General features: G+C 46.2%; 4 protein-coding genes and 1 pseudogene across 4 annotated transcripts; 3 read left to right on the top strand and 2 right to left on the bottom strand.

Moving 5' to 3' along the window:
* Positions 1-59: 59 nt before the first annotated feature.
* On the top strand, positions 60-6,066 carry ZNF792 (zinc finger protein 792). Its single transcript, XM_069457709.1, has 4 exons — positions 60-273; positions 2,863-2,989; positions 3,524-3,646; positions 4,298-6,066. Exons 1-4 carry the CDS (start codon positions 241-243, stop codon positions 5,926-5,928), a joined length of 1,914 nt encoding a protein of 637 aa, XP_069313810.1. The 5' UTR covers positions 60-240; the 3' UTR covers positions 5,929-6,066.
* Positions 6,067-13,760: 7,694 nt separating this feature from the next.
* ZNF30 (zinc finger protein 30) lies at positions 13,761-27,016 on the bottom strand. Its single transcript, XM_069458117.1, has 4 exons — positions 26,514-27,016; positions 24,723-24,855; positions 23,596-23,694; positions 13,761-15,295 (listed from the first exon to the last, which is right to left on the bottom strand). Exons 1-4 carry the CDS (start codon positions 26,520-26,522, stop codon positions 13,761-13,763), a joined length of 1,776 nt encoding a protein of 591 aa, XP_069314218.1. The 5' UTR covers positions 26,523-27,016.
* Positions 27,017-28,536: 1,520 nt separating this feature from the next.
* LOC138374910 (histo-blood group ABO system transferase-like) lies at positions 28,537-41,275 on the bottom strand. Its single transcript, XM_069458116.1, has 6 exons — positions 40,217-41,275; positions 35,341-35,589; positions 29,554-29,686; positions 29,420-29,430; positions 28,807-28,986; positions 28,537-28,650 (listed from the first exon to the last, which is right to left on the bottom strand). Exons 1-6 carry the CDS (start codon positions 41,273-41,275, stop codon positions 28,537-28,539), a joined length of 1,746 nt encoding a protein of 581 aa, XP_069314217.1.
* A 6,338-nt stretch (positions 41,276-47,613) lies between these two features.
* Positions 47,614-48,534, top strand: LOC138374909 (histo-blood group ABO system transferase pseudogene; annotated as a pseudogene).
* A 2,594-nt stretch (positions 48,535-51,128) lies between these two features.
* On the top strand, positions 51,129-57,980 carry LOC138374908 (histo-blood group ABO system transferase-like). The gene is made up of 4 exons (XM_069458115.1): positions 51,129-52,064; positions 52,265-52,318; positions 55,275-55,395; positions 57,952-57,980. The coding sequence occupies exons 1-4, from the start codon at positions 51,153-51,155 to the stop codon at positions 57,978-57,980; spliced, it is 1,116 nt and encodes a 371-aa protein (XP_069314216.1). The 5' UTR covers positions 51,129-51,152.
* Positions 57,981-70,419: the final 12,439 nt, after the last annotated feature.

The following is a 70,419-nucleotide window of genomic DNA, read 5'->3' as shown; positions in this document are numbered from 1 at the left end:
GCTCCTCTGTGCCAGCCGTGACCCCCTGGAACGGGGGGTGTCCGGGGGGCCGCGCGCTCTCAGCGGCCCCGGAGGCTGCGCCCTGGGCCTCGTGCGCATTTTACGCGGGGACGGCTGAGGCTGGGGGTGCCATGCTCAGGCCGGGTCACCCCTCGCCCGGGGCACGGCCAGGTGGGTGGTAGGCTGAGCCCGCGAGACCCACCTCGGACCCCCTACGGCCCGCTCGGTCCACAGGCTCCGATGGCTGCGGCGGCGCCGAGGGACAGCGCGCAGGTGAGTGGCGGGGCTGCAGGTCCTCGGCGTTGGCCCCCAGCCCCTTGTTCCTGGCCCTGAGATGAAAAGATGGCATTGTTCCAGGACCTTTCGCCCTTCCCGTCTCCCTGCTTGTGTGTCAAGGCACCTTGGAAGTGAGTCACTCCCAGCCTAGGGTCCCGAATCCGGGGCAGGAATTACACAGAGCGGTTTCTGAAATCTAATGGCATGAGGGGAGGAAGGGTTTCCCAGGGACAGGAGCCACCAGGTACAAGTGCTCGGTGGGGAGATGGAGTTGGGAGTGTTCAGGGTAGCCCAAGTCGCTGTTCTTGGGTCTGCTGGGACAGGTAGGCGGAAGACAGCCCTCGAATGGCAGGCTGGGGAGCTGGGCCTCTGTCCTGAAGGTGCTGGGAGCCATGGAAGGTTTAGAGCAGAGGAGGGAGATGCTCTGACTCAGGTTTTAACAGCCTCCGGTGGATGCAGAGTAGAGAACCAAACGCGGGGTGAGGGTGCAGAGCCCCCTGGAACAGTCCAGGTGAGCTGTGCTGGTGGCTGGACCAGAGTGGGGAGTAGAGGCAAAGTGGGGAGTAGAGGCAAAGGAAGTGATTGGATTCTGAGTGTGTCTTATTTAAGTTTGGCTGACCAAATTTTCTAATGTGGAGGGTGACAAAGGGGAGGGACAAAGCTATGGTTTTTGGCTTTAGCAGCTGGAAGGATGGATGAGCCGTCAACTGAGAAAGAGAAGTTGGTTGTAGAAGGACTTTTACGTGGAAATAGTCGAAGTTAGGTTTTGGCCATGTTGTGTCTGTGAAGTTTCAGGGACCCCCGGGTGGAGTTGAAGAGTGGGCAGCTGGACGCACAGCTATGGTGTTCTGGGCAGTTGTTAAGGTTAGGAGAGACTGAACATACCAATGGACAACAGCCAGACCACATGTAAAAATAGAAGTCTGACCTACAGCCTGCCTAGGAAACCAACCCCTTTATCTACAATAAACAACCCAGGAAACCAGCCTGCCCTATGTGAGACTTGGAAGAAGCCAGATTGCTATCTGCAGTGACAATCCAGGAAGTTAAAACAGTGACTTCTGTAATGATTGGTCCCAAATGGCCAGGGCTTGATTAATAGCTGAGAGCTTCCCTAATTTTTGCTCCTTCTTCCAACTTAGGACCAACTGGAGAAAGTCAACTATGAGCCCTAACCAATCACATAGGATGCCCAGTTCTAGTTGGCCTGCCGAAAAACAGCTTCCCTGGGCCAACAGCCTCCAGCCAGGGCACACTGAAGCCTTCCCTGTCTTCCACTACAGAGCTTTCCCATTCCCCTGCTTCCCAAAATGCAAGTGATGGTGGCCGACTCCCTTGCTATAGCAAGTTCTGAATAAGTAGCCTTGGCTTTTCCCATTTAGTTGGTCTTGGTTTATTTCCACAATTAGAAACATCCCAAAGGTGGCATCTGGTGTGTGGACAAGAGCTGTGTGCCACATTTAGGAGGGTGAACCTTCAGGACATGGCAACAGTGATGTTAGAGAAAAGAGGAAGGTGGGGTGGAGAACCAGGTGCAGGGTTTCTTGCTTGGGGACCATGGTTGGCTTGTTTGGCATCATAAAGAGCAATGGGGAAGAGCAGTGGTTGTCATGATCGGGCTGTGTGTGGGCAACAGTGGGTCTGGCAGAGGGTACCTCCCAGGGGGCGTCTACATGAGATGGATGCTGAGGATTAGCAGTGATGGAGGTAATATTACAGTGTGGCCCGGCTATGTTCTCACCGGACTTTCGTGGTGACCTTTGATGGAGCCTGGAGGTTTGCAGTCAGGCAGGGAATTAGCTCCAGGGCAAATGGGGTCAGTTGGAAGAGTTGCTGGCCCCGGGTGGGTGGGTGTCGGTGGGTGGGTGTCGGATGACCAGAGGGGTTGGCTTTTGAATGAATGTGAGCGATGGAAGGATCAGAATGTGCAACACAGAAGAGGGCGGAGTGTGTCTGACACCTGTGTGTGCTCTGGGTGGCTTAGATTGAAGCCAGGAGTGGGGCTGGGTAGGGGGCCTCCAAATCAGGGGTGGGTGTTGCCCCTGGCAATGGGAGCTGTGAAAGGTCTGGAGCAGGGTGGGGTCCTGGTTGTATTTGCCAAGCACTGTCTGGATGCCATCCATATGCAGAGTGACACGTGGGAGTCCACAGACATGGCCGTGGACTGGGTGGGGAGAGGGCAGCAGGGCGATGGGGATGCAGTGGAGAGGTCCAGAATGGTGAGGTCGGTGCACGCCAACGAGCGAAGTACACATGGGAGTGAGAGTGAGCTGCTGACCCGGGGCTCAGGACGGGGGATCAAGGGAGAAGATGGAGCCCATGTTTGTTTATATCTTAGAAGCGTGCTATTGGTGACACTGGGGGAAGGGGGTGATGGGAGGCTGTCCATCTGCCCACGGCCAGTTGCTGCTGTGGGCCAACGCAGTGGCCCGTGAGCCATGAAAAAAGAGCAAGCACAGCTGGAACCAGGGGCTGGATCTCCTCAGAGTTGGGGAGCTGGGGAGCTGGGGAGGAGGGAGCAGGGTGTGGATAGTGAGTCCTGAGGAGGGAGGTTGATCATGGAATTAACTGTCCCCATCATGGCAGGGCTGTGTGACCTTTGAGGACGTGACCATTTACTTCACCCAGGAGGAGTGGGGTCTCCTTGATGAGGCTCAGAGACTCCTGTACTGCGACGTGATGCTGGAGAACTTTGCCCTGATAGCCTCGCTGGGTAAGGCCGTCACACCCACCCCGATGTCCTGAGCTCATCCCTGCCTGTCCCCTCGGCCCAAAGGGCAGCTCTTTCCTTTCTGCTGACAGACCATGGGCACTACTTCCTTCCCCTCTTTCCTGGAATATGTGTTGTGGGTCCCAGGGCTGAGCTCTGTGCAATGCCCCGCCTCTCCCTGAGCAGCCCCCACACCGGCTGCCAAAGCCTTGCAGGGAAGGTCCAGGTACAAGGAGTCTTGCAGTCAGCCCTGCGGAGCCCGTCTGACTTAGCTAGTCCCCACCTGGGGGATTGTCCAGGTCTCTGACAGTTCTGTGGTTCAGCTCTGCTCCTTTCGTTTTGCTACCATGTCCTAAGCCTGAACATGCCAGGAATTCCAGGTACTGTGTGGTTGCTACTTGCTGTGACTCCTGGGATGTTCCTGCCTGACCTGCCTTTTAAGTTCTTTTTGTGATGTTGAGTTTTCTTCCTGGGTTCTGTTATGAGGTAGTTCACCTGGGCAGATGCTGGCTGCTGACCTGCCTGTCTTTCCCTTAGGACTTACATCTTTTAGGTCCCACGTACTTGCCCACCTGGAGATGGGGAAAGAGCCCTGGGTGCCTGACAGTGTGGATATGACTTCGGCCATGGCAAGAGGGGCTTATGGTGGGCCTGGCTCCGGTAAGTGGGAGTGGAAAGGAAGCATGTGATGTCACCACTGTGTTCAAATCACACCAGCATCTTTTCTCATGTTCGTTATTGTTTGGTGCCAAAACCAATGGCCATACCTTGTCTCTACTTTTCCCTCTGCATTCTTGACACATTGCCCACTTGTTGTTGCTACCTTGACTTTGGCCCTCTGGCTGTGCCCCATTTTTATGGCCTCTATGTTTCACTCTTTCCAGAGCTTCTTCTGTGGCACTCTCCATTGGCTTACACTTAATATTGTGAGGTGTGCACATTTTCCTGAAGTCCTTGAACACCACTACTCAGTTGCAGTCAGATTTTCCTGGGCCTAGACACGCTCACTGCGTAGCCCCTACAGGTTACCAGCAGTCAAGGCTCTGCCGAAAGGCCTTTATAGAGAAGTGAGTTGGAGACCCTGCTTCTCCACCCAATACTGTACCCCATCCTTGTGTCCTTGGTCCTGGTAAGGCCTCCCCTATGTTGCAACCTGGCCAGACACAGTACTGTAGAGCAGACCTGACCTGAGGCTTCTCATCTTGACAACAATCCTGTGGACTCATTCCTGGGTCAGACAGGCATAGGTGATGGGGCTGTTTCCTTCCATCAAAGTTTGTATGAACTTCACCAGCATGTCTCTGCTTTCAGATTTTTGTGGTGGAACAGAAGGTAAGGAGTTACCTTCCCAGCATAATGTTTCCAGGGAAGGAGTGTCACAAGACAGGAATCTGGAGGCAACCCTATCCCCCCAGAAGACCTATCCCTGTGGCATGTGTGGTCTACGCTTGAAAGACATTTTGCACCTGGCTGAACATCAGGCAACACATCCCAGGCAGAAGCCATATATGTGTGAGGCTTATAGGAATGGATCTGAGTTCAATGCAAACCTTCCCCAGCAGCCTGTGCAGTACAATGTAGGAAAACCTACCAGAAGGGAGGAGGGCAGGGCCTTACCTGGGAAGACCTGCCGAGACCACACATCAGAGAAGCCTGTTGCATGCAGGGATGGCAGAAAGGACTTTATGGCCACATCAGGCTTTGTCCAGCATCAGGTCACTCCCAGTGTGGAGGAGCAACACAAGAGCACTGAGGGTGTGGTGGATTTTCACACTGTGCAAAAGCAAAACAAGTGCAGTGAATTTGGGGACGCTTTCAGAGACAAATCCACACTTGTTCAGCACCAGAGAATCCTTACCAGAGAGAGGCCTTATGAGTGCAGCAAATGTGGGATATTCTTTAGCTATGCTGCTGGCCTCACTCAACACCAGAGAGTTCACAATAGAGGAAAACCTTATGAGTGCTCTGAATGTGGGAAATTCTTCACCCAACGCTCCAGTCTCATGAAACATCGGAGAGTTCACACTGGTGAAAGCCCTCATGTGTGCAGTGACTGTGGAAAATTCTTTAGCCGAAGCTCCAACCTCATTCAACATAAGAGAGTTCATACTGGTGAAAAGCCCTATGAGTGCAGTGAATGTGGGAAATTCTTTAGCCAACGTTCTAATCTCATTCATCATAAGAGGGTTCACACTGGTAGGAGCGCCCACGAATGCAGTGAATGTGGGAAATCCTTCAACTGCAATTCTAGCCTAATTAAACACTGGAGAGTTCATACAGGAGAAAGACCTTATAAGTGCAATGAATGTGGGAAATTCTTTAGCCACATTGCCAGTCTCATTCAACACCAGATAGTTCACACTGGTGAACGGCCTTACGGGTGTAGTGAATGTGGGAAAGCCTTCAGCCGAAGCTCCGATCTCATGAAACATCAGCGAGTTCACACCGGTGAACGGCCTTATGAGTGTAATGAATGTGGGAAATTGTTTAGCCAAAGCTCCAGCCTCAATAGTCATCGGAGGCTTCACACTGGTGAACGGCCTTACCAGTGCAGCGAGTGTGGGAAGTTCTTTAATCAAAGCTCCAGCCTCAATAACCATCGGAGACTTCATACTGGTGAACGGCCTTACGAGTGCAGTGAATGTGGAAAAACCTTCAGACAGAGGTCCAATCTGAGGCAGCACCAGAAAGTTCACAAACCGGATAGGCCTTATGAATGCAGCGAATGTGGGAAAGCCTTCAGCCAAAGGCCTACCCTCATTCGGCATCAGAAAATTCACACTAGAGAAAGGAGTGTAGAGAATGTGCTCCCTCCGTATTCAACACAAAGACACACACCAGAGATGAACTCTGAGAGCAGACTTTATGAGGGAGCTGTCAGCCAGAAGTTGAACCTTGTTCATCCAAGTATCCACACTGGGGAGATTCCCCATGAATGCTAGATATGTTGAAAGCTTTCTGGAGCTAAGTTACCTTTTCTGACCATGGATTTTATCAGAGTTTTGTCACTGCAAGAATTGTGACAGAAACCATCTCAGCTCTGCACACTGGTGGGTCTCCAGGGTGTGTTGGCCACTTCACTACGCTCAGGGAAGGGGGACCTCCTTTCTCTCTCCAATCCCTGAAAGGAATTGTGAATGGTATGAGGCCATGGGAAGATGTCATTCTCTCCCCCTGTGGCTGGTTTAGCTGTGGAGATGATCTATCTTTGGCCGTGAAGACCTGAGCAGAGTTCTTGCTGGCAGCTTGCAGAGAAGATTTCCCTTTTTCTGAGTCATTGTTGGTCTCACGTTATGCTCATCATGGATTTATCCAGCCTTCATGATACCTGACCCAACACCTATCTACTCCGCATTGCTCTGGTTCATGGGAAAATAAGGGCCTTATGATAAAGCCACCGTTAATCTTCCATGTTCTGATCACCGTTGTGGGGTAGGTTGAGAACAGTATTAAGGTCTATCAAACTACAGGGGTCTTTAATTATTTTGCCCCAGAGGGGACAGTAGGATGGCAGGGAACAACTCTCAGTCCAGACTTAGTCTTATTTTTGCATTGCTACCCAAGGCCTCCAAGATTATAGGTCTTTGTGGGCCTAATATTGTAGTCTGAATGGCATGAATTTTTGGGTTATCCCGAGGAGGAGGCAGTTATGACAACCGCCATTGCATCTGGGAGCAGCATAAATTGTGTCCCTTATTCACAGGTGCCACATATTCTCCAACACTGTTAAGCAGATACTGTTTAACGGGCACCTGCGAAGGGGCCATATGCCCTGAAGTTCAGCATTAGATAGGTATCTCTAACTGCAAGACCTTCCGGGTCCAAGTGGGACCATAATTTGCACAGAAACATTGGGTGTGTGCACTCTGGGAGGCCGAGGTGGGAGGATCGCTCAGGAGTTCGAGACCAGTCTCAGCAAGAGCGAGACCCCGTCTCTACTAAAAATAGAAAGAAATGATCTGGACAGCTAAAAAAATATATATAGAAAAAAAAATTATCCGGGCATGGTGGTGCATGCCTGTAGTCCCAGCTACTCGGGAGGCTGAGGCAGAAGGATTGCTTAAGCCCAGGAGTTTGAGGTTGCTGTGAGCTTGACGCCACGGCACTCTAGTCCGGGCAACAGAGCGAGACTCTGTCTCAAAAAAAAAAAGAAAAAAATAAGAAACATTGGGTGTGATTAGTAGGGGGTAGGTAAGACTATAGCAAGCCAGAAGGAATGGACCTATTCTAAAGGTGCATTCACGAAGATTCCCTTGAAGGTGGCCGTGTGGGATTCAGGGTTTGCATAAATTGTCAGGACCTCCACACCTCTGTCCTATGACTAAGGTTACTGGCAGAGCAAATAATACAAATGTTTTGTGGATTGCTGCAGGCTTTCTGCACTGTGCATCTCAAGGCCATTGCTGTGCTGGCAGGAAAATAGAGACTGAGAGAAAGTGAATCCTATACTCCAGGGACGTAGCATCTGTGATATAGCCAGCCATTCTTTGGTGCCAAGGCATGGAGAGATGTTGGAGTCAATATAAGGTTGCCATATCTTCTGCTTTTCTAAAATGACTGTGAGGTCAGATTTTTATGAGCAACAATTTCTTTTAATGCTTTGTTGAGATATAATTATCATGCAAAAGTTGACTGTACGTATTTGATGCACACAATTTGGTAAGTTTTAATATATGTATACACTCAGGGAACCAGCACTGTGATGATAATAATGAACATACCCATTACCCGCAAAGCTACCTCATGCCCCTTTATAATCCCTCCTTGCCTTCCCCAGGAAACCATTAATCTACTCATTTTTCACCATAGATTTGCTTGCCTTTTGTAGAATTTTATTGAATTGGGATCATAAAGTTTTTATACTCTTTTTTGGTCTGGTTTGTTTCATGCAGCATAATTACCTTGTGAATCATCCATGCTGTGTGTATATGTAATAATAGTTCATTCCTTTTACTGCTGAGTAGTGCTCTATTGAATGACTACTCCACAATTTTTTATAGTTCATTAAATTTTTTAAAAAAATTCTGATAGAACACATATAAACTTTACCATTGTCACCATTTTTAAGTGTATAGTTCAGTGGTATTAAGTATATTTGCATTGTTGTGCAGCTATCACCACCATTTATCTCCATCTTGCAGAACTGAAAATCTATACTTATTAAACAATAACTTTCCCCCTCCCCCCAGGCCCTGGAAACCATCATTCTACTTTCTGTCTGTGTGAATTGACTACTCTAGGTACCTTATATAAGTATTTGTCTTTTTGTGGCTAGCATAATGTCCTCAAGCTTCATCAGTGTTATACCATGTGTCAGAATTTCCTTTCTTTCTAAGGCCAAACAGTATTCCATTGTATATACCACATTGTGCTTTTCCATTATTCTGTTGAGGGACACTTGGGTTGCTTCTACCTTTTGATTATTGCAAATTATGCTTCTCTGAACATGTGTGGGCAAATATCTCTTCTGAACCCTACTCTAAATTCTTTTGGGTATATACCCAGAAGTAGAATTACTGGATGATATAGTAATTCTATTTTTAGTTTTTTGAGGAACTGCCATACAGTTTTCCACAGCAGCTGCACCATTTTACATTCCCACTAACAATATGCAAGGCTTTCAATCTTCACCAACACTTGTTTTTGGGTTTTTTGATGGTAGCCACCCTAATGGATGTGAGGTGGTATCTGTGTGCATCATAGCGTTTTGTTCCTCATTTCCTGTATAACTGTCTTCTAAAAACATTGAATTCTCTTTTTATTTCCTCTTGTGTATATTCTGTAACTATTTTCTTTGTGGTTACCCTGGGAATTACTTTTAACATCCTAAAGTTATAATACTTTAATTTGAACTTATTCCAGTTTACCTTTAATAACATACACAAACTCTGTTCTTACACAGTTCCATCCTCAAAACTTTCAGTTGTTGATGTCATAGAATCACTTCTTTACAAATTGTGTGTCCAATAACATAGATTAATAATTGTTTTTGAAAACACATTAGTCACTTAAATCATGTAGAAAACAAAAAGTGAAGTTACAAACCAAAGTTACAATAATAACAAGCTTTTAAAATTTCCCATGTATTTACCTTTACCAGGGATTTTTATTTCTTCACATGGGTTTGAGTTCCTGTCTAGTGTTCTTTTATTTTAACTTGAAGGATTCCCTTTAGCATTTCTTGCAGGGCCATTCCATTAGTAATGAACTCCCTTAGCTGGGAATGTCTTAACTTCTCCCTCAGTTTTGAAGGATAGTTTTGCCAGATACAGGATTGTTTACATGAGAGTTCTTTTCTTTCAGCACTTTGAACATATCGGCCCACTGCCTTCTGTCCTCCAAGGTTTCTGATGAAAAGCCTGCTGGTAATCTTCTTGAATATCCTTTGTATGTGATGAGATACTTCTTTTTTGCTGCTTTTAATATTCTCTTTTTGTCTCTGTCTTGTGACAGTTTGATTAGAACGTATCTCAGTGGTCTTTTGGAATTCATCTTTCTTGGAGTTCATTGAGCTTCTTGGGTGTTTATATTTATTTCTTTCATCAAATATGGCAAGTTTGGGGCCATTATTTCTTGAAATAGCTTCTCTTCCCCTTCATCTCTCTCCCCTGGGACTCCCACCTTTTCTTCTATTACTTGCATATGGGTTTGTGGCTATTACAAATTAAGCTGCTATAACTATGAATGCACAGGTCTTGGTATGAGCATATGCTTTCATTTCTCTGGTGTTATTACCTAGGAGTACAATGCCTTTGTTGCAGGATAGGTGAATGGTTAACATTTTAAGAAACTGCCAAATTTTGTTCTAAAGTGATTATACCATTTTACATCCCAATAGTGAATACGAGTTCCAGTTTTCACATACTCACCAACAATTGCTATGACCTGTGTTTCTATTGTTTGCCATTCTACTAGAGATGCTAGTAGTGTCTCATTGTGGTTTTAACTTGCATTTCTCTAATGACTCATGATTCTGAGCATTTTTTTAAAATTATGTGTTTATTTGCCACCCATACAACTCCTTTGATGAAATGTCTATTCATATCTCTTGCCTATTTTTAAAATAAATATTGGTTGATATTTCTATTTTCATTAACAAGAATATAGTGAAACAGTAAAGAAATTTTTTGAAGCTGCAGTCACTCATCAATGATGCCAGTGATTTACTTGCTTTATAGCATAATAATTTTTGAATATTGGAAGAATATTTTCTCAAAATTTTGTGTTCACAATGGAAAACTACAGATATAATACACTGTTAATTTTAATCTGAATTATTAACATATTTTCCACTTTCTTAAGCCTACATGACCAATAAACAATAAATGAATCACTGATTTGCAGTGTTTAAATCAGAGGCGTAAATACTTTCGTCATGGCCAATTTCAAGCTACAACATGATGTCTTTGAACATGGAGTTGGGAAGAGACGTGCAGTAGGACACCATTGTGTTCTATTTCTACCATATAGATGCAATAGATGTAAATAACCTGTGAAGCATAGATGATAGTAAAATAAATGAAGATTTTTAGTAAAAAACAGCCTTATTGAAGTCTAAACCACACATATTTAACATGTACAATTTGGTAAGTTTTGGTACCTGTTTATAGCCATGAAATGAAAGGTTTTCTTGTGCTCTTTGTAATCTCTTCCTCCCCACTCCCCTGCCTATCTTTAAGAAACCACTGATCTGCTCTCTGTCACTGTATATTTGTTTACATATTTTAGAATATTACATTAATCTGGCAGCAGTTTAGGCAGGTCTGGTTCAGGATCCCCCCCATGAAGTTGCAGTTTAGCTGTCAGTTGGGGCTATATATAGTCTCTGAAGACTTGCTAGAAGCTGGAAGATTTAATTCCAAGCTCTTTTGCATGGCTGCTAACAGGTAGCTTCAGTTCCTTGCCACGTGGGTCTCTCCATGGGGATGCCCATCACATGGATTGTTTCAGAGCAAGTGATCCAAGAGCAAGAGAGTCTACCCAAGAAGGGGACCTGTGTCTTGTATAACCTAAAGTTGGAAGTGATACGCCCTCACTTTTGCTGTTTTATATCATTCACAAAGACCAACCCTGCTAAAATGTGGAGGGGCACACAAAGGTGAGAATTCCAGCAAGTAGGGATTTGGGGGGCCTTTTTAGAGCTCTCCCACTACAATCATGTTTTACCTTTTTAAGTCTTAATGGCAAATTACATTGATTTTCAAATATCAAGCAAACTTTGCATTTCTGGGATAAATTTTACTTTTTTTTGATATATTATTCTTTTTATATATTGTTGGGTTTGGTTTCCTAAAATTTTGTTGTGGTTTATACATTTATGTTCATGAAGGATATTGATCTGTGGTTTACCTGTAATGCCTTTGTCTGGTTTTGGTATCAATATAATAGCTTCACAGATTAAGTTAGGAAGCATTCCCTACTCTTCAAGTTTTTGGAATAGTTTGTGCATTTTTATGGTTTCTTTCCTGAATGTTTGATAGAATTCACTACTGAAACCATTTAAGCCCCAGTTTGCTTTGTAGGAAGGTTTCTAATTAAAAACTTTATTTGTTTAATAGATACAGGGATATACAAGTTATTTTTTTTTTCTTAAGTAAATTGTAGCTGTTTGTGTCTTCAAGGGAATTCGTCCATTTTATTTAAGTTACTAGATATACTGGCATTAGTGAGTTCATGATATTCCCTTTCGGTATCTGTAGAATCTGTCATGATGTCTCCTCTCTCATTCCTAATACTGGTAATTTATGTATTTCTTCTTTGTAACTTGATAAGCCTTGCCTAGAAGTTTATCAATTTTATTGTTTTTAAGGCTTTGGTTTCACTGATTATGGTGTCATGATATATAAGCCATGGTTCCTGGCTTATAACTCCCATAGTCCTTGTTATAACGTTGGGATGCTTTAGGCCTCAGGAGATAGAAACTCTGTCTCTGATCTTCTCCTCTCTTCCTTTCACCTGCCCAAGGCAGGAATCTAATCTGATTATAGGTCAAAAGACCCTCGTTCCAGAAAGGGTCCTGCCCCGTAACCTGGAGGAAGGAACACTATGTAAAGAGGCCAGGAAGAATCTGAACGGACGGGGTTTGCTGGGTTTAAACTATGTGCTTTTTGTCAATCACATTTCTACATGGTTGTCAATCATGCCTATGTAATGCAGCCTCCATAAAAACCCAAGAAGACTGGGTTTGGAGAACTTCCGGATAGCTGAACACGTGGAGGATCCTGGAGGGTGGCGCCCCAGGGAGGGATGCAAGCTCCACCCACGTTCCCCTATACCTCACCCTATACATCTCTTCATCTGTATCCCTTGTAATATCCTTTATAATAAATCTGTAAATGTGTTCCCCTGAGTTCTGTGAGCTTCTCCAGCATAGTAAAAAAAAAATTGTTAAAGCAGTTTTCAAGTGGAAAGTTTATTTTTGCTGTCCTATTATTGATTTCCAATTTATCTTGCATTTCAGACAAAGAATATAGAGTATAGGCTATTCTCAACATTTTTACACACATTAAAACAGTGGGTATCTTTCAAGAATTGATTGAACTTAAGAGATGAGCTCTACATCAATATGCTGTTATGTTCATTTCTTTTTGCAAAGTTTTATTCAGAATCTAAAATTCTAAAATGGATAAATGAATACAGACGCAGTTTTACATTAACGACATCTGTAGGGTTTTACTCTCAAAATTTTACTAGTAGTTACAAAAAATGCCAATAATGAAACTAATAATTATTGAGCATAGAGCTTTATAAGAATATAGGTTCTATTATCACCATCTTAAAACAATGCTCCCCCAAGTGATAAGTATGGTGCCTAATATATCAAACCAGCCGTAAGGTGGAGGAATGACAAGGATGATAGTTAACATGCATGCCATGGCTAAAGACTTTCATTATACAGTAACTGGTTTTAAAATATTAGGATGAATTATCTGAAGCTCAACAATGGTTTAAGAAGTTCAGGAAGGGTTATACATCCAGATGAGGACAATAAAATCAACTGAACTGGAAGTTTAGACTCGACCTGAGGGATGATTTTGCATAGCAACTTTATATGTGAATTACAGTACATTTTGTTTTGAAACCATGTACACACATCACGCACACAGGACTTACCCATTGTGTAAGCAGGGAACAAATGGCTGAAGTGATCAGTACTTCAGCTTTGGAGGTCGTCAAATACAATAAAGCTTTATTTGGAATTTATAATACTTCAACTAGAACCAAGTAGTATCCATTTTTTCTGAGGAGAGTTGCTAGTATAAATGAGATTATAAATGAAGCACATTTAGGTTTTATGTCTGCAATGACTGCTATTTATACAACACTTTAAATTTGCAAATGGAGTCTCTACATGCTTATGGATTACTAATGTCTTGATTGTCTAAATTTTTAGGTTTAATATATATATTTGCAAATAAACAATTAAATGATTAAAAAAAGGAGTTCAGGAAGGGTTTTTATTCACTTATTCAATCAAATTAGAAAACATCATACAAAATTTCATGCTATCAATGCTATAAGCATTAATATTTCCCACCTTTTCTGAATTGTCTACCAATATGAATATTGATATTGTAAACACAAAAATGACAAATGAAGGCTTTCTTATGTTTTCTGAATTACATTATGAATTCTCTAATATAAGAAAGAGGAGAATATTTTCTAATGGCCTAACAACATTCTTTACATTCAAAAGCTTTTTACCAGCATAAATCCTCTAATGCTGAACAACGTTTGAACCATACATAAAGGACTTCCCACATTCCTTACCTTCTTAGGATTTTACACCCATATGCTTTCTTTCATGTGCTTTAAGGGCTGAACTATATCTAAAGGCCTTCCCACATTTTTTACATTTAAAGGGTTTCTCTCCAGTGTGTACCCTCTGATGTTCAGTAAGGAATGAATTAAGCCTAAAGGCTTTCCCACATTCCTTACATTCAAAGGGCTTCTCACCAGTATGAACACTCTGATGTCCAATAAGTTGTCCATAAACAGTAAAGGCTTTCCCACATTTGTTACATTCATAGGGTTTCTCACCAGTGTGAATTCTTTGATGTTGAACAAGGTAAGAGCCAGAACTAAAGGCCTTCCCACATTCCTTACAGTCATAGGGCTTCTCACCAGTATGAATTCTCACATGTTGTACAAGGTATGAGCCCCGACTAAAAGTCTTTCCACATTCCTTACATTCATAGGGCTTCACATCAATGTGAATTTTTTGATGCTGTGTAAGATGTACGTGTACTCTAAAGGCCTTGCCACATTCCTTACACTCATAGGGCTTTTCTCCAGTATGAACCCTTTGATGTACAGTAAGTTGATGGCGACTAACAAAGGCCTTGCCACATTCCTTACAGTCATAGGGTTTCTCACCAGTATGAATTCTCTGGTGCTGAACAAGGTATGAGCCAGTACTAAAGGCCTTGCCACATTCCTTGCACTCATAGGGCTTCTCACCAGTATGAAGTCTTTCATGTTGAACAAGGTAGGAAGCACGACTGAAGGCCTTCCCACATTCCTTACATTCATGGGGCTTTACCCCGGCATGGATCCGCTGATGTGCATTAAGAAATGAACTTAGTCTAAAGGCCTTGCCACATTCCTGACATTCAAAGGGTTTCTCACCAGTGTGAATACTCTGATGTCGAGTAAGTTGTCCATACACAGTAAAGGCCTTCCCACATTCCTTACACTCATAGGGTTTCTCACCAGTATGAATTCTCTGATGTTTAACGAGGGGTGAACTAGTACTAAAGGCCTTCCCACATTCTTTACATTCATAGGGTTTCTCACCAGTATGAATTCGCTGATGTTGAACAAGGTATGAAAAGGCACTAAAGGCTTTCCCACATTCCTTACATACAAAAGGTTTTTCACCAGTGTGAGTATTCTGATGCCGGATAAGTTTTCCATACACTATAAAAGCTTTCCCACATTCCTGACATTCATAGGGTTTCTCAACAATGTGAATTCTCTGATGTTGAACAAGGTATGAATAGGCACTAAAGCCCTTCCCACATTCCTTACATTTATAGGGTTTCTCACCCGTATGCAATCTCTGACGTACAGTGAGTTGATATCCATTACTAAAGTTATTCCCACATTCTTTACATGTGCAGGGTTTTCCACTGGTATGTATTCTGTCATGCTGAACAGACTTTGAGCCTTCACAACAAGCCTTCTCACATTCCTGACAGTTACATAGTTTCTCTTGATTAAGAACTTTCTGATGTAGAGCAAAAGATGTACATTTTTCAGAAGTAGGCATTTCTTCATAGCTGATTATCTCATCCTTCAAATGCAAGTCTGAAAGAAAAAAAAAACCAAAACCAAAAATATTTGATTTTTCTATATGAGAAAAAATAGATTTCTATGGAAGAAAAAAGTTGAAAATAACATCAGTTAGAAATACCTTAGATAATACTAAAATATGGTTATAAAACTCAAAACAGGAAGAATGCAGAGATTAATGGGAGTTTATATATTAATAAATCAGTAAGGTTGGTGATTAGTGAAATAGTTTTTTCATTTCTGATATTTGGCTGTGGATCAAAATTTTTGAAGAGCTTGTTAAAAAACTGATATTCAAGCACCATCCAGACCCCCTGAATCAGAACACACAGAAGTTCCTGGGCATCAATATTTTTAACATTTCTAACAAAAGTTTCTGATGCAGATGAAATTTTTATAACTCATATTTCATCCCTGCCCCACCACCTGGCTTCTCTTTGCACTTAAATTAAAATCGATGTATCTTTCCAAAATAATATGGCCCCTGCCTACCCTTGAGGCCTCAAGCCATAGCTCCCTTCATTCCCTATTTACCTGACCTCCCCCTTACAGCACCTGGAATTTGTCACACATGTTCTCATTTTTTCGTTCATGTGCAGGTGGTGTTATCTCCCCAAAGTCTTTTGGCCTGTGCTGTTTTCATACTGGCCCTTTCTCATCCTTTGTATGTTTAAGGTAAAATTTCACTTTATCAGGAATATTGTAAACTGCTGACTTTGTCTAAGGATGTCCGTGTCTTTATTGCCTAACACTTCATTCCTTAGTTTTCTACCAGTTTTCAATTATATAATTATTAATGTTCTCTTTGTTATGATTTTTATTTCTCCAAAAACTCCCTGTGGTTGACTGAATTTTGGCCCTCAAGACCTTTGTCTGCTCATTATGCCCATGAATATGTTGTGTCACATAGAAAAGGTATACAATTAAGGTTACTAATCAGTTGATTTAAGATAGGGAGATTACCCTGGGTAATCTCAACAGCCCCTTAAAACCAGAGCTTTCTCTGGCTGAGGGTAGAAGAGGAAGTCAGAGACATTCAAAGTGTGAGAAGGATAAACCTCGCTGGTTGTGGCTTAAAGACGGAGGGGATCACATGAAAATATATTTCGCCAAGAACCAGTAAATTTGGAGGAGGACCCCAAGGCCCCCAGAACTGCAGCTATGGCTGAGATCTTGATTTAGCCATGCCACGCTGGACTTCGGACCTACAAAACTGTGTGATAATGAATGAGTATAGTTTTAAACTACTAAGTTTGTGGTAATTTGTGACAAAGCAAGACAACTAACACACTCCTTCAGAGCAGGCCCAACCCGTGTCATTTAGCACCGAACTATACCCCACCGACTGACTCATTACAAAAAAAAAAAAAAAAAACAACTCTCCATGAAAGAAGTGAAATTAGGGTATTATTAAAATACAATACTGTAAAAATAATTCACTGATAATCCATAGACAGTTTCTGGAATGCGGCAGGGAAGGTACAAGGTGACAGATTCAGCCGTCTTGAAAATTTAAGAGATTCTTGGGTTCCCAAACTCACCAAGTTGTATACATTGAATACACACAGCTTTTGCGTATCAATCATACCTCAATAAAGTGTGTGTGTGTGTTTTTTTTTTCAAAGATTCATGGATTTGTCCAAAATCCACAGGAGACTTAATCTGGAGCTCCAGCAAATACAGTGGCAAAGGGAATATACAAATGAGCATTTTGAATTATACATTCTGAATCAATGATGATAAAAATGAATCCATAATGACTCTTGGGAGGGAGTACAAAATTAATTTTTAATCTTTTTCATTGTTAAATAACCTCCTACTTAGAAAGTACTTAGCTACTAGCAAAGAATCAAATTCTCTTCCCCTTTTCACTGGAACTATGTTTCAAGATAACCAAAAAGTACTAGTCTAGAAGGTCAAGAAATATTTACAAAAGAAGTAACAGTAATAAAGTGTCTCTATACAAATAATGATATTTTTTATTCAAATGAGGATTATCGCTTGTTGTTAAAACCATAATATATTAAAACCATTATACATAAACCATCTTATATTGCTACAAGAGATGACTACTTCTCAGTAATAAAGACCACTGGTTAGTTCCAAGGAGAAAAATGTATGTGAAATGTGGACTTGGACAGTTATCCCTTTAATCTAGTGGTTAATCTTAACGATGAGCACAACCAGACATTATACGTCTCCTGATAAAATACGCACTGCCTCCTTTGATGTATTCCAGACAAAAATGTTTATCTTTTTAAGTATTACCATGCTATTTGACAAGCCCGTAAGGACCAGACCACTGGGATGGCCCCTAAAGACAAGCATTGGATTTGCACACAAAAGCCAACTGGAAAAGTGGATCAGATGTGTTACCTAATTAAACTGAATACCTGCCTTTAGGATGGTTCCTGTTATCTTCCAGGATCATTTTGGCCCATTAATTTCTTTTGTCAGGAAAAGAGATCTTTAGGTAAGCTAATTCAAAGAAGAGAAAAACTGGGTCTTGATTTGTGCAAAAAAAAAACTTCAACCACTGCTGAAGGAGAACCTTTGGACTGTTTTCTTCTCCGTCCAGGACTTTTCATGTCATGCTACAGGGGAGGACCCCAAAATGGGGAAAACCACATTAACACTATGGTCCACGTGGACACTCTCACAAAGGCATAGAACTCAAGCCCATGAAATTGGACAGGCACTGGTTCAAAATACATTCTGTTCAGAAAAGTTACTGGCCTTACAAGCATGAAACATTGTTCTCTTGTAAGTACATTGTATTCACATCTTTAAAGACTTCTGAGATATTTTCGATCACTAAAATAATCCAGGAAACAAATAAGAAATTATAAAATTAGGTAATTAGGATAATTCCTCCATATCTGGTTCTGTGGGCTCTTTGGATTAGGGCCGGGATCTGTTCTTGTGGTTGTATTTGGGTACAAGTCTTTGATCCTGGCCTAGAGACGGACTATAAACTCTGATCATAATCCTTCACTTAGTATTAATATTTGTCTATACCACAGAGTTCAAATGACTAATCTACAGAGCCTTAAATGCTATTGTGCAACCATTTTCTCATCAAATGATCCAAATAATCTTCCAAATAAAACAATTAAAAAAAACACCTTTACAGGTTGATATGACTTTCATAGATACACAACCATGACACACCCAACAGTTGTGCACACTTAGATAATTCCATCCCAAGAAGATAATGGTCTTGACTTCAGATAAAGCTGAAGAAAAAGGGGATGGGGGAATACCAAGTACTAAAACCAACAGAATTCCTTGTCTCCGTGTTAAACAAAACTGAGACAAACAAACTTCCCTGTACTTTTCTTAACCTTCAATATACTCTCAGGGTCCAGGGTATCAATTTTTAGTTTTTGAGTTTCTTCTTTAAGCAGTTCTAGTTGTGAGAATTGTCATTTCATGACTTTTATTCTTTATTAAAGGCATTCCAAAGAAAAAATGGGAAAATTTATTTATTCGTAAATCTCATTCTATTTTACAATTAGATAGGTTTCTATTGGGCCCTTTTATAAAACTAAGATATATTATGGAACAACAATCAAATAAGATTATTTATAGGAAAAATAATTCCTATGAGAGTACTTACTGTATAAGAATAGTGATTCCTTGGAACATTGTTCTGTTTCATCATAAGAGTTATTTAACCATTATGCATCAATTACATACAAGTATGCAAAGAAAGACTAAATAAGTGGGATAATGATGGCAATGTCTAGAAAGACTACACAGTAAAATAAATCAATATCACATAAACCTTCAGTTTCTTTATTGTGTATTGTATCATCTTTTAAAGTCTGAAAGAAGTCTGAACACGTCATGTTTTTGTCTTTTTTAAAAAATTAGCGTTTATTGAACACAGCTGAGAAATTAAATATTTTCATTATCCACCTGTGAGAACAAAGATTAGCAAACTGACAAAGACATTTGTAAGTATTGGGCCAATCAGAAGATGAATACAAAAAAACAGGGAGCAGCACTCTAGCCCTGCACTGCCCAGTAGGGTGGCCAGCGGCCACGTGACCAGACTGAATTGAAACAGATACACCAGATTTCAAAGACTTATTACAAAGAAAAATAATTTTATAGAGATTACACATTAAAATGGTAATATCTGGGATGTACTAAAATAAAATACATTATTAAATTTAATTTTGCCATCTTCTTTTTCCTTTTTAAATGTGGCTACTATAAAATTTAAAATTATATATGTGGCTTGCATTGTATTTCTATTGGACAGCGCTGTTCTGGATGACAAAAGGTTATGTGGTGTATTGTTTTACTAATCCATATTGTTGATGGTAAAACGACCACTGACAGGTAAGTTGCATATGGACTGAGAGGAACTATAAACAGCTGATGGGAACTCCATAATCTGAGCTTCTAAATGTAGCATCGCTTTCAAATGGCACGTCTTTTGCGGGGACCAAGGAAACTACATCTATGGAATTGTTACAGGTGTTGAATTCTGTGAATCACATGTCTTCTTTAGCCACAGCAACTCTCAAACCTGCCTGATGCATATCTCGTCTCTCTGCACCTCGCCTTTTGGAAGGCTAAGGTGAATGTGTTCTGCATGAACCACTGTGAGGACTCACACTGAAAGAAGAGTTGGTGATGCCCTACTGCTAAGCTGGGGCTCCTGTTGTGTGATTTCCTGACCAGATGAAGCCAAGTTGAACCTAAGATGATCCTCTGGTGGGCTCTGCAGGTGAAATGGTTTTTTTTTTTTTTTTTTTTTTTGGGTGTGGTTATGGAGAATAATATCCTTAGTACATTCTGAAGTACTTAGGGATAAAGTGTTATAATTTGTGCAACTTACTTAAATGGTACAGCAAAAAAATTTTACATATATAAATGTAGCATGGTTATGAGGATGGTTAATAAGGATAGTTATCATATTATTCTTTCAACTTTTATGTAGTTTTTAATTCAGTTGGCAAAATGCAAAAGAAAACCAAAACCCAGACTTTTAAGAATGGTATAATACTTCTATATATTGAGGGATATTAAAAATGATACAATTTATTTTTAAAAGCTCCAGAAATCCTCAGAGTAATATGAGATTGACATGATACAAGGTGTACTGAGTTGAAGAGTCTCCTCCAAATTCTTGTCCACCCAGAACTTGAGAATGTGACCTTATTTGTTTGTTTTTTTCATCTCTTTGGAACCAAATATCTTAAAAAGACTGTTGTACTTATGCTCATCACTGACTTTTCTCCCATTTTGTTCAGACCAGACCAGTTGAGCTTTCACTCCTTGATGCCACTGAGAATCTCCCCTTTTAGCAAGGCTACATATTGAGGTCCATTCTTATTTCTTAATTTAATTCACTTTTCAGGTGATCACTCCTCTATCTTGAAACATTTTCTTTGTTTGTCTTTGGTGGCACCAATTTCTGCTTCTAATTCTACCTTAGAAGAGGCTCCTTCTCAGCAGTCTCTTTTGCAGCCTCCTCAAGAGGACTTCTAAATGTTAGAGTACCCTCTCTTTGCACTGGCTCTCTAGCTGACCTCAACCAGTCCCATGGCTTTAGAGACCCACCATATGCCAATAAATCTCAAATTTTTATGGGTTAGCCTAAGCTAACCCTGAGCTCCGACTGTTGAATATTCAACAGCCTACTTAGCATCCCTAACTGGATGGCCAATAGTCATCTCAAACTTAACATATGCAAAGCAGGTATCTTTAGCTCCACCCTCCAACTGGCCTTTTCCCCTCTCTTTACCATTCCTGGCAACTGTATTTGCATGCAGCTGCTCAAGCCAGAACCTGCTGATCCTTTTTGATTTCCCTCTCTGCTTCCCTACCTGTTCACGGTTCACCAGCATATTATTAGCTCTACATTCAAACTATATTATGAGTACCTTTCCCTTCTCACCACTCTCTACCACAATCATTCTAATCCAAACCACTACCACCTCCAGTCTGCACACCTGCCCCCATTTGGACAACTCTCTACCAATATCCAGAGTAATTATCTAACAACATAAATTAGGATACGGTGGAGATGGTAACACTGTTTTTGAATTTAACCAAATAGCCACATAAAAACAAATAGGATAGCAAAACTACAAAAGCTATAGACAACATACACAACAAAACTGTGGGAAAAGGGACCTTCAAAAACTGTAAAATAGGCCGGGCGCGGTGGCTCATGCCTGTAATCCTAGCACTCTGGGAGGCCGAGGTGGGCGGATCGTTTGAGCTCAGGAGTTCGAGACCAGCCTGAGCAAGAGAGAGACCCCATCTCTACTAAAAATAGAAAGAAATTATATGGACAGCTAAAAATATATATAGAAAAAATTAGCCAGGCATGGTGGTGCATGCCTGTAGTCCCAACTACTCGGGAGGCTGAGGCAGGAGGATCCCTTGAGCCCAGGAGTTTGAGGTTGCTGTGAGCTAGGCTGACGCCACGGCACTCACTCTAGCCTGGGCAACAGAGTGAGACTCTGTCTCAAAAAAAAAAAAAACAAAACTGTAAAATATAAGTGGGTGAAGACAAAATATAATACTACAGCTAAGACATGTGCAGGCTAAGCATCTGTGCAGGAAAACGCTGAGGGGAGCAATGTGAGGTATCTGACCTGAGAACCCCAAAAACCAGTGAGTACTCACTGGAAAGCTTAACAGGCTAATTTGAGAAGAGCAGGTGAACCCGGGAGTGGGTATATATGAAGTGTGGTAAGGTTTGAAGTGGCTGGAACGAAGGAGGGCTGTGACTAGGTAGACGCATGTGAAAGCGTTAAGGGGTGGTCGGAAGAGTTTTACCTCCTCATTTGGAGAATCTTGGTGAAGGGTATATAAAAATTCTTTATGTCATTTTCCAATGTAAGTCTGATGTTATTTTATAATCATGTTTTATCTTTTGACCAGGGTGATGGTTACGAAGGTATTTGCCTTATACTAACTTATCAAGCTGTACATTTTAATGTGGTTTTCTGGTATCTCTCTCATATTTAACATAATTTTTTAAAATTTAAAAATTAAGGGCCGGGCGCGGTGGCTCACGCCTGTAATCCTAGCACTCTGGGAGGCCGAGGCGGGTGGATCGCTCGAGGTCAGGAGTTCGAGACCAGCCTGAGCAAGAGTGAGACCCTGTCTCTACTAAAAATAGAAAGAAATTATATGGACAACTAAAAATATATATAGTAAAAATTAGCTGGGCATGGTGGCGCATGTCTGTAGTCCCAGCTACTTGGGAGGCTGAGGCAGTAGGATCGCTTAAGCCCAGGAGTTTGAGGTTGCTGTGAGCTAGGCTGACGCCACGGCACTCACTCTAGCCCAGGCAACAGAGCAAGATTCTGTCTCAAAAAAAAAAAAAAAAAAAAAAATTAAAAATTAGAAAAACATAAATTAGATCATACTTTCTAGTCACTTTAGACAATAATCCAAATTCCTGACAATTAACAAAAAACTATAATAGGACCTGGCCCCTCCTCACATTCTACCTTTTTTCTTCCTCTCCTCTTTTTTTTTTTTTTTTTGAGACAGACTCTCACTCTGTTGCCCGGGCTAGAGTGCCATGGTGTCAGCTTAGCTCACAGCAACCTCAAACTCCTAGGCTCAAGCGATCCTCCTGCCTCAGCCTCCCAAGTAGCTGGGACTACAGGCATGTGCCACCATGCCCAGCTAATTTTTCTATCTATATTTTTAGCTGTCCATATAATTTCTTTCTATTTTTAGTAGAGACAGGGTCTCTCTCTTGCTCAGGCTGGTCCTGAACTCCTGAGCTCAAACAATCCGCCTGCCTCAGCCTCCCAGAGTGCTAGGATTACAGGTGTGAGCCACCGCGCCCGGCCTCTCTCCTCTTATTAATTCTGTCCCACCCTACTTATTCCTCTAGAAATACACAAAGCTCATTCCCACCGCAAGGTATCTGCACACACTGTTCAATCACCTTGGAATGTTCCACATAATTATATGACCTGAGCCCTCCTTGTTCTTGTCTCTGTTCAAATATTATCATCCCAGAAGATACAAATAAATCTCAGTGCCAAAGAGGAGCTGAAAATAGTCAAATTCAAAATGCAGACTGCACTGGGAAAGAGTGAGCTCCTAATGAAATGAGAGGGAAATCAGACAAGGTGATGACTGCGTGTTAAAATGGATCAAGATGAAGTTCCTCTGGAAAGGCCGGTGAGATATTTGCTTCTTCCCCAAGTCTCAGGCTTCTTCTACAAAAGCCCTGAGCCTTTGAATGGAGACTTCCAAACAACTCAGGGACCACCTGGGCTGTTTCCAGCAATGATGGCTTCCCTACCTGGCATGCTCTTACTCACCTGTAGACTGTCTTCTTTGATCTCTCCTCACTGTCATCCAAGGATCTTTCCATTGTTCCAACAAGGTAATCACATGTGGTTTAGGGAGAGAATGTCCTGCTTACAAGATAAGAATGCCACACAATGTAGAAAAGACATAAAATATGAGTTCAAAAATACTTTGACCTTTGGTTAAATTTGTAATAAATTCGAGGTCAAAATGATATTGATAAATACTTTAGAGAAGGAGATTCATAAAACCAGATAGATAGGGAAAGGTTTTATTTTAAATGAAATCTATCTATATATCTAAAAATAAATAAAGATAGATAAATGCATGTTTATAGATGTTCCCTGTCTTGACAGAAAGTATGAAATTATAATTGAGAACACAGATTGTGGAACCACGGTGCCTGGGTTCAAGTGTCTGCTTCTGCCACCTATCAGCTGTGTGACCTTGGCTAACTCACTTAAACACTCCGTGCTCTGACATTCTCATCTAAAATGGTGGTAAAAATAGTACCTTTAGGGTGCTTGTGAGGATAAAAATCAGTTAATACAAATACACATAAAGAGCTAGGAACAGGAACTGGTATATAGCAAGTATACTGTGAGTTACTAACATTATTATTGGTATTTTATTAAGAAAAAACCCAAAAAGTTTCCTTAGGCCTTTATATGTACAGGATACAGATTTAATTTGCATTTAATCTTAAATGCAAAGTTTTTAGATTATCAGTTTTAACCCCCAAATCAGATTATTTTGTAGGAAATAAAATGAAGTAATTAATTTTAAATGATTTCTGTTCATTCAATCCACCAGTATATAAGTTGTATAGGCTCTTCAGACAGAATAAATCGAGACCCTTTGTCTAGCTGTTCTGCCTGCAGGTGTGTCAAATTTTAAGCTGAGAGCAATTTTGAGCATAAACACAATAGGGAAACTTGGCCTCTTTGTCAATGTTTATGCAATAAACGACCCAGAATTCTAATCCTGCCATTTCACCATTTCCGACCTAACAAAGCTCAAACCATTTCTTTGGGAACAAGAAGAAATTGTGTTCACTTCTTAAGATAGCTCTAAAATTTAAAATGGGGAAAGTATTTCAGGGAGCAGATTCTAAATTATTTGAGAAAAGTAAACTTACCCATTGATACCAAGTTCCTATAGTTCTCTAACATCACATCTCTGTACAAGTCCTTCTGAGTAGAATCCAGACTCTCCCACTCCTGCTGAGAGAAGGCTATGGCCACATCCCTGAAGGTCACTGATCCCTGAAACTGCAAACCCATGTATTTCTGGTGAAATTAAAATGTTTTCGAAGTGAAAGGACAGGGAATAAAAAGTTTCAATGTAGGAAAGGAGCAATAATATAGCAGTCAAGTGGGCTGGAAGCTTATGATATGGGAAATGAATAAAGCATAGTATTCGCATGTTCTAGAAGATTCCTTTTGCTATGGACAAAATTTTCTATATGTTGTAGGATACCACAATACTCCAGACCTGGGGGGAAATGGATAAAATAATCCAAGTTTCCCTATTAACTAACACAGCACATAGAGACACTGCCTGCTAGTTATCCAACTAATAAATTCTCAAGAACTACTAGTCTCTACATTATTTCCCTTTTAAGAGAAAAAAAAGTTACGGATTTTTTTTCTCCAAATGTAGAATAAAATCTGTTTTAAAAAATAGGCATTACAAAAATGTGTTAAATAACTACTCAAGCTTCAGGATCATTACGTCAAATCATAAGTATTTCCTTGTATTAATAAAAAATTTTTCCATAGTGACATAAAAGTTATCTTATGGATCTATATGAGAGCCAGAAATTATTTTATATTTATAAATGGAGACTGGACCAAATGTCTCAGGTTTCCCCAGTTCTGGTAATCTGTTAATCTATTACTATGACAACCTGCTTATGGCATCATGCAGCATCCCTCACTCAACACTTTCACTGTTCTTGAGTTAGTGGATTATGATAAAGATGATTCAGAATGAAATGTGTGTCACCCAAGTCTGGCAGGTCCCATTCCACAACAAAACTGACCTAGTACCACTCTCAGTGGTACTCTCAACCCCTGAGAAGAGCCATGATATCGGTGTTTCATGTTACAATCATGTCCCTAATCAATCTTAAAAGCCTCACAGAGTATGTGATCCCATCATATTAAGACTGAGACCGGCCGGGCGCGGTGGCTCACGCCTGTAATCCTAGCACTCTGGGAGGCCGAGGCGGGTGGATTGCTCAAGGTCAGGAGTTCGAGACCAGCCTGAGCGAGACCCCGTCTCTACTAAAAATAGAAAGACATTATATGGACACCTAAAAATCTATATAGAAAAAATTAGCCGGGCATAGTGGCGCATGCCTGTAGTTCCAGCTACTTGGGAGGCTGAGGCAGTAGGATCGCTTAAGCCCAGGAGTTTGAGGTTGCTGTGAGCTAAGCTGACGCCACGGCACTCACTCTAGCCTGGGCAACAGAGTGAGACTCTGTCTCAACAAAAAAAAAAAAAAAAAAAAAAGACTGAGACCAACAAATACAAAATTCTCTCTCATCAGTGGAAAACTTCAAATCTTCTGACATGTGGAGAATGAAGCCAACAGCTCTAACTCACCAAACCACAAACGGATATAGGAAGCTCAAATAATTCTCTCATGGAACTTCACTCCTTCACTGCTTTTATCACAGCCTTTCAGCAAAGATTTACCAAGTCGTATCTGCTCAGTAATTTGCTCGATGAATTCATGACCGCCGTTTATAAAAGAGGACCTCACAAGGAGGGAATAGTTATTTGGCCATCATTCCTCCACAGAGGAAGAATCAAGAAGTAGGTAATTAGATGGTGCTCTTTTAGGCAGAATGCTTCAGGTTAATCAAGGAAAATACCCATGTGATCTAAAAATCCCAATATTTCAGAAGGAACACCAACTTACGTGGGCCATCCTTTTAGAAAGTAAGAACTGATCAGTCTTCTTTGACGTTCCTCTACCAGAGAAGTTCGAACTCTAAAAATTCCAGAGCTGGGAGGAAAAGAGGCTTTAGTTTTCCCAATGACATAAATTAATAAACTTTCCTGACCTTCCATGTCAGGTTCCAAACTATGATACAACCACCGTCAAACAAAGTTTTGGGGAAGAACAGAGTAATTCAAACCCTAGGGAACCAGGCTGTGCACAAGTGGGTGCAGAGCAGTGACCCTTTTTAGGGAAGGCAGAATCAGACACTTCAGCAGGAGGTTTTCCAGCCAGGCTCACTTTGGGAACGCTGATCTGGATCTAAGACTGGGCTGCATAGTCCTCTTACGAACAGATTCTCCTCAATCCATTCCTATATTCTAACACTGAAAAATGGTCCACATCACCCAAACCAGAAATCTTTTCATGGCAGCAGAGTGTGAGGTTAGTCAAGACATGAGAGGTAGAGAATAAAGAAGAAATTGATCAGGCAGTTGCTAACATGGCTCCGTTTTCTAATCATTAAAATAGGGATAAGAATATCAGCTCCTACATATGGTTGTCTTGAAGAGTAAGAAAACCCCCACAAAATACTTAACAGAATCATTGCTGAACACGACTTAGCTCTTATTATAGTAGTTCCCCTTTATCTGCGGGGGGGATATGTTCCAAGAGCCCAGGTGGGCCTGCAGTACCAGCTGCTAGAGAGGCTAAGGTGGGAGGATTGCTTGAGCCCAGGAGTTTGAGGATGCAGTGAGCTATGATCCGTGCCACTGCACTCCAGTTTGGATGACAGAGTGAGACACAATCTCTAAAAAAACAAATAAAAATAAATTTAAAAAAAAGATCCCCAGTGGATGCCTGACCAAACCCTATATATGTTTTTTCCTACATATACATACCTATGATAAACTTTAATTTATAAATTAGGTGCAGTAAGAGATGAACAACAATAATAAATAGAACAATTATAACAATATGCTGTAATAAAAGCTCTGTGAATGTGGCCTCTCTCTCTCTCTCTCAAAATATCATATTGTACTGTACTCACATATTTTCAGACCAGGGTTGACTGAGAGTAACTAAAACCTCAGAAAGCAAAAACATGCGTAAGGGGGACTACTGTATTGAAGTTATTACATGCAGAACATTACATGGCCTTTTTTTTTTTTTAAAGAAACAGTTTCCACTTTTTATTTACACCATGCATGCTCTTTTAATTCTAACTAAAAAATTTAGAGCCTTGCCCTAAGAATGCAATTCTTCTTTTTAAAAAATAATAGAAAAGTTTTTCTGACATTTAAATTTCCTCTGTCCCCTACCAGCTAGGGAGAGAGCCACCATTCTGCCATAATGCAAAATTGAGAATACTGGCAAAAGGCTGAATTCCATTCTTCCTGTGCAATAAGGAGATTGATGAAAATGTTTATAACTAATATCATCTTATTCTCTTTTCTTCTATAATATTATCACTAGGAAAGTAATTTGCACAACAGATCTTTGGAAGTCCTTTTTCCTGCACTGATAATTTTTAGATGACATTGCTGTAATCCTTAAAGAGTGTAAATACTTACAAGGTTTTTTCAGAAAGAAGAGGCTTACGGGTACTCCCTTTTCTTCCGGCTGCATGCACACGGTATGATGTCTGTAGCTTCCTTTATTAAACTCAGAATTGAAGCGTCTTTTACTCCTTTACATAATCAACTAGTGTGATTCTATCCGGCAGATGCAAAACAGAACCCTACCGTCATGCAAACAAAAAAAGGGGGGCAATGCGCACCAAAATATTAATAACCCAGGTTCACGCGGAGGCCACGCACCAGGTCTTCGCGGGCGTACACCGGCCCTGTCACACGCACAGACGCGCACAGTCGCTCTCCCTCCCCACGTCACTCCCGCACACCCAGGCCTGGGACCCTCGTCCACGCCCACGCTCACCACCGGTCGGAGTCGGCATTCCGCGCCCGCCCGCGTCTGCAGAGAGGCTCCCCTACTTCCTGCACTAATTGTTCTCCTTCGCAGAAACCCAAGTTAACCCCCGGGGCTGCTCCGAGTCTGCAGCGACGTCCCTCTGATGCCGGGCGCAGACTATTCTCTTACCGAAGCCCAGAGCCCACTGCGGAGCCAACAACCACAAACACTAGGAAAGGGGCAGAGGTCCAGGTTGTCCCGGTGGCCCCTGGGAAATGTAGTTTCAGGGCTGCTCGCAGTCGCCTGTGGGAAATGTAGTCTAGAGCCGTAAAAAGCAAAGAACACGCGCGGCCCCGCCCACAAGGACCGCCCACACCGCGCCCGGATACTTCTGGGCGTTCCCGTTGGGACTGGGAGTGCGCAGGCGCAGATGCTCGCAGAGTGGGTAACGTGACCTGATGGTGCTGACCTTGGTGCTGTGCGCGTTTAAGCCGCCAGTCGTGGCCCGATGCGACACCTGAGGCCCGAAGTAGGTGACCAGCTTTTTAGAGAGCCAACCCAGTACACTCACTGCCACACCAGACCAGACAAAACCATGATAGTATATACTAAAATGTGTTATTACTTTAACACAAAAATATGAAAAATAGGTGTTTGAAATTACCTTGCTGCAGTGTTTACTTTTCTGTTACAGAAATGCTATTAATAATAGAACGTTAATAGGACTAATAGTGGCAATTAGTAATAATAACAGTAAGACTAACTAAACACATCTGTGGGAAAAAATGTTTCTGTCCTCTGAGACAGCAATTTCTTTTAACTTTTTATTAGATATTTAAATTTTGTAGGCTCTAATTAAGTTACAACGACCCCAAAGCTGCCACTACCTATGAGGGCTGCAGATCCCACAAATACAAATGGGTATAGATTGGTTTTGGCAAAAAGTGGATAATTGTCCTCAGTGTTGTACCTACTGGTGGTGGCCCTAGAGCAAGAAAGAGTGGCTGAGGAGGAGACTTCTGCTCAGATGGCAACGGAGGGGAGAGTCAGGCTGCACCCTGGGTGAAAGCTCTTAACTGTCCTGAGTGGGGGAACATCCTGGAGTTACCCGCAGACAGCACGGGCTTCATTTGGGAGTCCTGCCTGGACACGGGGAAGGACCCCAGAGGGGAGAGCAGCGCCTGCAGGATCAGGTACTGCCTGCTAGAGGTGAGGTCAAAACGCGGGATAAGGGCGCGGAACTGTAAACGGCGAGGAGAGGTGCGGCGACAGCGAGGCGATCCAGACCAAACGGGGGCAAGGGGGGCTATGAACCTTGCAGAGGAAGTCTCCTGGGAAGAGCTGTCTGTCTGTGCGCTGCCGGATCCTCGGAGGGGACTGGGGAGCGCAGAGAGGAGTCCTGGGTACTGGCTCCTCCAGGCGAAGCTCACCCTGTTCGGCCGGTGTGAGTAAGGAGCCTTCAGAACACGTGGCCGAGAAAGGGCGCGCGAGCCGAGGACACGAAGAAATGACAGCAGAGGGCAAAGGGCGAGGCCCAACGGCCCAACCCCAGCCGGACTGTCCAGCTGCGGTCCTTCGCCCATTTGGCTGCAGGCATTTGGCACCCAGCGGGCTGCGATCAGTGGAGATTGCTCAGAACCTGGCCCGGGAGCGGGAGTTTCAGCAGCCGGTATGCCAGCGCTTGCCCCTGGGGTCTCTGGAGGCATGCTCTGCCCAAAGCCAGAGGCAGGAGCAACCCAGACCTTCCCAGGGTAGAGACCTGGCTAACAAGGAAAGGGGCAGGGAGGGAGGGAGTGGGCGGTGCCCTCTCCGGACACTCCCCCAGACAGCCAGGGAGACTGCTGCCCACCTGTGCTAAGGTGGGAGGGGACACGAGAACAGCTGGGGCCAAGGGCCCTCGTCTTCTTCCTTTCAGGCAGCCACCACAGAGGACCCCGTTTACCCTCCCTCCACTCCCTATGCAGGTAGCCTGGGGCTCCTGATGCCGCCTCCTCCAAGAAGCTCTGCATCCAAGTCCTGGAGCCAGGCAGGACTTCTCTGTGGTCCTCTTGGAAAGGTATGAACGTACAGCATTAGCATCTGGGCTGTGAAGGTTTCTAATGTGGGGACCAGGTGCTCAGACGTTCCTGGATGCTGCTTCCCACAACATCCCTGCCTGGCAGGCAGGTTCTCCTCACTTCTTTTTGCATATTTGGTAAAACAGCATTTAAACCTTAGAACCTCCCTCAGCTCACACAAGTGGTAATGGCCCTGCCACGATTTGACCCAGGCTGTCCGATTCCAGAACTCTTGAATTTAACCACCTGAACTGTGGTGCCTCCTTATCATGTATGCATAGTGTATTACTGTTTCTTACAGTCTTTAGGGTTACTTAGCACCATGCATACCTATAATGAGCGCAGCCATGACTTACTAGAAGGTCTTCTTTGGCTCAACTCCTAAGTTGACCATAGTCCATGCTGGACTCCAGTCTCCTCAGAAGATATAGGGCAGAGACTGCCAATTGTCAACATATCCCATAGGACATTTCTCTTCAAATTGACCCTTGCAGCCAACCACACAGCTGTCTGTGCCAGGGCAGGAGATGGCATGTCAGGCAGGTGCAAGATCCACCCTGGCTCAATATCCTTGTGCCCCCAAGGGCACCAGTATGGAATTGTAGGAATTCCACAGATGAGATTTCAGGGTCCCGGCCAAAACCGACAACTTACCAATATTCACTTTTCCAGTCCACTGCATGAGATCTATCTCCATATATTTTGATCCTTTTAACTTTCTCTCAGCAATGTTTTATAGCAAGGGTCAGCAAATTATGGCCCATGGGCCAAATTTGGCCTATATCCTGTTTTTGTAAGGCCGCTGAGCTATTAAATAAGAATCATAATGTTAACATCTTTAAAGGGTCATAAGAAAATTAAAAACAAGAACAAAACCCCCCAAAGAATATGTGACAGAGACCATATGTGAACTAAAAAGACTACGTTATTTACTCTCTGGCCCTTTCCAGAGAAAGTTTGCAACTACTGTTTTGTAGTTTTCCCTATATAGTCTTGTTTAGCTTTTTAAAATTTATTCCTAAGTATTTTATGAGATTTTCAAATATTATTTAAGTGTTGTCTTTTAAGTTTTAGTGTTTAAGAGTTCATTGGCAGTATACACAAAATGGATGAAAATATGTGTGTGTTTGTATAGTACTTGTATACACACATACATTTTGTATACTGGAAACCTGCTAAATTCACTTTTTATTGTTGGTAGTTTCTTTGGAGATGCCGTTAGGTTTTCTACATACACATAATATTTTCTGTAAATCATGTATCTCTGAATAAAGTCAGTTTTACTTGTTTCAATCTGCATGCCTTATACTTTTGTTTCCTACCTTCTACATTCGCAGAGACCAACAGTTGTCAGCACAGCAACACTGGGCATTTCTCTTCTCACTGAGCCTTGCAGCTGACCACACAGCTGTATATGCGTATCTTCTCCTGGGGCAAGGACATGAGCTGCACATCACGTGGGCATAGGATTATCCTGGCTTAAAAGCCTTATGACCCGTGACAGCAATATCTCCTATAATAATTTCATAGACCAGCTTTTGGGTCCTGGTTGAAATTGATAATTGGCTAATACTAATTTTTCAGTCCACTATCATGATATATGTTTATGTGTATGTGTGTATGTACATGTATACACGCATGTGTATATATAAATGTATATATAGCTATCTATGTCTCGGTATGTGGTGGGATACAGAAAGAACAATTGCCTTTTTATATTGACCTTGTATACTGGCATTTCTTCTTGTAGTGTCTTTGTATATTGGACAGTGTTTCCTACACATACGATCATGTTTGCTAGGTGTAAAGGCACTTTATTTCTTCCTTTTTAATCTGTATGATTTCATTTATTTTTCTTACCTTTTACATTTACTGTGATCTCCAGGAAAATGTTTAATATAAGTAAAGACAATGAGCAACCTTTTCCAGCTCCTGATCTGAGGGGAAAAGTGTTCAGTATGCTATTAACGGAAAGCGTTTGTAGATGTGCTTCATCATATAAAGGATGTTCCTTCCAATTCTTTCTATGCTGATTTTTTTTAAAGCAGTGTTAAATTCTCTACAAAGAATAAAAAAAAAATAAGCAGGCATGGTGGCTCATGCCTGTAGTCCTATCTACTTAGGAGGCTGAGGCAGGAAGATCGCTTGAGCCCACGAGTTTGAGGCTGCTGTGAGCTATGATTGTGACACTGCACTCCAGCCTGGGTGATAACGTGAGACCCTGTCTCAAAAAAAAAAAGAAGACCAAAATTGTCAAGTATGTTTTCTTAAGACGTATTAGGGGTGAGCTGGCCCACAGCGAAGTCAAGAGTGATGGGGGAGGAGCACAGGGGGTGGCGGCAAGCGAGGATCACCCATCCCTTCCCCCTTTGAACTGAACTTTCTCATGGCTGCTGTCCCTTACATTTAAAACACAGAGATTTCAGATGTCAGCATGTGCAGTTGTAAAGTGTGGCTATGCCACATCCCATGCCGCATCTGAACCACAGAACTGTGGGAAGTTACGTCTGCCTCAGCACATCTCCACTCACATAAGTCAGTTCTTCCGCCGTTGAGTAAAAACAAAGACAGATGAGCAGAGAGGATCAATGAGCAGGAACAAGGCTGTGTACATATGTGTTTATCAATCTTGGAAAGAAAGGAAAGGGCCCATTGGTAAATGGGCAAGATGGAGGGAGCAGCCACAGGCAGCACGGGGTCCTGCCAATCTAAGACTAGAGGAAAACTGGCACAGCCAGGCATGGCATAGTGGATACTTACTCATCTTTTTCTTCTCTCCACAGTAGAACATCTCAAGGCCAGTGTGTTGACTTCTGATCAGCCTCATCCAAAACCACACCCTCTGACACATACACAAACACCCTGAAATATTGGGCCTCCAGCTTGCTCTCAGACGAGGGAGGGCAGGTTAAGTTTGTTTGATGTAACTAGAAAGGGCTGAGCCTCTTCCCAGTAGAGCAAAGCCCATTCGTGGCAGTTGGTGGTCACCCACCATTTCTATCTAACTTTTGCTTGTAGTTGCTAAGATATTGTTTCTTTCATTAGAAGAAAGTGAGTGGGTTGGTGATCCAACACTTCTGTCTCCAAAGAAACCCTGGGCACGTATCAAAGGTGCCCCAAGGTGAAACTGCCGCTTGCCACCCCCATGCCAGAGGTACGTTTGCTCTGAAAGATATCAGCAAAAGTTCTGAAGCTTGGGTCTCTCCTCACTGGTTTTCCCCACTCTAAGTCAAAGGGGATACTCTGTCTAGGGCCCAGGTATTCTGAATGAATGCAGGTATGGAAGTGTCTTCCTAAAAGTGCACGGTGTTCTCCTGTGCGACTATAACAGATGTGCCCCGTCCATGAGCACCTCGGCTGCTCTGAATGATGGTGGGAACAGAAGTGTCCCACAGCACAGCACGGTGCTGCCTCCTCCCGCTGTATCACCTGTGCTCTGCACTGTGTGCCCCAGGCGCTCTGCCAGTACCGTGTCCAATCACAGCTTTGGTGCCAGCCCCTCAAACAGCACAAGCAGGCTGATGGAAGGAACAGAGGTATCTCATGGCATGCACGTCTTCTCAGCAGTGCAGGTTTCTCCAATAGTAACAGGTTTGCTCTGGCCAGGTGAGCCCCAAGTGTTCAGACCATATTAGGAAGAGAAGACCCTCCCAACACAGTTACGGTGTTGCCCTCTCCTTTGCAACCTGTGTGCTGTGGACAAGTGCGAGCCAGCTGCTCTGACTGTAGGTAGGAACATAAAGGCCTCCAGGCACAGATGCAGTCCTGGCCCCTTCTACCACAGAGGTGTGCTTTGGTCTGATGTGCCCCAGGTGTTCTGACTATAGGCAGGAAGAGAAGTAGGTGTCTCCAGCACAGCTATGGTGCTGGCCTGTCCCACTGCAACAGATGTGCTCTGGCTGGACGGGTCCTGGGTGATCTGAACACAAGAGGGAACAGATGTGTCTTCTGGAACATGTTCCTGCTTAGTGATGCTGCATCTTCCAGTAGCAATAGGTGTGTTTCGGCTGGGCTGGCACCAGCAGCAGTGATGAAAGGCAGGAAGGAAAATGTTTCCCAGGATATTTGCTTTCAGCAAGGCTGGCCTCTCCGATTGCAATAGGGATGCTATAGGCCAACAGGACCCTGATGCTCAGGTCAAAGCCTCCCCCATCATGAGCAGTGGTTCTGGGTGTCTCCTCACCATTCTGCCCCAAAGCTGAGTGCTCTAGACATGGAGGTGACATCTGGGATATAGGCAATGACCCCAAAGCTGCCACTACCTATAAGAGCTGCAGATACCACAAATAAAAATAGGTATGGATTAGAGTTGGCAAAAGGTGAGGACTAGTCCTCAGTGCTGTGCATGCTGGTGGCATTCAGTGGCAAGAAAGAGTGGCCGCACCAATGAGGAAAACAACCAAGGCACCACCATAGGCTGGTTGGATGTTGACAGGGATGTCAAAGGTGCACATAGGGGCGTCAAATTCCCAAAAGCTGACTGAGTTGTGTTGCCATTGGGTTCCATGGCTACAGGAGAGGTTTAAGTATGAAGGGTTTTTAGGGGCTACCAGGTTTCTCAAAGGGAAATAGCTGTTAAAACTGGGGGAGAGGCTGGGGAATGGGCATGGTATCCATATTGATTTCATCAGAGTCAAAGGCAGGCTTGGATACCAAGTCTGGGGAGGGGCTGCCTACTGGGGTGGAGGCAACTGCAGAATCAATGCTAGGTGGGCCAGAAGAGATGGGGCATTGTGGACAGTGGCTCCCTGTGGAGGCCCATTAGGACCCCCAGGTTTCAGCTGACAGGTGTTTCCTGGCTCAAAGGGAAAGTTGAAAGTTCAGGTAGGGCTGCTGACCATAAAAGCAGGTGGGCTGGTGGAGTCGATAGCCTTTGCAGGGGGTATCTGCTCCACACTAGGATGGGCCTGGTTAAATGGGAGGAAGCTCACACTGGATCCTGGTGGAGACCTGAAGATGAAAGCCTGGAAGGCAGAGTGGTGTCCGTACTGGTTATAACAAAGCCCAAAGTGGGCTGGGCAGTCCAGGCTGCAGACAGGCTGCCTGGGGTGGCGGAAGTGGTTGCAGAAGCAGCGATGGGTCACCGCCTTGTGAACACAGGGTACTGGCGGAAGCGACTTGAGGAGAGGTCTGTAAGAAAAAGAGGAGAATCTACACATACATGTGTATGTGAGTCTATAGAGGTGTACACAGCCTACACAGCAGGTAGGCTTTAAGGAGAGGGAGAAAGTTCTAGGATGTGTGGGCAAGGCAGAAGTAGAGGATCCTGCAATTATGACTGAGGGACTGGAATGCAAAGGGTCTCTATTCTCATTATTAAGTGAAATACTACTTAATAGGGCATCTCTTCTCATTATTATGTGGAACGCTACGTGTAGGTTGGAATCCAAAGTGAGAAACAGCGGGAACAGCAAAAGGAGAGTCAGGACCTGTGCATCTCATTTCGTGGTCAATATCCGGTGTGGGGGTAGGTACAGGGCCAGATAGCATGGGTGGCCTGACAGGTCAGCCAAGTTAGTGACTGCTAATTTGGTAGTATCCAGAACCTGCAAGGAGAAAGTGACCATTGCCAAAGTATCTGCAGTCCCCACAGCAGGCAGAGAGAAAGAACAGGCAGGCTGAGTGACACTGCTGTCTGAAGGGGCCTCAGTTTTATCTTCCATCACCTTGGGGTTCCATTGGCACTCAGAGTTCTTCAAGCCCTTTAGCAATCCCTGCACAAGGAAGGTAGGAGGCGGGGGCAGCTCTCCTCCATCCCACAACGGTGGCAGTACGCGCAGCAGTGGCATTGACAATTTCTGTTTACAGAGCCTACAACTGGCACACGTGAGTGAAGAATTTCTCTTTGACAAAATATCTGAAAGCTTTCCTGTCTGAGTCATCTTCTTTGACTTCCATGAGGCTGGAGAGCTGAGTTAATGGCCTTCAGCAAGCTCTTCCTTTCTCAAACTCTCTGGCAGCAGGAAGGGAAACGTGGCCAGCCAGACAGCCTGCTGCACCTGCTGCACTCTTGGAAGGATCACTCCTTCAACGAGGCAGGTAGCTTCCAGCATGCAAAACTAGGCTGGTGATGGTATGACCATTGGTGACTGATCTCACAGAAGATGTCTGTCATATCCTTACCCAAGCTGTTTTGTGGGTCCCTGGAATAGAGGTTTCTATTCAGAGGCCCAGGACTGCTCCCAAATCTGTGATGACTCCATTGGTCATTAGGGGCCTAGATGCTGATGGTATACTCCTACTATTTGGGGGCATCTTTTCTGATAATCCTGCCTTTTGGACACTATTTAATCATCTTCCTCCTTCAATATCCCTCTCCTTTGTGCTCCTAGTGTCATCTCAGTCTCTGTTAAGCAAGGATCTGGAGGGTGCTTGGCTGGCCCAGGCCTCATAGAGGTAGGACTGCTTGATCAGGTGACAAAGGAGGAAAGTTAATTTGTGCCTTGGAGGAGGGATCTTCACCTTTCCTGAGTGGCCACACACTCTGAGGTACAAGCAGACAGCAACGTCGTCTTCAGAGTCCACCCAGAACCACACAGAGCAGCAGCGGGGCTGGCTGATGGAACACCACCACCTTTTAGGAGTGTACGACACCAGGATTAATGTATTGGATCCCAGTAGAACTGCCAGGGGAAATGCCAGAGAGGCGCAGGGGCAGTGGGAGGACCCCAGCCAGAAGGGGACACAGCAGGTCAGGTTGAAGGGGTGTGCAACAGTGCGGCAGGGGCTGGAGCAGGATGGCGGTGAAGCTTGCTGACGGAGTTGCCTGTAAGGGGAAGTTTGTGTGCTAGCGGATCCTGGGAGTGTAGTGCAAAATTTGGAGAGGTCTCCTGGCTACCTGCCACTGTGGCGTGTGCCGCATCGTTGGAACATGTGACCAAGAAAAAGCGTGCCAGCTAAGGGCATACCAGGGAGGGGCATGAGGAAAAAGCTCCAAAGGTTAAAGGGTGAGGCCCAGAAGCTAAGCCTCAGCAAGACTCTGGTGCTTCCTGACTTTCCCACTGCCGGTTGCGGGGGTTTGGCACCAGACAGTCCTAGCGGTGTAGTGGGACTGTTCAAAACTGTGAATTTTGAGAGCCTGCATAACTGTCACCCCAAGGGCACCGTGTCTGCAGGCACCTGAGCACCGCAGGTGAATTTACCTCAGCCTCTTCCTTTCAGGCAACCACCAGATGACACCAGTTAACCCCCACAGCCGGCCCCACCTCCTCCATGCTGGTAGGTCAAGGCTTGGAACACCACTTCCTCCAGGGACTTCTCTAGCTCCTCTTCAATTCCTGAACCCAGGTGTAGCTTTTTGTGGTCGCAGTGGAAAGACAAGTGTCCCAACTGTCACCAGCTGGACGACTAAGGTTTCTGAGTAGAGATAACAGATATTCCACCACAATACACCCTTTCCTGGTAGGCAGTTTATCTTCACTTATTTTTACAAATTTAATAAGACAGCGTTTAAGCCTTAGAACCTTCCTCGGGTCACACATGTGGTACTGGCCCGCTCGGAATTTGAACCCAGACTGTCTGATTCCAGAGCTCATGCATTTAACCACCAGACTGTGGTGGCTCCGCATCATGCAGTCACCATATATTACCATTTTCTGATACTCCTTGGGGTACTTAGTACAATTATGCACCCACAATGAATGCAGGCCCTACCTGCTTGGAGGCCTTCTTTGGTTCAATTCATAAATCAATCATTGATCACGCGGAGCTCCAATTTCGTCACAAGATGTAGGGCAGGAACCACCAACTGTCAGCACATTCCTATCAGGCATTTATCTTCAGTGTGAGCCGTGTAGCAAACCATGCAGCGGTGAGCGATCCCCAGGTGCAGGGATACCGGGTGTGTATCAGGTGGATGCAGGATCCAACTGGCCGACAAGCATCATGCCCCAAGGGCACCGAGATCTCACAGAGCTCCGAAAACCGGCTTTCCGTGTCCTAGTTGAAATTAACAACTACCAAGATTAACCTCCAGTCCATGAGCGTGGTCCAACTTTTCCTACATATAGGCCTTTTAAAAAACTTTTCTGTCAGATACTGTTTTGTAGCAGGGTTCCACAAATATAGCCCGTGGGCTAAATTTGGCCTGTCCTTGTAATGCCAATGAGATTAAAATGTTGTTAACATTTTTAAAAGGTTGTAAAAACAAAACAGAAAAACAGAAGAATGTGATAGTGACCATATGTAAACTAGAAAGCCTGTATTTGCTATCTGGTCTTTTCAGTAAAAATTTGCCAACCCCCGTGCTGTAGTTTTTGGTGCATAGGTCTTGTATAGCATTTGCTAAATTATTCCTAAGTATTTTATCAGTTTTTTATGCTATTGTAAATGGTATCTTTTAAATTTTAGTTTTCAGTTGTTTACTGGTAGTATGTAGAATATACAATTGGTTTTTATATATTGACCTTGTATGCTGGAACATTGTTTAATTCAGTCTCTATTTCTGGTAGTTTCTTTTTAGATTTCTTGGGATTTTCTCTTTACACATTTATGTTTCCTATGAATAACGAAGAGTTTTACATCTTTCTGTTTACTACATATGCCTTTTTTTCTTTTTCTTACCTTCACATTTGCACTGACCTCCAGGAAAATGTTGAAAACAAGTGGAGACAACAGACACACTTCCCAGGCTCCGTATCATAAGGGAAAGTATCTGGTGTGCTAACTGAAGGGTTTTTGTGGATGCACTTCCTCACATAAAGGACATTCCCTCCAATTCTTATTTTGCTAAGAGATTTTTTGAAAGGGGTATTGAATTTTGTCAATTACTTTGTACACATATTTGAGATAATCATATGGCTTTTATCCTTCTATTAATAAGTGAAATATGTTGATTTTTGTAATGTTAAATCAACCTGGCGTTCCTGGGATCCCACCCAAGAGGTGGTCATATTAGATCATATGTAATTATTATATCTTTTGATAACCGACCCTTTTATCAGTATATAATGTCCTTCTTAAAACAGTTTTCTCATTCGTTTTATTTAATTTTTTTTATTTTAATAGATTTAGAGGGTACAAGTTGCATTTTGTTACATATATATTGTATAGTGGGGGAGTCTGGGCTTTTGGTGTACCCTTCACTTGAGTAGTGTACCTGCCTAAATTTGGGTGTGATGCCAGGCCTCAGAATTTTTTCTCAACTGGATAGGAAAAGGAAGCAGAGTTATACCCTTTCTGCTAAAACTGCTTTTAATTTAGGCTGCTGGGACACTGCCCTCCTGAGCCCCTCCTGGATGCCTCTCCCATTGGTTTTGCATTCCATGGCCATTCCTTGGCAAGACCACAAATGTACTCCACTTTACTAAGGAGCCAAATTGCTTATTCTGGTCCCTCCTATGTCAGGACAAGCTGAGACCACTGACCTCATCCATCTTGAGGATGTTAGGAGCACACAGTGACGAGCTCAAGGTGGTGGCAACTCAGGAACTTGTGCCTGAGCTGCAGAATCCGGCTGCCTAAATGTGGTGGGGTGGCGACTAGGGTAGGGAGATGGTGCTAGGGCCGCCTAAGCTTGGGGAGATGGTGGGAGGCTTCAGCAGTCTTTCTCGACCAGAAAGGAAAAAGAGGAGGCGTTACACCCTTCCTTGTCAAACTGACTTTATATTAGGGTAGCATGCCAGGAGGGAGAGTAGGGCCGACTGGCCATCACCCCTCTCTGAACCCTTTCGTGGAACTTCCCTCATCAGACCGTATTTCCTGGAGGTTCTTTACCAAGACCACAATTCTCCTGCGCTTTATGGTGGTGGGCGAGCCCATCAGCTGCTGATAGGACATATAGTTCATCAGCTCGTTGTCGCACATGTACTCAGGGGACAGGACCTTGGTGGGTTTGTGGTGCAGCAGGTACTTGTTCAAGTGGCTCTCATCATGCCATAAGGCCTCAATGTCATTGGCTTGGTCAATCATCATTGCCTGGTGACAGGCCTTGGTGAGCCTGTGAACCTCTGGCACTGATCCCCCAAAGAAGGCCCCTATGTAATAAAAGTCCCCCTCATCCCCAGGAATGTAGGCTTGTGACTGAGGCCGGCGTTCATAGGCAAAGTTGTTCCGACCAGTCCCATAGTAGTCAGGATGGAGGGTGCCAAACAAGGAGGAGAGGATTTCCACACCCACGTGGTCACTGAACTTCATGTCCACGTCCGTGCACACGAGGTAATCCACCTCCCCGAGGAAGCGCTCCTGGGAAAAGTTGCTGATCACCTGCATGCGGCGCATGGAGATGTCCTGCCAGCGGGCATAGCTCTGGGCCTTGAGGATGACCATCTGCCTTCCTCTGTGGAGCTGGATGCGGGGAACGTGGTCAGGTTGGTCGGTGAAGATGTAATAGTTCACCCTGTGCCCCACCATGAAGTACCTCTCTGCGGACTCCAGGAACTGCTTCAGGAAAACCATGTATTTTTTCATGGCAAACATGGTTAATCCGATGGTGGCATTCTGGAGCCAGAACTGCTCATTCAGTATGTCAGTGTTGAAGGTCCCCTCCCACACAATGGGAGCCAGCCAGGGGGTCACAACAAGGACATCTGGTCTGGAGGGTGTTAGTACGTCTGGCTGGGGATACACCATCCTTGATGATTTTATGCGTTGCTGGTGGTGGAGTTCTCTAACAGCTCTGCTTCCCCTGTCTAGCATGCTCTTCAGCTCCTGGCTCTGTGGGTTCAGATAACTGTAGCCAAGGAAGGCCAAGATGAGAGCCATGAGGAGAGACAAGGTCACAGGAAGCAAGCAGCATTTTTGTTTCCCAGCCAACACCTGCAGTAGCTGGGCCATGGCTCCACAATGGTGCTGCCTTTTCTCTCTTCCACGCTGCAAGGGTACTCACCCCTCATCGACTGTCTACCCTCAGTGTTCTCCCCAAGGCAGGGTGAGGCTGAACTCCTGGACCTGAGGGCCCCCACTCACTGCCCACTACTCCAGTAGCCTAGGCTCCCGCAGCACCGTATCCTACACAAGGGGGTACCTGGACTTGGGGGCACACAAGCACACACCAGGGAGAAAGGCTCAGGTCCTAGTAGACTGTGATAAATTCAGTTCCAGGTTGAGGTTTGTGAAAGTAACCAGGTGGCCACACGTAGTCAACAGTCAACTATAACTCAAGGACCAGCATTCAGGAGAGAAGTCGGGGCTCTGGAAACAGGCTGAGGAGACTGGCTCAAGGAAGGCCACTGGGCAGGTCAAGGGCAGAGATTGTGATGAAAGCAGGGCAGGGCAGGAGCCAGCCTGACCAGGTGGTCAGAGGGCTTGTGCGCTGGCCTGCCTTTGACATTCACTAGCTGTAAGACTATTACCTAAGCAGAGAGCTTCCTGAAAAAAATCCATAAAGTGGAGACCCTTCTGTTCTCTTCCTTAGACTTCCACATCAGCTGTCCCTCAGACAGAGCCCTCAAGAAAATGAAGAAAGACTGAGCCAGTGCCCTTTGTTGACTTAGGGCGTATTGTATCACTGTGTCATACACCTCCAGCTGCCATCATTGGCAATTCCAAACGTGTACCTCCTGGAAAACGAAGCCTTTGACACAGACCCCTCCTGCTCCACTGTGGGACCAACGGCAGGTGAAAAAGTGTCCCGTGGCAGATAAGGAGCACTTGTCACCTGTACCACGAAGCTGGCTGGTGTTTATGTGCTTCTCTGTGCCACCTCGCTCCTGCCTTCACGCAGAAGTGGGTGGCTGGGGACGTGGGTGGTGCAGGGTTCTGAAAACTTCTCGAGGCAGTTCTGAGCATGTTGGGAGGAGGAAGTGTAGAGTCTTTTACTTCTTTCTTTCCTATTTTGATGCTTTTTATTTCATTTTCATGCTGATGCTCTTGCTAATTCTTTTAGTACTATGTTGAATAGAAGTTGTGTGTGTGGGAAGGTCAAGATGGCTGACTAGGGACATCACTGGCTGGACCATCCTGTAGGGAAGACTGGATTTCGGATAGGGGAGAGGGAAGAAGCGACGTGGATCAGGTGTAGCTCATAGACAGAGGTGCCGGAGCTTGCTGGGGACCTCATGGAGGAAGATTGCAAAGCAGAGAGGGAAGAAGATAGGGGAAGAAAGAGATCCACAAGGATCAAACCCAGAGAGGCTCAGAGCACAGCAAAAGGGTGGGGGAATCACACTCTGTTTTCCACGAGGCTTCAGTCACCAGCAGGCTACCATATTTCTTGGAGTCTTTTCCACCCCCACAAGCCCAGGCACGGTGGCAAACATGGAACAGTGGGGAGAACTTGTGTGATCCTGGAGTCTGCTTATTCCATGTGGGGCTCCCCTCCAAGGAAAGTGTCACAAGAGGCCAGAGAACTGTCTTTCTTCCATTCAGATGCTTCCTCCCCACCCTTCCCTCAAGGCTGCAGCTGGGAGTGTAGTTAGAGCCAAGAATTTGGCCATCAGCCACCTCTCCCCAGGGGGTGCATTCTGGAGGCTGAGGCTTCCACATGCCTCTTCCCTTGGGGGGCTGCCATGGACACAAGGGTGCCCAATTTGGGAGCTCCCTGCCCGCTGATGTTTCATGGAGTCACATACCAGTGAGTCAGACAAGCAGGCTGAACCCCATTGCCCGCAGACATGAACGGGTTACTGGGGACACAGAGGGGGAGTCTGGGAGCTGGACTTGGGTGGCATGGAAGCCCACATGGTCAGAACTGAAGGGAGAAAACTGGGGTTCTGAGATCCAGCAATCTGAGAGAACACCCATCCTCCCTGCAGGAAAACCACCCTGGTGGATTAGGGTGGATCCTCCAGTGAGGAAGACACCCCCCCCCCCCGGCACCATAGCAACCAAGCATGGTGCATTTAGGCACTTGGGCTGACCAGGAGCTGAGGCCCATCCGCCACCCATTCCAACCTGGAGACAAGTTTGAGCCGAGAATTTGGCGAGCAAATGCCTCTCTCCAGTAGCCACATTCCTCCAGGCTGAGGCCTCCACAGCCTCTTCCCTTGAGGACTTACAGTGGACCCAGCATGCCCAATCTGGGCGCTCCCTACCCACCAGCATTTCATGGAGATGCACACTACAGGATCAGACATGCAGGCCAGGGGGAGGTTTGAGAGCTGGACAGTCAGATGTGAATCTCAGATGGCCCCATCTCCACAAGCAGACTTTCTGGTTGGGTGGGGCCGCTTCAGCCCCTCCCTGGCAGCTTTGTAACCAGTTTTATAAGCAAAAAAATATTTTCTCAACAATGTTTTTGGTTCCCTCATATTTCAAATGAGTTTTCAGTGTTCATATTATGCCTGGGGCTGATAGTTCTAAATGGCCTTGACAGTAAGATTTATCTCAGCCTTGGTAACTTACCAACTGCAGTCTCAATTGGGCAGAGAACTCTTTAGCAAAATTTCCCAACCAGAACTTTGTAATTTTCTGTTGTACTGATACATTCTCTTTTCAGCTCCTTTCTCAGGAACAGCAAACCTCCTACAAACCTCCTACAAAGCCTCATACTACCTGCCTGTCCGGAGAAGACAAGGTAAGAGCACAGACCATGCCCGAAGACTCACTGAGCCTACGCACAAGGCTGAACGAATGACCAATATTAACCCTTAGCTCAGTATAATACTAAGATCTCTGCCCTGGGAGGGACATATCCGCCATTTTGGGCCATATGTTCTAGCATGATTTCTCACTGCACTTACGTGCCTGGCACTCCACCCCAAACACACAATGATGCTCACACCCCTCCTGCATTATTCATTTCACCTGCAGAAAAAAACCCTGACCCTGTTGGTCGGGGAAGTGGATTTGAGGCAGTTCATGCCTCCCCCTCCCTGTTGGCACGTCCACGGAAATAAATCCTTTCTTCCTTGACAATCCTCGCTATCTCAGTAAGTGGCTTTCTGTGCAGCAAGCAACACTGAACCCCCCCTTGTGGGATTATGAAAGAAACATGAGATTATATAAAATGGCCAAATATAAGAATCATGGGCATCCCTGAGGGTGAAGAAGAAAATGCACAAGGGCTGGAAAACCTATTTGAGGGAATAATTGAGGAAAACTTCCTTGGTTTTGCTAGAGATTTAGACATCTGGATACAAGAAGCTCAACAAACACCTGGGAGACTCATCGCAAAGAGGAAATCACCAAGATATATGGTCATCAGACGGGCCAAAGTCAACACAAAGGAGGAACTCCTGCAAGCCATAAGGAGAAAACGTCAAATAACTAACAAAGGAAAACCTATCAGGCTAACTGCAGACTTCTCAACAGAGACCTTATAAGCCAGAAGGAATTGGAGGCCCATCTTCAGTCTTCTTAAACAGAACAACTGCCAGCCTAGAATTTTATATCCTGCAAAACTAAGTTTCATAAAGGAAGGAGAAATAAAGACTTTTCCAGACACACACTGAGGGAATTTGTCAAGACCAGACCTGCCCTACAAGAAACACTCAGAACTGCATTACACATGGATCAGCTCAGTCGCCTCCCACCAGTGTAAAACCACCCAACAGCTAAAGCTCAGAGCTCATGTAAAACCAGAGGTAAAACAAAGAAACAAGGTAATACCCCTTTGGATGAACAGAACAGCATCCTACACATCAATTCTATCCATCAACACGAATGGTTTGAGTTCCTCACTCAAGAGACATAGGCTGGCTGAGTGTATAAAAAAATACAAGCCAAATAGTTGTATGTATTTGGGGAGTATGTGTGATGTTTTAATACATGTATAAGATGTGCAATAATCAAACCAGGGTAATTGGGATATCCACCACCTCAAACATTTATCTTTGTGTTGGGAACATTACAATTATTCTCTTTTAGCATTTTTTTTGAACTATACAATAAATTATTGTTAACTATAGTTTCCCTACTCTACTATCAAACACTAGAACATATTCCTTATATCTAACTGTATTTTTGTACCCATTAACCAACTTCTCCTCATCCGCTCTCTTTCCTTCCCTTCCCAGCCTCTGGTAACCACCATTCTACTTTCCACCTCCGAGAGATCCATTTTTTTATCCCCCACATGAGTGAAAACATGTGATATTTGTCTTTCTGTGCCTGGATTATTTCTCCTAACATAATGACCTCCCAATCCATCCATGTTGCTGCAAATGACAGGATTTTATTCTTTTTTGTGGCTGAATAATACACCATTGTATATAATTCTTCTCTGAATGTTTGGTAGAATAGTTATGAAGTCTTGTAGTCTTGGGCTTTTCTATACTGGGAAGTTTTAAATTATACTTGTCTTAGCCCATTTGTGTTGCTATAAAGAAATACCTGAATCTGGGTAATTTATAAAGAAGAGCAGTTAATTTGGCTCTTGGTTCTGCAGGCTGTACAAGAAGCATGGCACTAGCATCTGCTTCTGGTGAGGGCCTCAGGCTGCTTCCACTCATGGTGGAAGACAAGAGCAGTTGGCATGTGCAGAGACCACATGGAGGGGGGGGAGAGAGAGAGAGAGAGAGAGAGAGAGAGAGAGAAGAGGTGCCAGGGCCTGGGTAAGGGGTGCAGCAGTGGCTTGGACCCTGGGAGGCAGGGCACAGCAACAGCACAGGCAGGGATGAAGGAGAAAGCTAAAGGCTTAGGCCTGGGTTCAGGGTACAGTGGTAGCACTGACTCAGGCCCCTAGGGCAGCATGATGCTGTGGTAGCTCAGGCTGTAGGGGTGGGACACAGTGGCAGCAATGCCCTGGGAATGATGGGGAGCAACAGCAACTCAGACGCCAAAGAGCATGGTGCAGCAGCTACTCAGCCTGCAGTGGACATGGTCCTATGTCAGGTGGGCACAGCTGTGTGTGGGTGTAGAGGGCAGGGCATAGCACAGCAGCAACTCTGGTCCTTGGGAAGGCAAGAGCCACAGCAGCTGAGGTCTGGAGGGCAGAGTGGTATAGTACGGTGGGGATTCTGGTCCCTAGGAAAGCAGGTTGCCATTATACCTCGGGCCCTGAGGGATGGGGGCTGCAGCAATGAGACCTTGGAAATGGTGGGGCACAGGGGTGAGTTGGGCTGGGGGGAAATGGAGCAGCTCTGTGGAAGCTTAGTCTCAGGAAACAGGGAACAGCAGTAACTCAGGCCTGGAGATGACACGACACTGGGTGACCCAGGCCCTGGGGGCTGGCGTACAATAGATGCAAGGCCCCAGGGATGGAGGGGCGCAATGGCTACTAAGGAGGGGGTGATAAGGCACAGCACTGGTTCCTTCTCTGGGGGAAGGGTAGCAGTGTAGACTCGGGGCATCTCTCTCCGTTCAGCTCAGTGTGGGTGAAGGCTGCAGAGATCCCCAGTGGCAAAGTCTTCAGGAGTCCACAGAGGTGACGAAGGTGCTGAGGCCGTCCTGACCACCTTTCCCTGCAGGAAGGAAGCCCTGCTGGGTCCTAGCTCTTCCCCACTTGGGGAATAGGGTGGCACAATCTTTTGTCTCTTCTATCATGGTTTCCAGATCAGTCTTGAAGACAGACAGGGATTTTCTGGAAAACTCTGTGCTCTGATAAAGGTTTCACAGCTAGTAAATTTCAAGAGGCCAGAGCATAAGCCCTCTCCCCCCTGGTCAGCCCCCTGGTGGCTCCCGCCCTGCTTTCATCACAATCACCGTCTTTGACTTGCTCAATAGCCTGCCTTGAATTTGTCTCTTGAACCTGTTTCAGGAGCCCTGACTTCTCTCCTACATTCTGGCCCAGAAGTTCTGGTTGTGTGTTAAGTGAATCCTGCCACCTGGTTCTTTCACATGCCCTCAAACCAAAACTGAATTTATTGTGTTTCTACAATCTCTGGAGTCCTCCTCCCCTGGGAGGCCCTGGATGGCCTGCTCTCAGGAGCCCCTTGCGCTGGGTTAGGGTCTCAGGAGGAGCAGGAGGGGCGTGAGCACCTCATGGTCCATGCCTTCTGCCTCACCCTGCACAGAAGAGGCTGCTGTGGGCAGAAGGTGGAAGAGGAGCAGGTGCCCTAACAGGATCTAAGTGATCAAGGCTGCTGAAGTGGGGCCATAACTGAGCTGCTGTGGACATCGTCCAGATGCTACTTCTTCATCATGTGAACCTCCTTCTCCTAATAACTCTCATCTTGGCCTGCTTTGACCGTTGTTATCTGAACCCACAGAGCCAGGAGCTGAAGAGCATGCTAGACAGGGGAAGCAGAGCTGTTAGAGAACTCCACCGCCAGCAACGCGTAAAATCATCAAGGATGGTGTATCCCCAGACAGACGTACTAACACCCTCCAGACAAGATGTCCTTGTTGTGACCCCTTGGCTGGCTCCCATTGTGTGGGAGGGGACCTTCAACACTGACATACTGAATGAGCAGTTCTGGCTCCAGAATGCCACCATCGGATTAACCATGTTTGCCATGAAAAAATACATGGTTTTCCTGAAGCAGTTCCTGGAGTCCGCAGAGAGGTACTTCATGGTGGGGCACAGGGTGAACTATTACATCTTCACCGACCAACCTGACCACGTTCCCCGCATCCAGCTGCACAGAGGAAGGCGGATGGTCATCCTTAAGGCCCAGAGCTATGCCCGCTGGCAGGACATCTCCATGCGCCGCATGCAGGTGATCAGCAACTTTTCCCAGGAGCGCTTCCTCAGGGAGGTGGATTACCTCGTGTGCACGGACGTGGACATGAAGTTCAGTGACCACGTGGGTGTGGAAATCCTCTCCTCCTTGTTCGGCACCCTCCATCCTGACTACTATGGGACTGGTCGGAACAACTTTGCCTATGAACGCCGGCCTCGGTCACAAGCCTACATTCCTGGGGATGAGGGGGACTTTTATTACATAGGGGCCTTCTTTGGGGGATCAGTGCCAGAGGTTCACAGGCTCACCAAGGCCTGTCACCAGGCAATGATGATTGACCAAGCCAATGACATTGAGGCCATATGGCATGATGAGAGCCACTTGAACAAGTACCTGCTGCACCACAAACCCACCAAGGTCCTGTCCCCTGAGTACATGTGTGACAATGAGCTGATGAACTATATGTCCTATCAGCAGCTGATGGGCTCGCCCACCACCATAAAGCGGAGGAGAATTGTGGTCTTGGTAAAGAACCTCCAGGAAATACGGTCTGATGAGGGAAGTTCCACGAAAGGGTTCAGAGAGGGGTGATGGCCAGTCGGCCCTACTCTCCCTCCTGGCATGCTACCCTAATATAAAGTCAGTTTGACAAGGAAGGGTGTAACGCCTCCTCTTTTTCCTTTCTGGTCGAGAAAGACTGCTGAAGCCTCCCACCATCTCCCCAAGCTTAGGCGGCCCTAGCACCATCTCCCTACCCCAGTCGCCACCCCACCACATTTAGGCAGCCGGATTCTGCAGCTCAGGCACAAGTTCCTGAGTTGCCACCACCTTGAGCTCGTCGCTGTGTGCTCCTAACATTCTCAAGATGGATGAGGTCAGCAGTCTTAGCTTGTCCTGACATACTGGAGATCAGAGATGAGATCTTTTCCAGAAGAAGTAACAAGGCCCTTGGACACATAGTCTCTTGCCTCCTGTGATACATAGGCCTGCCTGGACCCTTGGACCAGCAGATAAATACATGTACCTGTTTTCAAATTTCTTGCCTAAGTTGGAAGGTTCTTTTAGTGGTTAGGAAGGTCATGGTTCCAAGCGGAGACATTCCCTCCTGGCGCTTGGCTTTCCGTCTATCCCCAGACATTGCTGGCTGTGCACTGGGGGCAGCCGTCCACTGGGGCAACTGTCCACCAACAGTGTACAAAGGCTCTTTGGTTTTTTTTTTTTTTTCTTTGTAATAACCATTCTAATGAGTATGAAGTGGTATCTCATTGTGATTTTGATTTGCATTCCCATAATGAATAGTGATGTTGAGCATCTTTTCATTAGCTTCTTGGCCATCTTTATGTATTCTTTGGAAAAATGGCCATTTGATTCCTTTGCCCAGTTTTTCAGTGGGTTGTTTGTATATTTATTGTTAAGTTGTAGGGGTTCTTCATATATTCTGGATATAAACCCTTATCACATATATGATTTGCAAATATTTTCTTCCATTCTGTAGTTTGCCTTTTCACTCTCTTGAAAGTGTCCTTTGGTGGAGAAAAGTTTTTAATTTTGATGTAATCCAATTTGTCAATTTGTGGTTTTGTTGCTTGTTTAGTGTCATCTAAGAAATCATCGCCTAAATCCAATACCATGAAGCCTCACCCTCTGTTTTTTTCTAAGAGATTTAGCTCTGAGGTTTAAGTCTTTGATCCATTTTGAGTTAATTTTTGTATATGAAGTAAGCTAAAGATTCAACTTCATTCTTTTGCATGTGGATATCCAGTTTACTCAGCACCATTTGTTGAACATGGAACCACAAAAGACCCCTAATAGCTAAAGTAATAATGTGAAAGAAATATAAAGTTGGAGGCTGGGCGTGGTGGCTCACGACTGTAATCTTAGCACTCTGGGAGGCCGAGGCAGGTGGACTGTTTGAGCTCAAGAGTTCGAGACCAGCCTGAGCAAGAGCGAGACCCCCATCTCTACTAAAAAAAAAAAAAAAAAAAAATAGAAATTAGCTGGACAACTAAAAATATATGTAGAAAAGAATTAGCCAGGCATGGTGGCACATGCCTGTAGTCCCAGCTACTCAGGAGGCTGAGGCAATAGGATTGCTTGAGCCCAGGAGTTTGAGGTTGCTGTGAGCTAGGCTGACGCCATGGCACTCTAGCCCGGACAACAGAGTGAGACTCTGTCTCACAAAAAAAAAAAAAACAAAAAAAACAAAGTTGGAGACTTTCAAATTATATTACAAGGCTATAGTAATCAAAACAATATGATACTGGCATAAGAGCAGACACATGAACCAATGGAACATAATAGAGAGCTGAGGCTTACACTGTGAGCACGGAGCAAGGTAACGCACATCAGACTTAGCAGCCTAATCCTAACAGTGTAAGGCCCGACACCTAAAAAATAAATGCTCAGTGGATTTTAAGTGATTATTGGAAGAATAAAGGAAACACTAATCTGTAGATCTGTCCCCTCCACCATGGTTCCCAAATCAGGCTTCCTGAATCAGCCTATCTGGACGTGACATTGAAGACAGTCTGTACTCTCTAGGAAACTCCATTCTCTATTAAAGGTTTCACAGCTAGTGAGTGTCAAGGGCAGGTCAGAGCACAAGCCCTCTGACCACCTGGTCAGGCCACTGGTGGCTCCTGCCCCACCCTGCTCTGCTTTCATCACAATCTCTGCCCTTGACCTGCCCAGTGGCCTCAGAAACCCTGACTTCTCTCCTGCACACTGGTCCTTCAGTTCTAGTTGTCTGTTAACTGAATCTTGCCACCTGGTGACCTTGACCGCACCGTAAACCAAAACTGAATTTGTTGGAGTTCTGCTGGGACTCCAGGCCTTCCTCTACTGGGTACAAGTGGCCCCTGGTGCCAGAATCAGCCTTGGGGAGCTTGGGGGACTGCTGGTCCAGTAAGCTGTGTGTGGTGGCTTGGAGGCCACAGGCCCTCAAATTTGGCCACACTCCACCAAGGAGAGGTCACCCGCACAGCGTGGAGGAGACGCAGAGAGCCATGGCCAAGCTGCCACAGAAGCATCCTGGGAAATCAAAATACTGTTTGCTTCCTCGTGTAACCTTTCTTTTCCTGCTAATTGTCACCTCGGTCTTCTTTGGCTATACTTCCCTGACCCTAAGAAGCCAGAAGCTGGAAAGCGTTCTAGCTGGGGCCAGCATGCCGGTGAGAGCAGACCATCTGCAAGCCGTGAATGTATCAAGGATGGTGTATCTCCAGCCAGATCTGCTGCTGGCCTCCAGAGAAGACACCCTTGTTATGACCCCCTGGCTGGCTCCCATCGTGTGGGAGGGGACCTTCAATATTGAGATACTCAATGAGCAGTTCTGGCTCCAGGATGCCACCATTGGATTAACCGTGTTTGCCCTTGAAAAATACGTGGAGTTCCTGAAGCTGTTCCTAGAGACCGCAGAGGCACACTTCATGGTGGGGCACAGGATGAAGTACTACGTCTTCACCGACCAACCAGATGATGTTCCGCTCATCAAGCTCCGGGAGGGAAGGCAGATGGTCATTACTGAGATCCAGAGCCATGCCCATCGCATGCAGGTGATCAGCAACTTTTCCCAGGAGCGCTTCCTCGGGGAGGTGGATTACCTCGTGTGCATGGACGTGGACATGAAGTTCAGTGACCACGTGGGTGTGGAAATCCTCTCCTCCTTGTTCGGCACCCTCCATCCTGGCTACTACGGAGTCAAACGGAGCGACTTTCCCTATGAACGCCGGCCTCAGTCGCAAGCCTACATTCCTGAGGATGAGGGGGACTTTTACTACACTGGAGCCTTATTTGGGGGGTCAGTGCCAGAGGTTCACAGGCTTACCAAGGCCTGTCACCAGGCCATAATGATTGACCAAGCCAGTGACTTCGAGGCCATGGGGAATGATGAGACCTACTTGAACAAGTACCTGCTGCACCACAAACCCACCAAGGTCCTGTCCCCTGAGTACATGTGGGATAAGCAGCTGCTCTTTTTGCCCGTGGTCATGCAGAAAGTGACACGTGATGATCTGTGGCTGCTTCGAAGAATTACCAAGCAATCGGCAGCCGATGACAGAGACATCCATGAAGTGCTCAGAGAGGGGCTGTGGCAAGACATCCTGAATGGTCCCCCTGGCGTGCCATCCTAAATTGGAACCATTATTAGTAGAAAACGTACAACTCCACTTCCTTTTCCTGTCTAGTTGAGAAAAATTGCTACAGCCTGGCACACCCACCACCATTGCCACCAACCCCAATCCAGTTAGGCCTAGTGCCACCCCCAGAGCACACACATTTAGGCAGGCCTGACTCCTGGATCCCTGGCCTCGGGTTCAAGTTCCTGAACTTCCACCACCTTGAGCTTCTCCTAATGCCCTTCAGGATGGGCGAGGTGAGTGGCCTCAGCCTGTCCTGACACAGGGGATCAGCGATGAGGTATATTCCAGGGCAAGGAGGAGCTCCTGGACACAGTCTCTTGCTCTGTGACATAGTCACGCAAGGGCCTGCCTTGGCCCTTGGCCAAGCAGATGCACAAGAGTCTTTGGCTTTAAGCCAAATTACTTCCTCTTTTCAGAGTCCTTGTATAAGTTGAAAGGTCCCTTTAGTGTGCAGGCAGGAGAAGAGTGTGATGCCAAATCAGGACACTTTTTCCTGGCACTGGGATTCTTGTCCACCCCCAAGCGTTGCCAGCTGTCTCCCAGGAGCAAAGAGGGTCCCCCACACCACATCCCATTGATTGCTTTTAGCCCAATTTCAGTTTGTTCATGACTTGTCAGTTCCCTATCAACTGAAAGAAAATTACTTCTAGTAGATAACAGGAAGTTCGTTTTTGTCTATTTTACTTAGTGCCCTTCAGTGGCCAGAAATCCTGTATTTTCTTGGCTCTGTTTTTCCCAACTAGCAACCTTTATTTCTCTTCTGTGGATGAAGAATTTTCATAATTACTGGGGGCCCTTCCAAGTGTAAAAGACTCCAATTATGGCCAGTGGGGTGGCTCACGCCTGTAATCCTAGCACTCTGGGAGGCCGAGGCAGGAGGATCACTCAAGGTCAGGAGTTTGAGACCAGCCTGAGCAAGAGCGAGACTCCAGTCTCTACTAAAAATAGAAAGAAATTAGCTGGACAACTAAAAATATATAGAAAAAATTAGCCAGGCATGGTGGCACATGCCTGTAGTCCCAGCTACTCGGGAGGCTGAGGCAGGAGGATTGCTTGAGCCCAGGAGTTGGAGGTTGTTGTGAGCTAGGCTGATGCCACGGCACTCTAGCCCAGGCAACAGAGCGTGACTCTATCTCAGAAAAAAAAAAAAAAAAGACTCCAATTATAAGTTGTACATTTTTCCATGTCAATGCTGAGCAACCATTTTTATACAAAAAGAGTTCAGGAAGATGTTTTTTCTCCCTAGTGCAAAAGGAAAATATCCTCGTGGGGCTCACAGGGGCCTGATCACCAGCCGTGGCAGCAGAACAGGTCCTGTAATCCTGGTCTTGCCCCAGGCCAGCCTCTACCCCACGGCCATGGCTTCAGGGTTCAGGGGTGTCCCAGAGCTGGCCTCTCTCAAACCTTTCGGCCCTCTGTCCCACCGGAGGCTTCATTGCCATCTCTGACCCCTCGGCTCAGCTGCAGAGGAACACAGGTGCTGCCTGTGTTGTTTCTGGTTTTATATGTTGGGTTTTAAACATTACACTTCCATGGTGGTTATTGCAAAGTATGGAAATCTTCCACTGAAAACCTCATGTGCTGTTTAAAATGCAGACTTTGTCTACAATGATCTTCTTTCACTATGTTTCTCATGAAGATGTTTTAATTTTTTTATAAGTTTTATTTTGTTTTTAATTGACACAACATAATTACACATATTGACGGGGTACAATGTGATGTTTCAATACATACATACCAATGTATGTATGTACGGGGTCATGAGCTGTCTTTCACTTCAAATAGTTGTCATTTCTTTCTTTCTTTTTTATAATTTTTTTTTTGAGACAGAGTCTTACTCTGTTGCCCAGGCTAGAGTGAGTGCCATGGCATCAGCCTAGCTCACAGCAACCTCAAACTCCTGAGCTCAAGGGATCCTCCTGTCTCAGCCTCCCGAGTAGCTGGGACTACAGGCATGCGCCACCATGCCCGGCTAATTTTTTCTATGTATATTTTTAGCTGTCCATATAATTTCTTTCTATTTTTAGTAGAGACGGGGTCTCGCTCTTGCTCAGGCTGGTCTCAAACTCCTGAGCTCAAACGATCCGCCCACCTCGGCCTCCCAGAGTGCTAGGATTACAGGCGTGAGCCACCGCGCCCGGCCCAAATAGTTGTCATTTCTCCATGGTGAGAACAGATCAACGGATTTGAAAAGTGTGGTATTAAATATATATCCACAATGCAATACTATTCAGCCATAAAAAACAATGAAATCCTGTCATTTGCAACAACAAGATATGCCTAGAGTACGTAGTATTAAAGGGATGTTTTAATTTTTGAAGAAGAGAGGTCTAATGTTCAGTGTGCATTTGTCACTGTTATGCCAAAGTCAGGTTAAAATCTCGGGAACAGAAGGGTAGTGGGCGGGCCAAGGGGCTATGCTTGCTGTTCTGGGGGGATTCGGAAGCCCTGTCACGAGCTCAGGACCTACCCGTGCGGGACCTCCAGTCCTCACCGTACCCTCCCAGAGCACCATCACCACCCAACAAGCATGCTGAAGCCACATGTCATGACAGTCGCTTTGAAGCTTATCCCATTGCAGGGATGGATCTTTGCCACTGATGTCCCTACTCCCGACCTGAGCTCTGTCCTCCTTCTTTTTCACGCTGAAAGCTGGAATCCGCACACCTGACCACACCTGACACAGTCTTCACCAGGCTGATTCTAGCAAAGCCCCTGCAGCTCGGCCCTGGGTGTCCAGGGCCTGTGTGCTGTGCGTGGGGTGGGGGGGCATGTGAGATGGCAGGAGATGGTGAGGACATGGGACACGTGTGGCCACTGAGAGTGTGGGGACTGGAGTCTGGCAGAACTGGGATAAGTCTAGGCCCTGCCACTGACTGGCCGTGCAATCACGGGCGAGCCGGTTTATCTTTCTGAGGCTGTTTCCTCATCTGTAAAATGAGGATTCACTGAAATAACATACATGTCACCCCAGGATGCACCAGCCTGCGAGGTGGGCATGGTGTCAGTGTCCACAGACAGCCTTTCTCTGGCTCTGGCCTTTATCAGAGCTCCGGGGTGCCTGAAAGGTCACTCCAGTGATTGAGGGGACTCTGCAGATGACCTACGCAGGCTCCTCACAAACCCTCCCACTGTGCTGGTGGCACGTGCCACTTTCCGCCACTTCCCGAGGGCGCTGACCTTCTGCAGGGACTCTCAGTGCCACTGCTGCTCCTACTCCACCACTGGGACGAGGACCCCCTCTCAGGCGTGGTCCAGGAGAATGGGAAAAAGAGAGTGGATGGCAGCAGCTCACCCCGAGGGAACGCAGGTGCCAGGGAAAGAGTGCAGGCCCCTAAATCCTGCTAGCGGGGTGTGCCACCTGGGCAGGTTGCCCCCTCTGAGACAACGTCCAAAAGTTTCAAACTGAACAAACGTATCTACCTCTAGGTTAGTTGTACGGCTGAAAGGGAAGCTGTGAGGTCAAAGGCAGGGCCTGGATTAAGCTAGTTTTAAACTAAAATGGAACAACGAGGTTTTACCTCCTGCTGTGATGTGCATGTTTGTGTCCCCTCCAAAATTTCTGTTGAAATTTAACCCTAATAAACAGTATTAAAAGGTGGGGTCTTTAGGAAATGATTAGGCCATGAGAGCTGCACCCTGGATGAGACTGGTGACCTCTATAAAGGCCAGAGGGAACTAGCTAGGCCCCTTTTGCCTTTCTGTCCCTTCCACCATGTGAGGACCCTAGATGGTGCCATCCATGAGGAATAGGCCTTCACCAGACACCAAACCTGCCAGCACCTTCATCTTGGACTTCCTAGGCTCCAGAACCGTGAGAAATAAATTTCTATTGCTTATAAATTACCCAGTCTGTGTTATTTTGTTATAGCAGCGGAAATGGACTAAGATACCACCACTTTCCTAGAGACCAGAGCTGTGCCAGATTCCAGTGTGACCCCCCACACACAAAAAGAAAAGTGGGAAAGCCAGGAACACCTATTTTTCTTGTCCTGGCTGGCCCAGGAAGGCCACATGCAGAGAGGTGAGCTTGGGACCTGCAGCTTTGTTCGTGCATATGTGACATATGGGAACTACCAACCCGGGACTACTTCAAACAAAATGATTATCTTGGAACTGTTTGCATAGTATGATGTCTAACTCCAGGAATAAAAAGGGGGACATCACTACAGTTCTGACAAACATTAAACGGCTTACAAGTGACTATAAACATGTTTCCATGATGGAAACTGCATATCCAGGTGGTTTTCCTGGTGAATTCTGTCAGACGTGTAAGGGCAGTAGTTTACCAGTGTTACACAACTCTTTCAGAGAGTCGAGAAGGAGGAAACTTTTCCTAACTCATTCTATGAGGCCGGCGTTACCCTGATACCAAAGCCTAACGAAAAAAGAAATTCACACATTAATATCCCTCACGAACACAGACATAAAAAAACTGTAACATATTTTGAGAAACCTACTCTAACCACATATAAAAGGATGATTTAGCATTACCAAGCAGTTTTAGGTTCACTGCACAATTGAGCAGAAGGTACGAGACTTCCCTGCCATCACACATACATGGCCTCCTCTGTTATCAACACCCCCCACCAGAATGATAGGTTTGTTGTAATTAATGACCCTACATTGACACGTCACTGTCACCCAGAGTCCGTGGTTTACATTAGGGTCCACTCTTAGTGCTGAATATTCTATGAGTTTGACCAAATGTATAGTGACATGTGTCCACCATGTCGTATCATACGGAGTAGTTTCGCTGCTCTAAAATTCCTCTGCGCTCTCCCTCTTCACCCCTGATCCCTGAACACCATAACTTTGCCTTGTCCAGGATGTCACACAGTTGCAATCATGCAGTATGTGGCCTTTCAGAGTGTCTACTTTCCCTCAGTGATATGCATCTACATTTCCTCCGTGTCTTTTCATGGCCTGACGCTCATCTCTTTTTAGTGTTGGAAAATATTCAATGTCTGGGTGTCTCACAGCTTATTTATCCCTTCACCTATTGAAGGACATTTCGGTGGCTTCCAAGTTCGGGCAATTGTTTAGCAATTATGTTGGTTGTGGTGAAGCTGTAAGAGAGATGGTGGGGGCCAGGCCAAGAGGAGGCTGCTGGGGGGCCATGGTGGGGCAGCCTGAGAGAGGCTCAGGAGTGGTGACCACAGAGCAGAACCATGGGGGAAAGGGGTTAAGCTCCAGGACCCCAGGTCCCCACTCTGTACGTGGGGACATGTGCGTCCCCAGCTTGCCATGTGTTTATACGGAGGCAGCTGAGTCCACAATGGGCAGCTGGCATTAGGATAAACTGAGGCATAAAAGGTGACTTCTTGGTCCTGGCTACATTCTGCACTTGAACCTTGACCTTTGTTCTTTTCTCCTGTCGGGCACTTGAGACAGGGACCCCTTATTTTCCTCTGGCTTCACCACAGCCCTGGCGATGGGAGGTATTATTTCCATTTCACAGGCGGGGATCAGAGGCCCAGAGCAGGACTGGTAATACGTGCTCAGCCACACCGTGCGTTAGCCGACTTGCCTCCCCAGCAGTGGGCAGGGCAAGCAGATTCTGCTGCCCAGAGGCTAGTGGCCTTCAGCAGACACCGTAACCTTGCGGAGCCTCAGTTTCCTCACCTGGAAGAATGATTACTCCCGTCTCTCAAGGTTGCTGGGAGGCTAAAATTTGCTAGATTGTGTGTGTGACCTGTAGCTCCTGACCCATGGAAATGATCGGACACTCTGGCTGTTGTGATTGTCATACCCCCAACCCCCGCCACGTATCGAATTCAGTGGAGGAACAACATCTGACAGCACTCAAATCCAGCTGCAGTTGGATGTGGCCCCAGTGGTCCCCACTGTGCCCCCTGTCCCCTAGGAAAGCCCAACCTCCAGTCCAAGGAGTAAGCACTATCTCATGAATTGCAAGGTTTTTATTGCTGGAATCCTCTAGTCAGACACCTGGACAAGGCAGGTTGCTGAGACTACTTAGTGATTGGGCAGATGGTTTCCCTGGGTCTTCTGGCGAGGAGGGCCCCCTTAACACAACTGGCTTGAGTAGATTTTATCCTGCAAAGAGAAGATCGGGGAACTTGGCGAGGACCCAGGGGACAGAGAGACATCAAATTGCACTGAACGCTCATTGGACACTTCCTGGGAAGGGGCCTGAAGCCTTGTTTGGAGTGTGACTTTCCGACCTGAGCAGGTAAGGGGGGTCCTCCCCCTCTCCTGCACCACGAGAGTATCCCAAGGGGTCCCTGAGAAGTCTGGTAAAGCTCCTCCCAATAGAACACAAAGAAGAGGAGGGGTAGACCCGGAGTGGGGGCACAGTCTGGGGCAGAAGGGAAGAGGCTGCTGAGGACCTGGGGAGTCTGGGCACCTTGGAGCCTCCAAGAATGAGCTGATCCCAGTTCACTTCCTACTCCTGGCCCTCGGACGCTTGCAGCTGAAGCAGCGACTTGTTCCCACCAGCTCTTGGGGCAGCAGAGAGGATTCACTCTGATTCTCCACTTGGGGTGCCCCAGGCCTGGAGAGGGCAGGCAGGGGCTTTTAGAGATGCCTCCTCCCTTGGCATGTGAGCCACAGGATGGCCCCTTGGGATCCAGGGAATAAGGAAAAATGGAGGTTTGGTGGAGGGGATGGAGTACGGGACTTCAGGAGTTAGGATAAAGGAACCGATGTTTGAAGAAGGGAAGGACCCAATGCTAATAATTTGAAGAAGATCTGGGCTCATGTGCTGGAGAGGCTGGAGTCGGGGAGGCCAGAGCCAGGGGCTGAGTCAGCCAGGTAGTGCCGTGGAGACGGGAGACCCTGTAGGTTCCTGGGGGCTCCGCAGAGCCAGACGGCCTGTGCCAGCCTGAGAGCTCAAGGGCTGAGTTGAGTCTCCCTTCCTGGCCCTTCCCCGCACTGCTGCCTTCTGCCCCATCCTGTCTCCTCCTTCACCCGGCTCTCTTCCCTCCCGGGGAGGGTCGCAGTGGGGAGGAGAAGGAGCACCCCGCCGAGCAGAAGCCCCAGGCAGCAGGGGCGCAGACACACAGCCAGACTCACCAGCCCAGTAAGCGCGTTCTGCTTGTCCTCTTCCGTCAATTTGCTATCCACACATTTCTTTAGTTCTTCACCATTTTGCAATACAAAAGGGTCTGTTTGGTATCTTGCCACATAATCCACATATTCTTCAGTGGTTCCCGTCAGGAAGAGGTTGATATCCTTCTCCACAGCCCGGCATATGTCACAATCTAGAAGACAAACACAAGCTGACCCACGCTGGGAAGACACTCATCAGAACCCAGCCATCCCCTCTCCTCCCAGCGTGCTCAGAAGGGCCCTGGGAAAGTGTCGGAAGCCCCGGGGAACCCACATCCCCAGGCACCCATGGCCCAGGAACCCACTTGCGCTCAAAATCAGGAGCGAGGCAGCGCAGAGCAGCGCGAGCACACCGGCCAGCTTCATGGTGCAGGTGCCCGGCGCTCCCTACCCACCCCGGGGCCCTTTTATACGGTTCTGGGTCCCACAGTGGGGGGGGGGGTGTGTCTGAGGCTTTCTTTTCCAGGAGGCACCTCCAGGCCCCACCTTGAAACTGCCTGGGGCTGTGGAGGGAGACGGTTATCTTGGCAGAAGATAAGTCCAGATTTGACAAAGGGCACTGGCCCATTCTCTCTTCCCCTTCTGGCGACTTTTTGCAAGGCTCAGGTGACATGGGAAGGCAAACGAAAGAACCAAAGGAAAACTTGACTAGGGAAAGGGACAGAATACTCCCAAATCAGGCCAACATTTTCTTTGAGTTCTCAGTGACAGAATAAAGTTTGCTGGAGCCGCAGGTCCAAAGGGAGGACACAAGATTTTTAGTCTCCGATTAGAACCCTGAGCCAAACAGGATTCACATGTGGTAACTGCTCTTGGCAGAGAGGCACCAAGCACTGAGCTCCAGCTGCCAGTTGTACACCACGTCTTCCAGTCTACGACAGTTTCTTGGCCTTGCGTCGTTCCCTGAGGCCTCAGCGATCTTGAAGAGGACTGGCCACGTGTTGTAGAAAGTCCACCAAGCTGAGTTTGTCTGGTGTTTTTCACATAATTTAGATGGGGGATAGGATTTTGGGGAAGACACCACAGAAATGAAGTGAGCTTCTTGTCACATTGTGTCAGGGCATGCGTGATATCAACGTCTGATCACTGGTTACCACTTATCACTTGATCACTTGATTAACGTTGTCTGATCCAGGTTTCTTTACTGTTCTTCCCTTTCCCTACTCTTTTCTTTGGAAATGTCTTGCCCACTCTGGGGGCAGAGGGCTGGGGGCGCAATAAGCTCCACCTCCTGGAGCGGGTGCATCTACATACACCATTTGGAATTGTGCTGCAAGGAGTATTTGCCTTTTCTTCCCCATTTGTTTATTCAATCATGTGTTGATATCAGTTTGGACGCACATACAGCATCCCTTGGTATCCATGGGGGAGTGTTCCAGCACCCCTCACAGATAACAAAGTCTGCAGATGCACAAGACCCTTATATATACACGCAACATTTGCACATAACCTATGCACCTCCTCCCCTTCATTCACGTGAATTCAATACAGCACTGGGCACACAACAAATTCAAGTTTTGCTTTTTGGAACTTTGTGCAATTTTTATCCCCCAAATATGTTCAACCCACAGTTGGTTGAATTCCCAGCTGTGGACCCCACAGATACAGAGGACCAATTGTATATCATTTCATACTCTGGGTTACAATCCAATACTATGTTATTTACTTTGTTGCTCAAATTGTTCCAGATTTGACCATCGGGAGCTTTCTCAGGCTTCCTCCTGCTACAGTGCTCATGGATAATCACATCTTGTCAGTGCCAACAAACTGCTTGCTCAGAGTAGAAGGGTGAGCTGAACCCTTGGGAGAGCCTAAGTAGACAAAGTGCCACCTCTGGTCGATCCAGCACTCTGGTCTACGGAGCTCTGGCCCACAGTGGCTTGTAGGGCTGTGGACACTTTGGGGTCCTGTGCCCCATTGCTTGCTTATGTCACTGGGTGGGCTATGGAAGTCCAGCCCCTCTTGGGCCACGTTTACTGATGGAGAAGGGTGAGACAGCCAGAAGGGCTGAGGCTGGGGCCACAGGGAGTCAACGAGGAGCCCAGGAATCAGCTCCCTTGGGGCGAGAGGGAAGCTGGTGGTATGATCCCGTTGGTGGGCAAAATGGGAGCAATACCAGCCCCTGAGAAAAACCATGTGGCCACAAGTCCTGAGACTTCCCTGGCAGAGAGTGACTCAGAACCCAAAGATGGAGCCCACCTGTCCTTGGGGCCCGATCCAGAGACTGCAGCAGTTAAGATGTTCAAGGGGCCCACGTCAAGCCCAGATCCCCATTCTTACCCCCAGGTCTTTAGCTCAGGCAAAAGTCAGTTTTCTACATGATCTTTTAGCTACCTACAGTGACTCCGACCAACTGTCCTTGACCTCATCTATGACTTTCATTTGCCCGTTTGGGAAGAATATTTTGTTTGGAGCCAGGATAGGTGAGGGAAGGATATGGCCAGGAAACAGAGGTGACATTTGGGGTTGGGACAACAGAGTATTTGTTGGCCTTAGAAAGGTCAGCTCCAGTTGCTTTTTGGCAAAGAAACAACCACTTCTGTCCAAAGGCCAACAGCATCAGATAAGCATCTCTAGTGGTTTTGCTTCTGCGAGTGGGAAGGGCTTCCCATGCTTACCACCCCAGGGGGCTGAGGGAGCCACATGTTCCAGGTCCCAGCCCACAGGCATGTGAAGCTCCTGGAAGGGGTGTGGGCTGGGCTCGGGAAGCCGGTGGTTTATAAAGCAGCAGAAACCCTGCCCTGAGCAGAGCATTCCAGCGTCAACACTATGAAGGGGACACTGCTTGTGCTGGCCTTGCTGGTGACTGGAGAGCTGGGCTTCAAGACAGGTGAGAGTGGGAAGGCGGGAACAGATGGCCTTTCTGACCTTGTCCCACTCTATCTCCCTCCGCCTTCCCATGGTGATCTCTGAGCAGCTTCTACGGACAGACTTAGGGGGCATCTGGGAGGTTACTGCTGAGGGGTCTTACAGAAGACCCTGCAGGTCTCAGTCTTTGAATGGAGAAAGAGGTGGGGAGAGGGAGGCATGCAGGCGATGTGCACCCAGTAGGGCAGACTGAGGGGAGGTAGTGGTGCATATCTGAAGGCCAGAAGCATGCAGGCTGGTATGCCTGGCGCAGTGGTCAGGGACAGAGGGCTTGTTAGTCCTGGCCCCTCACACTGCTCCCTCCTTCTGGGAGTGCCGCACAGAGAGTGTGCTCTCTGTCTGGGGTGTCAGCAGTGCTGGGGAAGGCAGGTCTCTGTGGGAGGTCAGCCAGGAGACACTGGAGACGTGAGTGACCTTCGAGTGGTAGGGAAACATGAACCTCAGCCCCTGCGACCCTGGCAGCTCCTTTAATGAGGTGTTTTCCTGTTTGTGTTTTCAGCAGACGCTTGCCCTGTTTTTTATGGAATCTTTTCTTTGCTGGCCCTTGGAAACAAGCAACTATTGGACATCTCCCTTGATCTTGTCAATGCTACCAAACCAGAAAAGGCAGGCTTTGAAAAAATCCAGGCTTGCTACAATGAGGGGGGAGTCAAAGCCAAGTTACTGGATCTGACAGCCCTGGTAACTTCCTCTTTACACCTTCCCTCCACTCCACAGGCAGCACGCTGTAATGCGCCACATATAACAGACCATGCACTCATCTGATACGTGACAGATGAAATCTACAAACAATCAGGCACCCAAACCTCCGCTCCACCCTACGGGACATATAATATGTAACCACATGCCACCTGCACATTCACCCGTCCTGCTGCCTCACCTCTTCCTGTAACACCAACTAGCTTACACACAACTGGTAAATAGAGGAATGATATCAGTGCAACAGAGGGGACTCCTCTGATTTTTTTCCCCCTAGGAGTAGAATTTTAACATTTGGCAGCAAAGAAAGAGTCCTTAGTTCAGCTCCTGCACAGGTAGGAGCCCTGTCAGTGCTAACTTACGAATTTTAAAAATGAGCACCTGCCCTTGGACTCCTTTTCTGGGAAGAAACACCCTGGCCTTGTAAGGCTTCTGCCTATCGGTTAGTTTCACTTCCTCTGCTGCCCACCCTGATGGCTCCTCCACTGGCTCAGACGGAGTCCTACTTCCTTCTGTATGGTCTCGGTGTCCACGAGCCAGAATTTATGCCTATGATTTTGATGCCTGAAGCCCCTGAGGCAGCTTCTAGTTACATTAGTTACACTCAGCTGCTCACCAGAATTATCCAACGTATTTGCTGATGGACGATTTTTTCCCTTCTGTTTTTTGTTTTTCTTTTTTTCTTTCTTTTTTTTTTTTAGACAGGGTCTTGCTCTGTTGCTGGAGCCAGAGTGCAGTGGCATCATCATAACTCACTGCAACCTAACCTCAAACTCCTGGGCTCAAGCGATCCTCCCACCTCAGCCTCCCAAAATGCTAGGATTATAAGCAAAAGCCACCAGGCCTAGCCCCTGATGAACTTTTTGTTGCTGTTGTTATTGTCTTTGTTACACAGTTATAGAGATCTTGAATAGTCTCTCTCTCACCCTATTTTTCCTAAAATGTTCTTGTTTTGATGGTTTGATTCTGCAAAATGAGGTTTTTCAAGCAGCAGAATTTCTCATACTAACATATGCACACAGGACACATGGGATTGTTTACAACATATGCATACATATTCTATACATCCAGTACATCTGACAGATGGGTCTCAAGTGCTTCACATAAACCCAGACTGAGCCACCTTGCCCCTCCCTCGGGCTCAGCTCCCTCCATTCCCTCCAGAACCTTCTCATCTCCTTCCCTCCCTGGCTGGGGTGGTTGTTCAGACTCCCTCCTGAGACTTGTGCATGGGCATTAGGGAGCCATCCTCATCCTGGTCTGACTGCAGCCCCCTCTCCAGGGTGGGCCTGTGGGCCAGAGGTTCCTGCTGGGGGTGGAGCAAAATCACTGAGAACTTTTCATCTTTGTGGAGGGGAGGAGTAGGATGATGTGTGGGTTCGGGTAGCCCTGCTGAGGGTCCAGGACCTGCCCACAGCCACCTCTATCCCTCTTCATCTTACTCTCCCAGGGCTCCATCACCTTAAGCAAAGAATGCATCGGGTCTGCACTGAATATGGTGAAGAATGATGTCAAACAAAGACTTTCCAAGCTGAACCCTTTGGGGAGATGAATCTTTGCCTGATCGGAGCTCCCTCATCCTGTTCTGTTCTCCCTCTCACCTGAAGCTGGAATCCAGACACCTGTCCCCACCTGATTCTGTCTTTATTAGGCTGACTCTAATAAAACACTTGCAGCTCAGCAATGTGTGCCTGGTGTCTGTGTGTTGTGTGAGGAGCGGGAGATTTGGGGAGGTGATGAGGAGATGTGACATGTGGCCATTGAGTGCATGGGGACTACAGTTAGGCAGAACTGGGATAGGCCCTGCCACTGACGAGCAAGCCAGTTTATCTTTCTGAGGCTGTTTCCTCATCTGTAAAATGAGAATTCAGTTAAATAACATATATGTCACCGCAGCTTCACCAGTCTGGTCTCAGCAGCCACTGGCAGCATATCTCTGTCTCTGGGCTTTATTACAGTTGCAGGGCCTGCAACCCCTTAAATGTCACTTTGGAACTTGTTGAGTGACGCAGGAGATGACCTGGGTGGGCTCATCCCAAATCCTCTCTGTCTCCTGGTGGCATTTGCCATTTTCTTTTCTCTCTCTTTTTTTTTTTTTTTTTGAGACGGAGTCTCACTCTGTCATTAGACTAACTGAAGACTTCTCAACTGAGACCTTACAGGCTAGAAAGGAATGGAGCCCCATTCTCAGTCTTCTCAAATAGAATATGGCCAGCCTAGAATTCTGTATCCTGCAAAACTAAGTTTCATATATGAGGGGGAAATAAAGACCTTCTCAGACAAGCAAACACCGAGGGAGTTTGTCAAAACGAGACCTGCCCTGCAGGAAGTATTCAGAACTGCATTATATACAGATCAGCACAATAGACACCCACCACTATAAAATCATCCAAAAGCTAAAGGTCAAAGGCCAGATACCACAAGGGCTCAAGAGATATAACAAAGCAACAAAGTCTTACTCGACAGGATGAACGGAAATCCACCTCACCTATCAATTCTTTCAATAAATGTGAATGGCTTGAACTCCCCACTCAAGATACATAGGCTGGATGAATAGATAAAAAAATACAAGCCAGGCCGGGCACGGTGGCTCACACCTGTAATCCTAGCACTCTGGGAGGCCGAGGCGGGTGGATCGCTCGAGGTCAGGAGTTCGAGACCAGTCTGAGCAAGAGCGAGACCCTGTCTCTACTAAAAATAGAAAGAAATTATATGGACAACTAAAATATATATATACAAAAAATTAGCCGGGCATGGTGGCACATGCCTGTAGTCCCAGCTACTCGGGAGGCTGAGGCAGTAGGATCGCTTAAGCCCAGGAGTTTGAGGTTGCTGTGAGCTAGACTGACGCCACGGCACTCACTCTAGCCCGGGCAACAGAGCGAGACTCTATCTCAAAAAAAAAAAAAAAAACAAAAACAAACAAACAAACAAACAAAAATACAAGCCAATTATCTTCTGTCTCCAGGAAACAGATCTCACCCATAAGGACTCATTCAGATTCAAGGTCAAGAGATGGAAAACAATATTCCATCCAAATGGAAACCAAAAGAAAGCTGGTATAAGCAGTTCTCATATCAGATAACATAGTCTTCATATCAACAAAAATAATGAAAGACAAAGACGGTCATTATTTAATGGTAAAGGGAACAATTCAACAAGAAGGCATAACAATTCTAAATATTTACACACCTAACACAGGTGCACTCAGATTCATAAAGCAAATCCTACTTGATCTAAACAAAATGATAAACAGCAGCACTGTAATAGCTGGGGACTTCAACCTCTGCTTTGAAAACAGACAAACCAGGCTTCTGCCGGAGGAAAACACAGTATCTGTGGTCCAGCCTCCAATCTCCCTCCCAGGCTCCCGACACTTGCCAAAACTGCTCAGGGAACTGGAGCCCAGAGAGCTTAGGTTGGAGGCAACAGAGATCAGAGCTTAGGGCTGCTGAGGCAATTGGGACTGTGTGGGGGCCTCCCAGAAAGTAGGATATGCATAAAGAAAAAGCCCTAGAAATCTGTATGGAGTCTCCTGGATGTTTAGTGGAAAACTGAGTGGGTTCTGGGCAATATTTCTGTATTTCAGCTGTGCTCTCTGAGAACAGCTGCTGGGGGACTAAGGCCAAATGGAGGTTGCAGAGGTCCCCACGGCGTCATTAGAATCCTGACCAGCCAGAGGGGAGAGACCTCCCTGAACAACCTGGGCATTCAATGGAGACCCAGAAAGACAACACCTTAGGAATAACATGGTGCCCTAACATCCCTGCTGCATCTCCAAAGGGGTAGAGGCTGTGGTCCCATGGAGGGAGAGGAACTAAGGGTAGAAAAGAGCCCCCTGGCCACAGGCTCATCCAACCAGTTGCAGATTGAATCCCCCAGGCACTATGGGGATCCCATTCTTTGACTTCATAAGGGTTTATCACCGTACTTGTTGATTGTCAGTTTTCTGCTAGTATTTCATGTTGGGTGAAATTTACCATGGCTTTGGGCTGCTTTCCCACCCTACCTAACTACATAAATGCATGCCCTGGAGTGCCTGGGGCCACAAACCAGCCTGATACCATCTCTGGCTGGACCTGGATCAGAAGGGCGAGGGCCTGGGAGGAGCAGATGGGTAGTGACTCTTCTGCATGCCCCACGAGGACTGAGGAAAACATTAGTTCCTTTCCTCAGTGGATGGCTGTTCTTCAAGTCAGCAATGCCCATGTCTGATCTGAGGTCACAACTCAGAGGGGACCACTAGGAAGGAAGAGGGGAAGGGTGGGTCCGTTACCGGATGTGGCAGTCCTTGGTTCTTGTCTTCTGGCAATTGAAGAATGAAAGCAAGAGACAGTTTTGAAGCAGCAAATGTTATTAAGCAAGTACAGCTCCATACTTGGAGGCAGACTGCCAAGAAAGATCAGCAAGCAATAGTACACTCCAGAAAGGTAGGAGCAGGCACACGTCCCAGCGGACATTGGCACTGGAGTCTCTGTGCCATCCCCTTTTCTCTTGCCTGGCCTCGCCTGCTTCCTGAAGTTGACTCTTTTCCTTTTTTTTCTTGACCAATTAGGATGTCATCTCCTTCCTGCTGTCCGGTGGGGTCACTTTTTCACCTTATCATGGTTAGGCCCAGATGTATTGTGTGTACAAAGCCCTCTGGGGGAAAGGGGAGGGGGGTAAACTGTAATGGATAATGTGCCCTTTGTTGTTTCAGCTATGTTTCTTGTGACAGTTGCGGCTACCCTTATCTTGTTATGGCTAGGTATGTTCTCTTGCTCAGCATCCCATTTGTTTTCTTGCTAACATTCTGTGACACTCACAGCTACCCTAATCTTGCAATGTGTTTTCTTACTCAGTATTGTTTGTTTACACACCCAGTTTGTACTTCCTCAACTCATGTATGTCTACGCTAACAGGTCCAGCTGGGAGTGGTGGTGAGAAGGAATACAACTTCCCTAACAATTACACATGCCCCCTGGTGGTTCATGCAGCTTAGACGAAGGGCAGGGTGGCCCCGGTAGAACTGAGGACAGCTATGCCCGCGCCACTGTACAACCGCCGCCAACACTACAGAGAGCCGGCGCTCACCCGTGCCAGGCTTAAGCCCTGATTCCCTGCCCAGAAGGCTAGTCCCGACTGCTCGCTTGCTCGCCCAGGAAGTTGCATCCAGGGCTTTCTGTCCCAGGGCCTACGTCTTGACCTTTCACTCCACAGGTCTGGGCTCTGCTTCTCCCTTCACGGGCTGCGCACCCTCGCGGGCCTAAGGCCAACCGCACCTTTACCAGCCGTAGCCAGGGGCACCCGAAGAACTCACCTCGGCTAGCGGAGGCAATCCCGACTCTGGCTTCTCCAAGAGATTCTCATCCACGAGACTGGAGAGCGGTGGATCCAGCTCCGAGACTCGAGAGAAAAGCAGAAAAATGTTAGCGCCACTGTTGTCCACTTGCTTCGGAGCAGCCCAACGCCTCTCTTCGGGCTTTCCCATCATGGCCCCATTTATGGGCTTTTTTCTCTCGTCCCTGATCGAACAGACTGAAATTCACGAAACTGACTCTAACTTTTCACGCTACAGTCATTTGAAAGGAAATAAGTTAATTAGTTCCCAGCTATGAGGAGACGCACTTTGGGTGTAACATTATGTAATGGTAATTCTACTTGGGTTTGTGGTCCTGGGAGCAACGGAAATAAGTTTAGCGAAACTTTAGCCCCTGGGAGCAGGTCGACTTAGATGGAGTGTGAAATAACGTCTCAACACGTTGGTGACTGCTGACAACACTGTCCAGAAATGTGGCTCCTTCCTTTTCCGGAGGCTGAGAACACCTCCTCCGCAAGATGGGGAGATGGGCGGAGCAACCCTCACCTTGCGGGGAGCCGCGAGAACTAAATTCCCCTTACCCAGAATGCTCTGCACTGAGTAGCAGCCCCTCGTCCAATGAAAGCACAGAAAAATGGCGGGTTCGCCCCTTACCCAGAATGCTCTGTGCCGAGCGGCAGCATCCTCATCCAATAAAAGCATAGGAGAGTGGCGGATTCTGAGTTTGGCACGAGGTGGGACGAGACTTCTGGTCTGGCTTTGTCAGGGGTCATTTGGCGGTTGTGGGGCTGGTTCACCAGATCAGAAACTCCGGAGGGCCAAGTCAGGTCTGAGGTAACAGGAGGCAGAGGGATTTAGAGGAAGCATTGTCTCCACTGCACGGAGGTGAGTCTGAAGCTCTGAGGTTTGGCGGTGGGACCACCCATGATCACCACGTGTCAAGGCCGGGGTGGCGGCGGTGATGCTGCTGCCCCTACCTGCAGTTTCTGGTACCATCTGCCCACAGGCTCAGACCCGGGTGGCTTCACTGCTGGACTCAGCACAAGTTGGTGTTGTGTCCCTTGGGCCCTCACCCGCCTCGACCCTATTTTGTAATCTTAAAGCCTTAAATTAGGAAGCCCTGTTCAGGTCACTGCAGCCTGTGCCCTAGTGTCCAGCCTGGGGGAAGGGGGACTCGTGGGTGATGTCCCCATTTCTGAAAGCCAGTATGATGAGGCATGAAAAAGTGTAACAGACAGAGGAATTAGCACGTGCAAAGGCTTGGAGGGACGACTGAGCTGGGAGCATTCAGGAAACCTGGGGTCTGTATTGTGTCTACACCAGAGTGTGACAGAAGTCACACCTGGAATGGCAAGCAAGGAGGTATACCCTCATTCTGATGGTACTTGAAGCCATGGAGGGTTGTGAACAGAGGAAGGACACAGTCTTGAGTTAAGGGTTTTAAAATTTCCCAAAATCTGCTTGGAGGAAGAAGATTACAAGAGGAGTGAGGAGGACTAGGAGGTACAGGGAGATTGAAATACTAGTCTAAAGTCACAGAACAGGTAAGAAACATTACTAAGGATTGAAATACAAAGGTTATACAGTCAGCCCAAAGTTACCTGGTTCCAGGGCTGGGCAGAGGTGCAATGGAGGCCTGAGCCCATGGAACCCTTCAAGGCTTGCCTGCTTCTCATGGCCTACTTCTTCTCACAGGTTCCTATGGCCACAGAAATGTTGATGAACCTTATAATGGTGAGTGGGCCCTCACTGATCCCAGTCCCCCACCCTCATGTCTTTGGGATTGTGGTGCTTTAGGACCCAGCCTGCCACTGTCTTAGCCTTTGGGCCTAGGGACTCTTAGAAACCCTAAGCCCAGGATCCTGGGCCAGGGGGGTTATATGGAATAGTTCCTATGTCTAGCACCTAGTGGAATAAGGTATGGAAGGTTATATCCCAGGCACAGGTACCACCATGTCCAAATGCTTGAAGCTGAGGCTGAGCTGGGAGTGATCAGAGAACCACAGGTCTCCTTTTTTTCTGGTGAGCAGAAGAGTAGGAGTCAGACCTGGAATGGCAGTCTGAGAAGTTGAGTGTTTTTCTGGAGATGATGGGAGCAATGGCATGGGAACAAAGGGAGGATGTGACCCAGGTCTTAATGGGCTCCCTCTGGCTGCAGACTGGAGAACAGACTTTGGGAATGAGGGAGGAGGCAGGAAAACGAGGGATGAGGCTACTGCAATAGTCCAGGCAAGTGTTGGTGGCATATGGAAATGGGGAAAGTGGCTGCATTCTGGATCTGTTTTTCAGTAGTGCTGACAGCTGGATTTTCTAATGTTGAAGGTGAGAGAGAAAAAGTCAGGATTCAGGGATTACCCCAGGGTTTTAGAAGAAAGGAAGGGGAGGTTAGCAGTAGAA

Source organism: Eulemur rufifrons, chromosome 24, assembly GCF_041146395.1.
Source record: "Eulemur rufifrons isolate Redbay chromosome 24, OSU_ERuf_1, whole genome shotgun sequence".
Lineage (NCBI taxonomy): Eukaryota > Metazoa > Chordata > Mammalia > Primates > Lemuridae > Eulemur > Eulemur rufifrons.
This window is presented reverse-complemented; position numbering and strand designations above follow the sequence as displayed.

Bases quoted from the DNA above. Each gene is read 5' to 3' on its own strand.
- ZNF792 (XM_069457709.1), top strand. From the start codon at position 241: ATGGCTGCGGCGGCGCCGAGGGACAGCGCGCAG. The intron at 2,990-3,523 runs GTAAGGCCGTCA...TCTTTCCCTTAG, and splicing joins TGCCCTGATAGCCTCGCTGG to GACTTACATCTTTTAGGTCC. The intron at 3,647-4,297 runs GTAAGTGGGAGT...CTCTGCTTTCAG, and splicing joins TTATGGTGGGCCTGGCTCCG to ATTTTTGTGGTGGAACAGAA.
- ZNF30 (XM_069458117.1), bottom strand. The intron at 23,695-24,722 runs GTAAGTTTACTT...TTATCTTGTAAG, and splicing joins TAGGAACTTGGTATCAATGG to CAGGACATTCTCTCCCTAAA. The intron at 15,296-23,595 runs GTGAGTAAGAGC...TTTTTCTTTCAG, and splicing joins TCAAAGAAGACAGTCTACAG to ACTTGCATTTGAAGGATGAG.
- LOC138374910 (XM_069458116.1), bottom strand. From the start codon at position 41,275: ATGGCCCAGCTACTGCAGGTGTTGGCTGGGAAACAAAAATGCTGCTTG. The intron at 35,590-40,216 runs GTAAAGAACCTC...TGTGTTCACAAG, and splicing joins GCAGGAGAATTGTGGTCTTG to GCGGTGACCCATCGCTGCTT. The intron at 28,651-28,806 runs GTGGGCGGGGCC...TTGGCTCCGCAG, and splicing joins GCGCGGTGTGGGCGGTCCTT to TGGGCTCTGGGCTTCGGTAA.
- LOC138374908 (XM_069458115.1), top strand. From the start codon at position 51,153: ATGGTGTATCTCCAGCCAGATCTGCTGCTGGCCTCCAGAGAAGACACC. The intron at 52,319-55,274 runs GTGAGTGGCCTC...GACCTTCTGCAG, and splicing joins TGCCCTTCAGGATGGGCGAG to GGACTCTCAGTGCCACTGCT. The intron at 55,396-57,951 runs GTGCCAGGGAAA...CCTGTCCCCTAG, and splicing joins CTCACCCCGAGGGAACGCAG to GAAAGCCCAACCTCCAGTCC.